At 47.7% G+C, this 71378-nt stretch overlaps 1 protein-coding gene across 2 annotated transcripts; it reads left to right on the top strand.

The window, feature by feature from the left end:
* The first annotated feature begins 33788 nt into the window (after nt 1-33788).
* Nucleotides 33789-61734, top strand: LOC101555749 (aldo-keto reductase family 1 member C15-like). 2 transcript variants are annotated; one of them, XM_012934725.1, is made up of 9 exons: nt 33789-33875; nt 34954-35121; nt 35952-36068; nt 36578-36655; nt 37341-37463; nt 37769-37878; nt 38695-38860; nt 60841-60923; nt 61692-61734. In XM_012934725.1, exons 1-9 carry the CDS (start codon nt 33789-33791, stop codon nt 61732-61734), a joined length of 975 nt encoding a protein of 324 aa, XP_012790179.1. The 2 variants fall into 2 exon arrangements, with proteins under 2 accessions (XP_012790179.1, XP_004617448.1); XM_004617391.1 differs by lacking the exons at nt 60841-60923; nt 61692-61734 and adding exons at nt 40904-40986; nt 41685-41727.
* Nucleotides 61735-71378: the final 9644 nt, after the last annotated feature.

Genomic DNA, 71378 nt, shown 5'->3' with positions numbered 1-71378 from the left:
GGCTGAGAAATTTGCTAGAATTAAAACACCAAAACAAGTTGATATCACTGTGAACCAGATTTTTGGCACTGGCAAGTGGGCTTTAGGGGCAAAACAAGTCTGTTTGGAGGCAAACATTTTAGAAGCTGTTAATAAAACCTGTCTAAAGGCGTTATCTTGAGACCTCTGCAAAACGTACTATGTCATTCACAAAAATCTCTCAGGAAGTAAATGAACTTTGCACAAATTTTATTGTCAGACTCCAAGACTCTCTTGAAAAGGCTATACCTGATGAAGGCCTTCGTGAAATGCTTATGCTAATGTTAGTGGTGGAAAATGCTACAGCAGATTACCAAAAGGCAATTCAAACTGCTAAGTTAATGGGAAAAAACTCCCTGGATGATTTTATTAAAGTATGTAGGAAGTGGGAACACCAACCCATCAGGCGCAAATAATAGCTGCTGCTTTTAAAAGAGTAAACAAGATAAAATGTTTCGGCTGTGGAGCCTTTGGGCATCTCAGACGAGATTGTTCTCATACTAAATCTGGAATAAGGAAAGAACCAGGCATCTGTAGATGATGTGGGAAGGGGAAGCATTGGGCTAATAAATGTCATTACAAAGAGAAAAATTTAGAAAAGCTAACGAGCCATTGGGAAAGGGGAGTCGGGGCTCAACCTGGGGCCCCTTCAACAATATGGGAAATTGTCAATAAAACCTCAAATTAAATTCAAGAGTTTTTCATCCCCTACGATGATAGTAATTGATAAACCTAAGAACATTGGCAAAAAACTGTCTTATATTGACCTTATGAGAGCAATGGAAGGAAGTGTACCTGCTGATATTTCAGTTTTACAGGATTTGTTTCTGACTCCTAATAAAATTTACAAAATCCCAACTAATGTTTATGGCCCCGTTCAAAAGGAACAGCAGGATTGATCCTAGGGAGAAGTAGTATGACTTTGTGAGGTGTTAACATGAAAGTGGAACTCATTGACAGTGATTTTGTGAATGAAATCTCAATTATAGTCACTGTTCAAGCAGATATCAAAATATTTAAAGGGGAACGTATTGCTCAACTGCTTTTGTTTCTGTGCATACTAGGAAAAAATACAGGCATGAAAAGAAAAGGTGATTTCGGAAGCACTAATGCAGAAATATTTGGGGCAGAAAAGATTACTGATGATAACCCTACTTTAGTTATGACCTTTGAGGATGGGACAAAACTGGAGAGTATGTTAGATTCAGGTGCTAATGTTACTTTTGTCGCCTCTCAGCATTGGCCTGTGGTTTGGCAAAAGCGTTGTGTGGATGTTACTTTTTCTGGTATGGGTGTGGTCACTGATGTTCAACAGAGTGTGCAACCTCTTCATTGTAGTGATCCTGATGGAGACACGGCAGTCATCTGTAGGATAACATGGGGTTTGTCCTTTCAGCCTTGCCTTAGGGAACATAGTTTACCTTAAAGCAATGTCCTTTCTGTATGGACACAGGAAGACAATATTATGCTTGTAACTCGGGAGTTGCTTGACTCCAATAATATTTACTCCTGGGCATCTGCTTTCTTAACTCAAGTTGCCCTCAGTTCCTAGAACCCCAAAAACAGGATCCCGACGAGGGACAGGACGGATCCAGGGCAAGCGGTGAGTTATGTGCTACCCCTGGCATCGAAATGGGCCAGGCCAAAGCGCCATAATACTCAACTGTAAGTTGAGGGCATGATCATGGACAATGCTGTCATGATCCAAAGGTAACGACGAGACTAGGACCCTGCTGGGGTTAGGAAGACTAACCTGGTCTGAGGACTGTATAGTGAGATGTCCTCAGGAAGAACCAAACTTTATATCTCTTACTGTGCTCATACAGAATGACATTGCTAGAAATATTAGAAATATTAGAAGTAGATTTACTGTAACTATTTAAGCAGATTACTAGCTCACACCCTGACACACCCTTGTTTGGAACCATTCCCTTGAGTGGATCTCCTTAGATGAGATTTCCTTAGATGAGATTTTGTTAATCTCCTCGAGAAATGGTCTTACCCATCTTCGTTGATTTGTTGATGTTAAACTCACCTTTCCACCACCCTATGTAATTTTCTATAAAAATTAAGACTGTGGGGCACTGAGGGGAGATAGAAGAGACAGGGAGAGAAATAAGACAAGGGGGACAGAGACAGAAGGGGCAGAAGAAGAAGACAGAGGAAGAAGACACAAGACACAGAAGACGCAGAGAGACAGGCACAGAGAGACAGGCACAGAGAGACAGGCACAGAAAGACAAGCACAGAGGAAGATCCAGAGAGAGAGATTGAGAACCGGGAGAGAAGCAAAGAGAGAGAACGAAATAAACTGATCAAGCAACCAGTTTGGCCTTCTTCCTTCCTTCGCCTGCCTCATCATCGCCATCAACCTCCCCCAGGGTGGGGAAGCGGCGTGAGACTACCGAATGCGGTCAGCGGGAGAGATAGATCCCCGCTTGGGCCCTCTCTTTTCTTTTTTGTGTTTTTACACAGTCATCCAGCCATATATTGCTCCAATAGCTATCACCCTATGGGGACGAGATTTGTTGCAAAAACTTGGTGTGAAATATATTAAAGAAAAAGAGATGTCTCAGCAATCACCTTTTTAATTTGGGCCGCTGCTCGAGGAACAGCTCTCCCAATAGTCTGGAAAAAGGTTCAGCCTGTTTGGGTTGAGCAGTGGCCCTTAACAAAAGAAAAACTTAAGGTTTTAAATAAATTAGTTACAGAACAGTTTGAATTGGGACATATTGTTTTCAGCTCTAGTCTTTGGAATTCACCAGTATTTGTTATCAAGAAAAACTGATAATGCACTTGCTTATACCTCTGCAAAAATGTGTGATTTTTTTCTCTGCTTATGATTTCAATCATATTACAGGAATTCCGTATAACAGTACAGGACAAGCCATTATTGAACAAGCAAATAGTTCACTTAAAGATATGTAACTTAGACAAAAAGGGGGAATATATACGGATTTTCCTAGACAGCAAATATCCAGGGCACTGTTCACCTTGAATTTTTTGAATTGCTCTGATGAAATGACATCGGCGGAAAAACATTGGGCAATTCAGGATAGCTCAGAAGAAATAAGTTCTAATAGAATTAAAAATGATTTAGATAAAATTAGTCAGAGACGTAAAGTCCTTTACAGAGACCCAATCTCTGAGAGTTGGATGCCAGGCCAGGTGGAAAGGTGGGGACGAGGTTTTGTTTTTATTTCAGCAAACAGAAACCATTTTTGGTGTCCTACAAAAGGACTGAAGCTTCTCAGTGAATAAGGGATAGCAAATGAAAAAACTGCAGTATGGATTCCTTTTTCATAAATTTTTGCCAGCTTTGTGAAAACAGAAGCGCTTCTCTCTCTCTCTCTCTTTTTTTTTTGCTTTTTTGGGGTCACACCTGGCAATGCACAGGGGTTACTCCTGGCTCTGCACCCAGGAATCACCCCTGGCAGTGCTCAGAGGACCATATGGGATGCTGGGAATCGAACCCGGGTTGGCCGCGTGCAAGGTAAACGCCCTACCCGCTGTACCATTGCTCCAGCCCCTCTCTCTTTTTTTTTCTTTTTTTTTTTTGGGTCACACCTGGCGATACACAGGGGTTACTCCTGGCTCTGCACTCAGGAATCACCCCTGGCAGTGCTCAGAGGACCATATGGGATGCTGGGAATCGAACCCGGGTTGGCCGCGTGCAAGGTAAACGCCCTACCCGCTGTACCATTGCTCCAGCCCCTCTCTCTTTTTTTTTCTTTTTTTTTTTTTTTGGGTCACACCTGGCGATGCACAGGGGTTACTCCTGGCTCTGCACTCAGGAATTACTCCTGGCAATGCTCAGGGAACCATATGGGGTGCTGGGAATTGAACCTCAGTCGGCCACATGCAAAGCAAATGCCCTCCCTGCTGTGCTATTGCTCCAGCCCCAGCGCTTCTCTTTTGACCCAATTTTATTTATTTATTTATTTATTTTTCAATTTATTTATTTTTAATTAGAGAATCACCGTGAGGGTACAGTTGCAGATTTATACACTTTTGTGCTTATACTTCCCTCATACAAAGTTCGGGAACCCATCCCTTCACCAGTGCCCATTCTCCACCACCCGTAAACCCAGCGTCCCTCCCACCCTCCCCAATCCCATCTCCCCCCCACCCCACCCTGCCACTGTGGCAGGGCATTCCCTTCTGTTCTTTCTCTCTAATTAGCTGTTGTGGTTTGCAATAAAGGTGTTGAGTGGCCGCTGTGCTCAGTCTCTAGCCCTCATTCAGCCCGCAACTCCCTTCCCCCACATGGCCTTCGAGTACAATGTAGTTGGTGATCGCTTCTCTGAGTTGCCCTTTCCCCGGAACGTGAGGCCAGCCTCGAAGCCATGGGGTCAACCTCCTGGTACTTATTTCTACAGTTCTTGGGTGTTAGTCTCCCACTCTGTTATTCTATATACCATAGATGAGTGCAATCTTTCTATGTCTGTCTCTCTCTTTCTGACTCATTTCACTCAGCATGAAACTTTTCATGCCCATCCACTTAACTACAAAATTCTTGACCTCCTTTTTTCTAACAGCTGCATAGTATTCCATTGTATAGATGTACCAAAGTTTCCTCAACCAGTCATCCGTTCTGGGGCATTCGGGTTTTTTCCAGATTCTGGCTATTGTAAACAGTGCTGCGATGAACATACATGTGCAGATGTTGTTTCGATTGTACTTTTTTGCCTCTCTGGGATATATTCCCAGCAGTGGTATTGCTGGGTCAAATGGGAATTCAATATCTAATTTTTTGAGAATCGTCCAAATTGTTTTCCAGAAGGGCTGAACCAGTCAGCATTCCCACCAGCAGTGAAGAAGGGTCCCTTTCTCCCCACATCCTCTCCAACAGCGGTTGCTTTTGTTCTTTTGGATGTTTTTGACCCAATTTTAACAAGCAGGAGACAAGCTAGTTAGACTGAGAAATGGGGGATAATCCCAATCAGCCGAGAGGAAATTTTTACCCTGGAGACTGTCCTTTCTTTCTCTGTCCATCAGTTTTTCTTCCCTGGTTCTTGGAGAGTCAGATCAATTGATCAGGTATGTATGAATGCGCATGCATGTGTTTTTTGTTGTCTTTCTGTATGTCTGTCTGTGTTGAGTGCTTTAAATGTTGAAGTCAGATTGAAATCAGATGTGGAAATCCTTGTAACTGGGCAAACAGCCCCATCAAAAGTTAGTAATATGTACTCCAAAAAATCTTAAAAGTTTGGGTGTTTTTGGAACTTATTAAGAATTGTAAAATTAGAGGGACCGGAGCGATAGCACATCGGGTAGGGCGTTTGCCTTGCACGCGGCCGACCCGGGTTTGATCCTCGGAGTCTCATATGGTCCCCCAAGCACCGCCAGGAGTAGTTCCTGAGTGCAAAGCCAGGAATAACCCCTGAGCATCGCTGGGTGTGACCCAAAAAGCAAAAACAAACAAACAAACAAACAAACAAACAAAAAGAATTGTAAAATTGGAGCATGAAACCAAGGTTAAAATTGTTAAGGATTGGTGTAAAATGTTCGTGATTTGAAATATCTAAGGTATAAGAACTATTAAAATTAATTAAAAAGATGTTTTCCTCATGCTTTGTAAAAATGGTACAAGTTTTTGTTATGCTAGTACATTTTCTTTCTAAATATTTATATTATAATTTATATTTGTATCAGCATTATACAAAGGAACCCAGATGTGTGTAATTCCATCAACGGTCAGCACCCAGAGACTTAAAAGCAAGCTCCCAGAAGCATGCGCCGCTTTGCGGATACCTTGTAGCCTACTTCTCCCTATGGGAGAAACTGGCAAGCTTCTAAGAGTTTCCTGCCCACATGGGACAGCCTTGCAAGCTTCCCACGGTTTATTCATATGCTAAAGCCAGTAACAGGTGGATCTCATTCCCCTGACCCTGAAAGAGCCTCCAGTGTGACATCATTGAGAGGGCCGAGCTGAGAGAGACTTCTAAGATCTCAGGGAAAGGACGAATGGAGAGGTTACTGAGCCCGCTCGAGAAATCGACGATTAATGGGGATTTTGTGATTCGTGATTCGTGATCAGCATTATATTGAGTTGTTGAAAAGAGAATTGAAATAATTGTATATAAAAACAGGTTCAAAAAGTTCAAAACTTAATTCCAAACATAAGTTTTAAGAGAGAACAGGTTTATTATATAAGACTAGATAATATTCCATGCATATTTTATTGGAACATCTATGAAGTTTGAGGAGGAAGTTTCTATTTTTACTTATGGATGCCGGTGATTCTTCTTTGTCCATGAGAGAAGAATCTGATAACGGGAGTGCTTCGGCAGTTACTGATTGTGGAAACACCTGGACTGTGGAGTCATCCAGAAATGGCATGAAAGTGTTGTTTTTGTTTAGAGACTAATTTGTCTTCGTTGACAAATGTCTCTGAACCAGGACTAGGACTGGAATATTACTTAATATGTGTAAACTCTGTATGTTAAACTCTGTATTGTAAAATGAAAAAGAGTTTCTGTAGAATAAGGTTAGATTTTATTAAAACAGCATTGAAATATTGCTGGAAAGATTTGTGAAAATGTTTGTGTTGTTTGTTACTGGTCATTTTAAACAAAAAAGGGGGAAACGTTGGTGTACAACATCTCACAATCTTTTACATCCTAGCTAGACTTGGATCTAAAAATTGTTTTTCTGTTACTATGACTGTAACTGACTATGTTTCTGTTTATGTAACTGACTTTGATAATGTTTCTGTTGACTAAGTTAATTTGCCTATGTGGCTGAATATTATTGGTTAGAACATTAGGTAGTTAACAAAAGGGGCTGAACATCTGCTCTGGGGCACACCAACGGAGATAGTTTGTGATCCTCCGTAAAGTATTTCTTTTGAGTGCATATCTCAATTCCTCAGACTGCCTAACCAAACCTTACTGAGAATGCAACAGGGAACCCGGAACCCACCAGGAGTGATCGCTGAGTGCAGAGTCAGGAGTAAGTCCTTGTGGAAAAACAAAACAAATTCGAGAGCTTTTCCCTGCTCTCTCCCTCTCCCCTCCCCTTTCTTTTTCTCCCTCCCCTCCTCCCCATTATGGCATTGTGGCAGAAGAAGCTCCTCGTCATGATTTCTACTTTGGTGACCTGATGCACACAGAAATTGAGCCCCAATACCTGATCCCTCCTGGAGAAGGTGTTGGGGGTGTTGCGGGCCCTGTTCCTGTGACTTCTTGCTTGGGCTCCTGCTTCCTTCCTGGCCATTGGAGAGCTCACAGCTCACGCGGCTGTTTCTGCCTGAGTCTCGAGCAGGTGTCTGGCCTGCAGTCACGTTGGTGCGTGTGCACTGTCCTTGGGTCCCCTCACCGGTACGGAATACTCACGCATATCTCGGCGCCACCTTTTGCTTGGCTGCTGTCCGGTCTGAAGCAAGCATGTTTTTCTTTTTTTTTTTTTTTTTTTTGCTTTTTGGGTCACACCTGGCGATGCACAGGGGTTACTCCTGGCTCTGCACTCAGGAATTACCCCTGGCAGTGCTCAGGGGACCATATGGGATGCTGGGATTCGAACCCGGGTTGGCCGCGTGCAAGGCAAACGCCCTACCCGCTGTGCTATCACTCCAGCCCCGCAAGCATGTTTTTCTTGTTTAGTTTTTCCTGTTTCTCAACATTTCCCTCAGAGCCACTCTCCATCGAAATAATTCATGTGTCTCCTGTGAGGAGAAGAAACTTGGGTTTTTTTTTCAAACAAGATAGTTTTTATTTATTTATGTATTGTTTTGGGGCCTTGTCCGGTAATGCTCAGGGCTTACTCCTGGCTCCCCAATCAGGAATCACCCCTGGTGCTGCTGGGGGGCCCTGTGGGGTTCTGGGGATCAGCCGGGCTAGCTGCATGCAAGGCAAGTACCCCCCACACTGCATGGTCTCTCTGGCCCTCAAGCAAGATGGGTTTTGAACAAAATGTATTTAGAAGTTGGACTTTATCTCCGGATGCAGTAGGACTATCTGTGCCCTTAGATAGCAGAGTCCTGTGCATTGACATTTAGAGATTTTATTCATAAAAAGAAATTGGTTGCCATTTTTCTTCAGGATTTTTATTGCCATTTTTCCTTCCTTTGCTATTTTTTAATTTTAAATAACTTTCCCTTTCAAAACTTATATTTTTATGGGAGGGGTTAATCCACACCCAGCAGTGCTCTGATCTTACTCCCAACTCTGTGCTCACAGACCATGCCTGATGCGGTGCCAGGGATTGAATCTGGGTCAGGCCTGTGGCAACATAAGCGCCCTACCTTGTAAGAAATAGTAAGATAGTAAGAGATAGTAAACATACTATCTCTCTGCCCCCTGAAACTTGTTTCGAATATGAGCACAAAAACACAGAAGTATTAAGTTTAAAAAATCAGAAAGACTTTACTAGGAAAGACCTTTTACTATTTTGTTCCATGTTACTTTGGAGCTTGTCAAGCCCGTGTCTGTCCATCCGGGCTCCGCATTCCTGCCGTGTGGGACATCCGTCCCTGACAGGACAGGTACGTGTCCATTGGAGTCTGTGCAGAACGAGCCCTGAGCAAGCGCAGTGTCTGCTTAGGGCTCAGAGGGAGTCATGGTGACGACGAGAAACATCAGTTCGTCTCATCAGCAGTGACACTCAGTGTAGAAAGTTTTAAAAAGGGGAAAAGGCACCAAAGTAGAAAGTAGAATTCAAACGCCACATTCCTAGTGACTCACAAGTAATTCTACACCCAGAGGAGACAACGCACAGAGTGACCTAAAACGTGAGCAGGGCCTGGCCTGGGCCTGAAGCTAGCACGTCTCTGCCAGTTTGTGTCGAGAGACACGTGGCATAGGACGGTGGCCACCGAGGGCCAATGCCATGTCAAGGGCTCTGCCCATGTCTTCCGGTTCACCAGGGCACTTGTCACGGGAGCCACTGGTGCCTGCAGAGCCAGTGTGGACGCCGCAGGTGTGCAAAGCTGTTTGAATGAGAAAGTTTGTGTCACCCCACTTTGTTAGGTCTCTGATACCCCCAAATCATTTTATCCCAGTGTGGGGGTCCAGGACTTCGGGGGGGGGGACTCAAGTTTTGGAGGCGGACTCTGAGCCCTGGTGCCCTATGTGGCGTCCAAAACGACACTTTGCCCTCTGTGTATCATCCTGGGCGGTTAGGGCCCCAGCCTCGGCCACAGCCTCTCTGACCACGTGTGGGGTGGCCTGATGACAGGCCAGGCCTCCCTGTGGGCACTTGGGCACCCTGGGCAGTGCTCAGGATGGAGCCAGGACCCCCAGCGGTAAGTGCCTCAACTCCCGCCCTGCCTGTCCAGCTCTGGTCATGCTTTTTTGAGGAGCAAGATTTTGGCCCTTGTGAACTTGCTGAGACGTTGTGAAGCGGGAATGGGACCCCCTGCCCCTCTGCACTGCCCCGACCCCTTGCAAAGTGACCCTTCTGGCAGAGGGACAGAGCTTTGCGGAATGGCCACCAGATGGCGCCCTTACCACTCTGGCCCAGCAGCAGAGACAGGGTGCGGGTGAGGTGTTGGACGGCCCCAAATGAAAGGGCCTGCCAGGTCACGCTGATGCACGAGTGGCCCGTTTACATCTGTGCACACCTTACACACACGTTCTTTCCCTGAGTCCATGTCTGCACACACGTCCTCATACACATTTCTGGACACTGGTCTGCATGACTGTGCGTGAGCCTTGCACACACATGTTCTTGTGCATTGCCGACTTCCTGCAGTGATGGAGGTTCAAGGCCACCAGGCCCCGTGGCCGGGCAGTTGGGGAGCTGCATGTCCAGCGGGCATCTGGCACATGGGCAGATCTGGGCACAGGTGCCCGTCCAGCCTCACTGTGCCGTGTTGACGGAGCCAGAGAGGAGAGTCCTGGTGTGTGCTCAAGTGCTGCACAGGCACGTAGTACCACCCCTCATGTTGCCTCTGGGGTCCTGGACTTGCTGTGAGCCGGGCGAGGGCTGGATCACAGGGTGAGCCTGTCAACCTGGGCCACACGGCACTGAGCAAAGAGAAGGGGCCAGTTACAGGATGATGCTGGGGGTCAGCGCAGTGGGGGTCCCCAAACTGGGGTTATCTGGGTCTTGGAGAAAGTGGGGGTGGGCAGCTGTACCCTGGAGAGAGCCCAGAGTGGGAGGGTCCCCTGCATTGTGTACACTGGGTCCCCACCCCTGTTGCTTGGGTATGGGGCTCCCTACCTCTCACTGGACCCCACTTGCCTGCACACACAGGCCTGTCTGCTGTGAGACCACAAGGCTTGAGGCGTGGCAGATGGACCCAGGTCTGGGAGGAGTCATTCGAGTGTTTCAGGTTTCACCCCCCAGACACTGCCTTGAACCCCATGCAATGCCCCTATTGGCCACCAGGGGGCAGTAAATGACCCCATATTTAGGCTCAGGCACTGGCTGAACGGTGCCTCTGTGGAGAGCAAGGTCCTGTCCCTCTGTGCCAGGCACTGACCAGCGTCTGGCGACAGCCTGCCATTCTGACCACAGTTGTACTTAGAGCTGGCCACGGCCACTCCAGTAGCTGTGAGCTGATGGTGAAGCCTCCCTCGACCTCCGCCCGTCAGGAGACATCAGGGACTGAGGAGGCCCTGGTCCCCGTGTCTGCCATGAGGAACTGGATATGGGAGTGGACAGGTGCCAGAGAGTGGTCATTCACTTTGCTGACAGCTGAGAGAGAGCTGGGGCAGCCCCAGAGGAAAAGGGCCAGAATCAGGCTGCAGCTCCGGCTCAGATGCAACAAACCAACAAACAACCACAGAACAGAAACAGTGGCAGCAGGGGCAAAGGTGACAACAGTAACCAAGAATCTACAGGCCAGGAGGTACGGATGCTACAAGCAATGGAGTGGCCGGGTACAGATGCAGCAAAGGCAACAAAAGAAACAGCAACAAATGTCAGCTGTGTCACTGCCCGCCCCTTCCAGTGCGGCAAACACTAGGGGGCAGTAGAGGCCCACCCACCGACCCACCCACCACTCTGCTGCAGATTCCCCGGAGCTCTGCGCCATTCACAGATCAAGTCCCATGTTGATTGGACGCATGAACGTCATGTGTGTGAGAGGGCAGCTTATGGGCACACAGAAGCGTGACAAGACCCCACGACACTCTCATTTTATTCATTCTTCTAAAAAAACTTGAATGCTGTGGTTCACAAAACTGTCCCTGATGGTTAGTGATTAGGGCGTCAGTATATACCGTGCCACCACCAAGCCTGCCCCTTTAGCAGACACACAATCATTGTTCTGTTGCTCACGAAATGGCTGATGAAATGAGCAAACCATGCTATAGGAAAATAAAATTCGTGGATCTTGTTCTAGCTCACCTTGAGGTCCTAAGTCTTGATTGAGTGTTTGCTGAGGAGCCTTCTTTGGCACTGGTTTTGTTTTTTGAGCTTAGCTGGCTTCTCTGCTGCTTCCCCATCTGACTTGCCGTGCTCCTGCTGGGCTCTCAGCGCCTTGGGGGGCCCCCGTGCTGCAGGAACTCCAGGGTCCGTAGATCTGAGCCCGTGAGTCTACATGGTTGTGGTTGTGGGTGTGAGTGTGACTGCCGGGGCTTCCAGAAGGATCGGGTGCGGGTAGGCGCCACTTCCTGAACAAGCTTGTCTCTGGGTCTTGCCCAGTGACTGGGTGGGTGGGTGGAGTGACTCCAGGCCGCCTGCTCCCTGCCAAGCCTCACTGGACCGGGCACATCTCTCCAGTGACACATTTTCTGTGTTTGGTGAAGGGTCTCGATGCTTTTAGGAGGGCGCACGGAAGGATTGAAGTGATGAGTGTCTACAGTGCAGTGGGGCGGGCATGAAAGGGTGCAGCAGATGAAGTGACGTTGGAACCTGGAGATGAAGAGGTGTGCAGGTCAGTGGGGTGCGGGAGTAGACAGTGAAGGGATTCTAAGTGGTAGACAGGTGTGGGGTGCAGCAGGTAAGGGGTGCAGGTAGAAGCACAGGAGGGTCATGTGTAAGCAAATAAGGAGTAAAGTACAAACAGATGAGTGGCACAGGATCAAGTAGACAAAGGCTGCAAGTATAAGTTGAGGGGGTCAGGTAGAAGCAGATAAGGGGTGTGACTAAAAGTAGAGTAGGGTTTCTGATACAGATAAGGTGCAGGTACAGGCAGATAAGGGTGCAGTACAAGCAGCCTAGGTGTGAAGGTGTGAACAGATAAGAGGTGCAGTAATAAACATACGAGGGGTGTGGGGACAAGCTGATGAGGGGAGTGGCAGGTAAATATGTGTCAGAATAGGTCAGTGCAGAGATGATGGGATGCGGAAGCATCAGATAAAGGCTGCAGGAAGCAGCATGAAGGGGTGCAGGCGTTGCAGAGCTGAGAAGGGAAGTGGGTGAGGAGATCAGCAGATAAAAGGGTGCGGGAAGATCCTGAAGAGTGTGGAGGAGTTGCGGATGGACAAGTGCAACAGGGAAGTAGGGGGAAGCGGTCAAGGGTGCGGCAAGGGAACAGTTGGGTGCAGGAGAGAGGAGATCAGGAGGTGATGTGTGAGCAGGAGGTGATGAGGGTGCTGGAGATGATGGAGCAGGAGGTGATGAGGTGAGAAACAGGAGGTGGTGTGGGAGCAAGAGGTGATGAGGGAGCAGGAGGTGATGAGGGAGCAGGGGGTGATGTGGGAGCAGGGGGTGATGTGGGAGCGGGGGTGATGTGGGAACAGGGGGTGATGTGGGAGCAGGGGGTGATGTGGGAACAGGAGGTGATGAGGGTGCTGGAGATGATGGAGCAGGAGGTGATGAGGTGAGAAACAGGAGGTGGTGTGGGAGCAAGAGGTGATGAGGGAGCAGGAGGTGATGAGGGAGCAGGAGGTGATGTGGGAGCAGGGGGTGATGTGGGAGCAGGGGGTGATGTTGGGGGAGGAGGTGATGTGGGAGCAGGAGAGAGGGGAGCAGGAGTGATGTGGGAGCAGGTGTGGGGCTGCTGCTGTTCGCAGGGGCAGCAGATGAAGGGGTGAAGGGGTGTAGTTGTTGCTGGAGCACAGCAGAGGAGGGTGCTGGAAGCAGGAGACAAAGGGGTGTAGGAATAATGGACAAGAATGGCAGGGGGCAGGGATGATGGGCAGCAGGGTGGCTGGGGTAGGGGTGATGAGCAGAGGGGTTGCCAGGAGGCTGGCGTGATGGGGGCAGGGGCAGGGGTGGCGGGGGCAGGGGTGGCAGAGGTAGGGGTAGTGGGGGGCAGGTGCAGGGTGGTGGGAGACATGGGCAAGGGTGGTGGTGGGGAAGGGGAGTGGTGGGGTGGGGGCAGGGGCAGGGTGGCAGGGGGCAGGGGGGCGGGGGCAGGGTGGGCTGTGCCCTGCACCCCTTCTGCTGTGCCCAGAGCACCCCTCATCTGCACCTTGCACCATGTCTCCTTCAACTCGCTGTCTCCTGCCCCCTAAATCCTGCCAAGACTGATCCCTGAGTGCAGAGATTGGAATCACTCCTGAGCACTGCTGCTTCTGGCCTAATACACACACACACACACACACATGATTTGTGAGTGCATAGAAAGAGAAGACTAAGTATTCAGGAGAAGCTATACACTTCTGCAGCATAGAAAGAGTCAAAAGAAGGGATTTTAAGGACAAACTGTTTGACTCTAAATGTTTCACACTAGAATTTTTCTTTGCACAGGAATTTACTTCTTTTTTTCTATCTCCTGTTTGGATAGTTTTCCTTTTTGTTATAGGTGTACTTCTGGACCACACCCTACAATTCTCCTTACTCCTGACTCAACTCATTGATCACGGCTGCCCGGATCAGGGAACCATAAGCTTTTCCTGGGTATCGATTGTACTTGGGTCAATTGACTGCAAGCTGATAATGCATGTTATAGCATTGCCCTGGCACACAAGATAGAATATTTGTAGTTAAATCACATGAGGTTGACACCCAAGGACAGTAGATACAAGGGCCAGGGGGATTGCCCCATAGCTGGAAGACTGCTTCATGAGTGGAGGGGAGAAGGTAGATGGAATAGAGAAGGGATCACTAAGAAAATAATGGCTGGAGGAACCAGTTGGGATGGGAGATGCATGCCAAAGGTAGATAATGGACCAAACAGGATGATCTCTCAGTGTCTGTGTTGCAAGCTATAATGCCCAAAAGTAGAGAGAGAGTATGGGGAATATTGTCTGCCACAAAGGCAGGGGGAGGGTGAGAAAGAGGGGGTATACCGGGGATATTGGTGGTGGGGAGTGTGCACTGGTGGAGGGATGGGTGTTTGATCATTGTGAGATTGTAACCCAAACATGAAAGCTTGTAACTATGTCATGGTGATTCAATAAAATTAAAAAATTAAAAAAATATATTTGTAGTTAAAAAGTAGACTCACGCCAGAAGTTCTGACTATCAAACACAGTTCATACCATGATCCATAATGAACACCCAGCATATGAGGGTAATTTTGCTATATAACACAGTTTTCACGGTTCTCAAATCTCTTTCTGCAAATCAGGAGCTGTTGGTGCCCAGCCATAAGGATGAGCCCGTGGACAGGAACACAGGAACACAGGCCCCATGAAATGGGTGAGCCATGACTTGTGCATCGGGTCTGGTTGGAAAGGGTTAACATCTCTTCCCTTTGGCTGCCTTTAAGTTCTTAGTATTACATAGAAGCAATCTTCCCCTTGTCATAGATCATGAACCCAGCTCAGCTTTGAAACACAGACATTCTTACACCCCCCTTATCACTCCAGGTGCAAGGAGCTGTAACTCACGGTGCCGGACTGTTTGGCTTTGCATTCCTCTCTGGAGGCTGCGACCATTGGGCTTGCAGATGTGACAGACCAAGGTATGCTTTGATGTCTTGATGTCCTTCCTATAAACCCCTTTCCCTGTTAATGATTTCTTTGTATTGAGTGCATTAGATGTGTGTACACAGGATAGTAAATAAAAGGGGCTGAGGGACACTTCTCTTTCTCTCTTTTTTTAAATTTTATTGAATCACCGTGAGATAGTTACAAGCTTTCATGTTTGAGTTACAATCTCACAATGATCAAACACCCATCCCTCCACCAGTGCACATTCCCCACCACCAATATCCCGGGTATACCCCCCATTTCCCACCCTCCCCTTGCCTCTATGGCAGACAATATTCCCCATACTCTCTCTCTACTTTTGGGCATTATAGCTTGCAACACAGACACCGAGAGGTCATCGTGTTTGGTCCATTATCTACTTTCAACATGCATCTCCCATCCCACTGGTTCCTCCAGCCATTATTTTCTTAGTGATCCCTTCTCTGTTCCATCTGCCTTCTCCCATCCACTCATGAAGCAGGCTTCCAGCTATGGGGCAATCCCCCTGGCCCTTGTATCTACTGTTCTTGGGTGTCAGCCTCATGTGATATTATTCTATACTGAGGGACGCTTCTCTATGCTTCTCTGCCAGAGCAAGCAAGGAGCCTCTCCAGCAAGTCTCATTTCTCTCACATTTCTTATCTCAGCGCCCCTGATCGAAAGAACATTCACACAACAAGGATCGAGTTCTGGAGTGAGACTCATGCAGATGTTCTGATTTGGGATTAGAGTAAATCAGGACCCAGAGGAGCCTGGGTCCAGGGACGGGACAGGGGCTGTGCCTTGGGTTCGCCCAGGTCCAGAAGCGACCCTGGTCTCTGGGAGAGAGCGCCCAGGCACATGTCCTCATTCATCCTGCAAGAGGGTGGCTGAGGGTTTGTCCATGCTGAGTCCCTTTGGCTGCCCCTGTGGCAGAGCCTTTTTGAGGGCTGTAGTTCCTGGGGGCAGCCTTGATGCGGGCCTGCAGGGGGCGCTGATGCATTTGACATTGGACTCAGAGTTCACCCTGACTGGGCCTTAGGGACCTTCCTATAGTGTTCAGGGGGGAGTCCTGGGGGCTCGGGCAGGGATGCAGTTTCCTCTCCTGTAGCCTGAACCCAGCTCTCCTGACTGGACAGGCAGCCCAGATCCCAATTCACTTTTGCATCCACAGGAGATGAAGGAGCTTCTTTTGGCAGTGCCTTTGCCGGTGGGGCAGCAATCTAGTGCCAGATGGTTCCGCCAGTCAGAGCGTTTCCGGGCTCCAATGCAGGGATTTCTGGTTAGAGCCAGGGGTCGTGTGCTCCTCTCTAGTGCTCATGATGCTGACTTCTCCAGGTCTCTGCACGGAGCTCCCTGCTGATCCTTGGGAATTACAGAGGTAAGAGATGATGGTGATGTACCGTCTGACACACCATCCCCAGGTATGAGGAGAGTGACATGGTGACATGATGCAGTGACGGGAGCACTGAGGCTTCCAGGCTTGTCTGTCTCGAGTTGTTTCAGGAAGGAACCCTTGGATGTGGCTCCTGGCAGGGGTACCCGACTCTCACTATGAAAAACTACTTTTGACCCTGTTTGTTTTGTTGTATTGGACTTGAGGCCTCCCCTGGTGCTCAAGGAGTACTCAGAGCTCCAGGACCAGGTCTTTCAGAACTCTGGGTCTTGATAGGGTCCCAGGGGTCCAAGGCTAACCTCTTAGGGTTTGGTTTTTGTTGGATTTGTTTTGGAAAGTGATGGGGGCCACAGCGGTGATTCTTGGGGTTACTCCTGGCAACTATGACGTTGCACCTGGCAGTGCTTTGGAATCAGATGGGACTTCAGAGATCTCCAGCCCTCCTGCTGTCCTGGACCAGCTATACTGTTACTCTATCCTGCTGCTTTATTTTTGTTGGTATTAATTTTTGTGCCAAAATGGAGGTGCTCAAGGCTTCCTTTGACTCTGCCCGGTTTCACCCGACAGGAATCAAGCACAACCCAGGGTGTGCTGGCCCCATATATGCCCTGACGGCTACAATGACTTGGGCTCCAGGACATGCATTGTCCTTGATGTTTCTTTACCACTCTGGAGAGCCTCGCCTGCTCAGTCTCAGGTTCACAGGCATGTGTGTGCAGTTCTGGGCACACAGGATTTACAAATAATAAAATTTACAATAATAAACTGTAAAATCCTTATATGCTCTTTAATTTTATTTTTTAATCATCATTTGATGTAATATTTCTAGAGGTAGATTATCATTAATAGTATTTGTATGTTTGGCATCTGGTAACCGCATGATTGTCTTATTTATTCATATGCAAGATCAGGAAGGAGGAGTCCAGTTTGCATTGAAAGGGTGATGCTCAAACCCCTGTCTTTCATAGAGTGATCCTTAACAGCTCTATGTGGGTCACAGTTCCAGGAGCAAAACTTATCTCTGCCCCTTTGTAAATTGTTTCTCAGTCTCTTTTTACCTGTTTCCTTCTTTACAAAGAAAGCATAATGAAAGGAAAGAAAACCTGCTTGGATAAAGGATGAGAAGAAAGGGTTGGATAGATTTCAGTTAAACTATTTGATTCCTTTAATTCATATAGAATCATGAGTTTTGGACCATTAATTGTAAATTAAATAAGGAGATGAGCTTATATGTATGGGATCTTATTCTAGTTTTTTCACTTATTTTATGTATAAACTATTTGCTTCATAGGATCCTACGTATTTTAGTTGCAAAATGGGAACTAAATAGCATCTATTTAATGGGGTCATTATAAGAATAGGATAATAGATGAGGATTTATGAAAATGGGTGTCTAAATTCAACAAACATACTGAACATTTGCCTTATGCCAAATGCTGTCCCAAGTGCTGAGGAATCCTAGAAGTTAATAACGAAGGCAAGCTTTCATTCCACTTGGTGTAGACAGGCAGTAGGCAAAAGACAGATTTTTGGGGGGCTGAGAGGTTTGGCCCAGGAATAGCTTCTGCTGATGATCAGGGGACCATATAGGATGCCAGGGACTGAGCCCAGTCAGCAGCATGCAAGGCAAATGCCCTACCTGCTGTACTTCTCTCCACCCTGCAGAAGGCAGATTAAAAATAGAATTTGATATTGTGAACAGATATTAGCAACAATTATAATACTGTCACTGTCACTGTCATCCCATTGCCCATAGACTTGCTGAGTGGGCACCAGTAACGTCTCCATTGTGAGACTTGATACTGTTTTTGGCATATTGAATATGCCACGGGTAGCTTGCCAGGCTCTGCCCTGACGGCGAGATACTCTCGGTAGCTTGCCGGGCTGTCCGAGAGGGGCCGAGGAATCGAACCCCAGTCGACCACGTGCAAGGCAAATATCTTACTGCTGTGCTATCGCTCCAGCTCAATTGTAATACTAATAACTATTATTATTATTATTATTATTATTATTATTTTGGGTTTTGGGTCACACCCACTGTTGCTCAGGGGTTACATTGGGCTCTGCACTTAGAAATAACTCCTGGCAGGGCTCAGGGGACCACATGGGATGCTGGGGATCAAACTTGGGTCTGTTGTGTGCAAGACAAGAGCCAGTTATACTGTTCTTACACCATATGGGATGTAGTACTATGCATTTTTTGTGATTTAACAGTGTTTCTCAGTCATTCTGTGATTCCCTTCTGACTTTGTTTCCTTTCTGTGCTCTTATGCCTGGCCTTGCTGGTTGGCCCCCTGGTCTCATTCTGTGGCCTCCTTGGAATATCTTGTAATGTGGCCTTTCTCAACTGCGTACCATTGGCTAGGCAAGCAATTTAGAAATTTCATTAATAGAGATTCTATTTTTGTACTATATCAGAAATTTGGGATTTTAAAAAAAGTAATGTTTTAAAATTAGTTTACAGTGTGCAGTGATGATGCAGCAGGTAGGACACTTGCCTTGTACGAAGCCAATCCAGGTTTGATCCCCGGGACAGCATATGTGCTGAGTCTGCCAGAAATGAGCCCTGAGCACAGAGCCGGAGTAAAGCCCCGAGTACTGCCAGTTGTGGCTTCAAAACAAAACAAAAGTAAAATTAATATTTAAATAATCTGTATTTCACAAATTAATTTGAAGACAATAATGCCAATGAAAGCTTTTAGTGAACTCTTAATTTTTGTTCAGATTTTGATGCAATTTTCCCTCATTTCTTTTTTCTCGTTTGCAATAAACTGTTACTCTCAAGCACAAGGCATGGCCCATCTCTCCCATCCCAAAGGAAATAATCTGCTTGATATTGTAGGGGATCAGAATACAGTATCTCAAAATATTACAATTGACATCAGCAATTGTAGTTGTAGTTATAGACCTCCGGAACCCAGCCACATCCATGCTCAAGGCCACTCTCCACATGTTCTGATGAGCCTCACGCATGAAGGAACCGGCAGAGGAATCCAGATGTGCGGGACCCAGGGCCGAGATCTCCAAGGCTGCTCAGATTGGGACTGGGCCTCTTCCACCCAGATTCCCCATTTTCCAGTAGCTAGGCAGTCACACCCAGAAACTGTCCCCGGCGCCATGTAATCCCATCTACGGCCAACATCCAGAGACTAAAACGAAGCTCCTGGAAGCGCGCAGCCATGATGTGGCCATGTGACATATGATAGCCTAGTTCTCCATCTTGGAGATGTTACTGGGCCTGCTCGAGCAAATCGATGATCAATGGGATGACAATGACAGTGACAGTGATATCAGCATTATTTTGAGCTGAAGGCAATTGGGAAACAATGAATGTAGGAAGAGTTCTGTGCTTTCCCCTGACCACCTTTTCTGTGTCAAATCAAGGCACACATTTTCTTTGTGAAATTTCCTGTTGTTCATAGCAGTAAGCAACAGGGACCCAGCCTCGAGGTGCTTCTGTCTAAACAAACATTACCAACATGACCCGTTGGTTATTTTCATTCCCCAATAATCCCCTAGCCCCTTTCCCATATAATTTCTTTCTCAAGACCTTCTGTTTTATGGCAATAGTGTATTAGCCCCAGAGTCTAACCACTTCTTTCAATTCCATTTCTGTGACCTGCATGTGAAATAGTATGGTCTGTATTCCCCGCCCCCCCATCAGTATGTCCAATGTCAGTTCAGTTCACAGGCTTCAATTACTGAACCTGTGAGGGAAGATAAGATGCTCTGAGTAATGACTTCAGTCATGCAGCAGCAGGTGCAGGTTGACCAGTTGCTTCCTGGCTCTGCTGGCGTTTTCTCTCTCCCCTCCTCTACCGTGCCCCCACCCCTATAAGCATTGAAATTTATCTGAAAAGAGCTGAAGAGAAGATGCTCTAGAAGGATAGGTAGAAGGAAGTCTGAGAGGATTGCAGAGAGAAAGGATTCCTGCCTTGACTTTTGAGGGCCAGGGTAGTGAGAGAGTTTGTGACTGAGGTGATGCCTGAGTGCCAGGTAGTGAAGGCTTTTGTGACTGAGGTGACTCTGAACACCAGTGTAATTGAAGATGTTTGTGACTGAGATAACTATGAGCTTAGGGTAGTGAAGGCATCTGTGACTCAGGTGACTCCTGAGCAATAGGGCGGTGAAGGCATTTGTGAGTTGCCTCTAAACACCAGGGTAGTGAAGGTGTTTGCGACTGAGGGGTCTCTGTGCTCCAGGTAGTGAAAATGTGACTGAGGTGACTCCGAGTAACAGGTAGTGAAGGCATTTTGTTACCTAGGCATATGTGATGAGGCGACTCTGAGCATCAGGTAGTGAAGGTGTTTGTGACTGAGACAACTCTGAGTACCAGGGTAGTGAAGACATTAGTGAATGAGGTAACTCTGAGCACCAGATGGATAAGCCACTCCCTCATTTATCCACTTTTGCCCTTCACTGCTCAGCTATCTCCACAGAACTGTACCCTGGGGATGTCCTTATTTATTTCAATAAGCATAGCCACTGAGGAATCAGAAAAAAAAGTAGAATGACAGTCCCCTTTGGGGGGGTTCAATAATTATGCTGATGTAGCAGTTAACAAATGAAAGAATTTTTTACTTAAAACATCATTCATAATGTCTGCTTGGTTTTTGTGTTTTTTTAATTTTTTTTTATCAAATCACCATGAGATAAACTTTATGAAGTAGTCCATGATTGGGTTCCAACACCTATCTCTTCACCAGTGTACATTTCCCACCACCAGTGTCTCCAGTTTCCCTCCTTCCACCCCACCCTCACCCTGAGTCTATGGCAGATACTTTTTTTCGCACACTCTCTCTCTTTCTCTCAATCTTTCCTTTTGGTCATTATAGTTTGTGGCACAGGTACTGTAAGGTTATAGTGATGACTCCGGACAAAAATTGAGTGCTATAAGTATGTAAAGGGATATACATGATAATGGCCTTTGGTTTTAAAGTGTTTATGATTAACTTGAAGCACCTGATGTCCTGGTTTGGGTTTAGTCTGAGGCTAAGCTGAGGAAATAACTATTCATTACCACAGGATGAGGGTGGGGGGGGGGAAATGTGCCAGAGAAAAGGTTTGCTAGCAATCTTTGCTTGGGAAAGAGAAAATAAGCCTACCTTGAGATCAGCATGTGAGTTTCTGAATGACCCCCTCTGTTGTCTTTCCCTTCCAGTTCTGACCTTGCTTTTAATGTGGAAGAATATATTTTTGTTTTCCTAAATAACTTCACAGCAGCTTGGAGTTTATACCAGACAGAAGATGGATCCAAAGTTACTAGGTCTTCACTCATCTGGCTTTTAGGCTTCGTAATCTGACTCTTGTTACATGAGAAAGGAAAATTAATTTACAAAGTTGACATAATTTAATTTACATAATATGCTCTAAAATTACTGATTTTTTCCAACTACTTGTCTTAATAGGTTGCTGTTATGCCTAATCTTGCAAAGTTTGGAGTGAAAATTAGCCAGGCAAGGAAAAGGTATGATACCACTATTTTAGATATAAAGTTAGAATATCTCAACAGGGATTGTTATGAAAGGCAAGTTAAAAATGAAAAGCGAGGGGCTGGAGAGATAGCACAGCGGGTAGGGCGTTTGCCTTGCACGTGGCCGACCCAGGTTCAAATCCCAGCATCCCATATGGTCCCCTGAGCACGGCCAGGGGTGATTCCTGAGTGCAGAGCCAGGAGTAACCCCTGTGCATCGCCAGGTGTGACCCAAAAAGAAAAAAAAAAAAGAAAAGCGATAGCACAGTAGGTAGGGTGTTTGCCTTGCACACGGCTGACCCGGGTTTGATTCCTCCATCCCTCTCTGAGAGCCCGGCAAGCTACTGAGAGTATCCCGCCCGCACGCCAGAGCCTGGCAAGCAAACTGTGGCGTATTCGATATGCCAAAGACAGTAACAAATCTCACAATGGAGACATTACTGGTGCCTGCTTGAGCAAATCGATGAACAATAGGACGACAGTGCTACAGTGCTATTAATGACCAAGGTGAAGACAGGAATGGTCTGAAAGAGTGCCTGGTAGTTTGGCAATCTGAAGGCATGGTTTACAGATAAGTTTGGATGATTATTGGACATTGTAACTTTGAACTTCAACCTCTGCAAGCTTCTGTTTCCTCATTAGTGAAAAGAGATAATGAGAATAAGTAATATAAAATCAGTCCAGCCATAACTGCCTCCCTTGGTCATGAGAAGATAAAATGGACTTTGCTTTTATATGGCTGAATCTGGGTTGAGCTCCCAGCCTTCAACCCCACCCCAGCTGATCCTGAAACTCAGAGGAATCAGCCAGAAATATGTCTCTTTGTTCTGTGTTCTTTGTTCAGCATTGAGGGATGTCCTTTTCTTAGATAGACAGGCTTATTTCTAAGAGTGTTTTGTTTTTGTTTTTAAATTTTATCTGTACTGACTTTTTTCCATCTAGTCATTTTTTTTAATGGTGGCCATTACAAAAACAGTGGTTGTATTTGGGGACTTGCGATATATCACCATTTAAGGAAAATGCTGAATAAGTGATGTAGCTTTTTTAATGAAAAGTAAATTTATGCAAGATTGGAGAAAAATGGGGTACCTGGTGTTTTAACACAGCTGTTCTTTAATAGTAAGAGCAGATGTGTTTATATAGATGGATCAATGTGGAAAGTATGTTAAGTGAAATGAGTTAGAAAGATAGGGATAGACATAGAAAAATTGCACTCATTTGTGGAATATAAAGTAACAGAATGGGAGACTAACACCCAAGATTATTAAAGATAAGTACTGGGAGGATTACTCCACAACTTAGAAGCTGGCCTCACATACTGGGGGAAAAGGCAGTTCAGTTAGAGAAGGGATCACCAAGTAAATGGTACTAGGAGGACCCGCTCGGGATGGGAGACATACCGTGAAAGCAGACTATAGGCCAAATGTGATGGCCACTTAATATCTCGATTGCAAACCACAACACCCAAAAGGAGAGAGAGAGAGTGAGAGCAAAAGGGAATGCCCTGCCACAGAGGTGGGGTCAGGGGAGGGAGGGTGGGGTGGGGATGGTGGGAGGGCTGTTGGGACCATCGGTGATGGAAAATGGTCACTGGTGGAGGGATGGATACTCGATCATTGTATGACTGAAATGCAAGCATGGAAGTTTGTAAGTCTGTAACTGTACCTCACGGTGATTCACTGTCATCTCGTTGTTCATCGATTTGTTCGAGCAGGCACCAGTAACGTCTCTCATTGAGAGACTTATTGTTACTGTTTTTGGCATATCCAATATGCAGGGTAGCTTGCCAGGCTCTGCCGCTTGGGCTCAATACTCTCGGTAGCTTGCCGGGTTCTTCCAGAGGGGTGGAGGAATCAAACTCGGGTCGGCTGAGTGAAAGTTGAACGCCCAACAACTGTGCTATCACTCCAGCCCACCTCACGGTGATTCACTAATAATAATAATATTGAAAAAAGAGCAGATGTGTTTAAGGAGTTCTATTTATACTAACATTGTAAAGATTTCTTAATTCTATTCCAGATTTCTCATTTTGAATAGTAAGTAGTGTATCTTATAAATAATTAAATTCCTTTTTCCACTGCTGCATGAGCATGATCCCAGAGGCCAACTAAACTACTTTGGACACCAGCAGCTCGCAGAAATGACTGTGAACTGAGCCACTACCCCATGAGGCGCCAGGAGGGAAAGGTTTTTCTCTCTCGGCTTTTCCATTTTATGAGTACCACAAAAGGGAAGTAAAAGCTTGCAGTGATGCAATTTCTGGCAGAAATTTCCCTGGACTTTGTTACTAAAATACAGAAATCCAAAACCTCATATTTCTTAACTGTCAGCAATGGTTCCTTTTCAACAGGTCTGACTTTGGGGGGGAACACCAAACAATAATAGTGAGGTTTTGTTGAAATATTTTTTTTTTTGCTTTTTGGGTCACACCCATGATGCACAGGGGTCACTCCTGGCTCTGCACTCAGGAATTACCCCTGGCAGTGCTCAGGGGACCATATGGGATGCTGGGAATCGAACCCAGGTCAGCCGCATGCAAGGCAAACGCCCTACCCACTGTGCTATCGCTCCAGCCCTGTCAGTTGTACTTTCTATAGTTTTTATCTTTAGATATGTGGAAAGCAGTGATAGTATTTCTACGTTTGAAACTTTAGTGAAACAACAGCAGAAAAAAATCTGAATTGACTCTTACTAACTCCTTTTACTGAAATAGGGATCCTGGAAAGCTAATTAAGGAGATTTTGGTGTTTCTGAAAGATGATTTTTAAATCATTATTATGCACATTTTGAGACATATGCAAAGTAGAGAGAATAATGTAAGAAACTTTTCTGCACCATTCACTCAACTCCCACTCAGCATATTGCCATTCTCATTTCTTCAATTGCCATCTGCTCTCATTACTTTTTTCCTGATGTATTTTTTATTTATTTATTTTTAATTTATTTATTTTTACAGACTTACAACTTTTCGTGCTAGTGTTTCAGTCATACAATGCTCGAGTACCCATCCCCCCGTGCCCGTTCTCCACCACCGATGATGGAGATAGCGTTTTGTAGTTTTCTCTGTAGAGATCCTTTACCTCCTTAGTTAGGCTGATTCCGAGATACTTGATTTTCTGGGGCACGATTGTGAGAATGGGATTTTTTTTTATGCCACTTTCCTCTGTCTAGTTATTTGTGTATAGGACGGCCATGGATTTTTGGGTATTGATTTTATAGCCTGCAACTTTACTGTACAAGTCTATTGTTTTTAGGAGTTTATTGGTAGAGGTTTTAGGTTTCTCTAGGTATAGTATCATATCATCTGCGAATAGTGAGAGCTTGATTTCTTCCTTTCCTATCTGGATGCCCTTAATGTCTTTTTCTTACCTAATTGCTATTGCAAGTACTTCCAGTACTATGTTAAACAGAAATGGTGAGAGTGGGCATCCTTGTCTTGTCCCTGATCTTAGAGGGAAGGCCCTTAGTTTTTCTCCATTGAGAATAATGCTTGCCATGGGTTTGTGGTAGATGGATTTGACTATCTTGAGGAAAGATCCTTCTAAACCCATTTAGGTGAGAGTTTTTATCATAAATTGGGTGTTGGATCTTGACAAATGCTTTCTCTTCATCTATTAAAATGATCACATGGTTTTTATCTTTGTTTTTCTTGATATGATGGATTATGTTGATTGATTTATGAATGTTAAACCATCCTTGCATCCTCAGGACGAATCCCACTTTGTCGTGGTGTATGATCTTTTTGAAAGTTTTTGGATTCTATTTGCTAATATTTTGTTGAGGATCTTTGCATCCACATTCATCAGGGATATTGGCCTGTAGTTTTCCTTGTTAGTGGTGTCTTTGTTTGCTTTTGGTATTAGGGAGATATGTATCTCATAGAAACTGTTTGGGAGAGTTCCTATTTCTTCAATTTCCTGGAAAAGCTTGAGGAGAACTGGTAACAGATCCTCTTTAAATGTTTGTAAGAATTTGCTAGTGAAACCATCTGGGCCTGGACTTTTGTTTTTGGGGAGAGTTTTGATTACAGTTTTAATTTCCTTGATATTGATGGGTCTATTCAGGTATTCCAAGTCTTCTTGGTTCAATCTTGGGAGAAGATAGGAATCCAGGAATTTATCCATTTCTTCTAGGTTCTCTAGTTTTGTGGCATACAGACTCTCAAAGTAGTCTCTGATGATCTTTTGAATTTCAGTAGTTTCTGTTGTGATGACCCCTTTTTCATTTCTGATTCGGTTTATTAGGGTTCTCTGTCTCTCTTTCTTTGTGAGTCTTGCTAGTGGTTTATCAATCCTGTTTATTTTCTCAAAGAACCAGGTCTTGGTTTCATTGACCTTTCAGATTGCTTTTTGGGTTTCTATGTCATTAATTTCTGCTCTAAGTTTTATTATTTCTTTCCTTCGGCCGGGTTGGGGTTTCCTTTGTTGATCTTTTTCTAAGGTCTTGAGCTGTGAAGTCAAGTTATCTATGTAGGCCCTTTCTTCCTTCCTGAGGAATGCTTGCAAAGCTATAAATTTTTCTCTTAACAGAGCTTTAGCTGTGTCCCATAGGTTTTGGTAGCTCGTGTCTTCATTCTTATTTGTTTCGAGGTATCTTTTGATTTCTTCCTTGACTTCCATCCTGATCTTCCTTCATTGTACAACATTGAGTTGTTTAATTTCCAGGTGTTTGATTTGGTTCTCCGCGTCTGTATGTGATTAGCTTCTATCTTCAGTGCATCATGGTCTGAAAAAATAGTTGATACAATTTCTATCTTCTTGATTCTATTGAGGTATGTTTTGTGACCCAGCACGTGGTCTATTTTATTTTATTTATTTTTTTATTAGTTTATTTTTAATTAGAGAGTCATCGTGAGGGTACAGTTACAGATCCATACATCTTTGTGCTCATGTTTCCCCCATACAAAGTTCGATAACCCATCCCTTCACCAGTGCCCATTCTCCACCACCAGTAAACCCAACATCCCTAACGTAGTCTATTTTAGAAAATGCTCCGTGTGCACTGGAAAAGAATGTGTATTCTTTCTTTTTGGGGTATAAGACCCTTCAGAGCCAGTGTTTTCATTTTTTTTCCTTTTTTTGTTTGCTTTTTGGGTCACACCCGGCGATGCACAGGGGCCACTCCTGGTTCTGCACTCAGGAACCACTCCTGGTGATGCTCAGGGGACCATATGGGATGCTGGGATTTGAATCCGGGTTGGCCACATGCAAGGCAAATGCCCTACCTGCTATGCTATTGCTCCAGCCCCAGAGAGAGCCAGTGTTTTCTTGCTGAGTTTTGTTCTTTTTTTTCTTATTTATTTATTTGTTTATTTTTAATTTTATTTTATTGAATCACCGTGACAAAAGTTACAAAGCTTTAAGGTTTAAGTCTCAGTCATATAATGATAAAACCCCCATCTCTTCACCAGTGCCCCAGTTCCCCCACCAAGAACCCCAATATACCCCCCTCACACCCCCCACCACTCATCTGAGTAGCCAATGATCTTCACTTTATTCTCTTTATACTTTGGATACATTCAATATTTCAACAGAGAACTGACTATTATTATTTTGAATTTTACCCCAACAGTCAAACCTGCTGAAAAGGCATCATTTGATAGTTTGTTTTCCATGGCTAAGAATGAAGATTATAGGAGCTTGTGCGGCCACGATAGCAGCCGCACGGTTTTGGATTTCTGTTGTTTTAGCTCATTTTACAGTCTAGATGCATTTCTGTAAGTCTCTGGGTGCCAAAATGGGTTAGCCAACCTGCCAGATCATAATCTTTAAGGAGTAGAGGGGCCCTGTCATGCGCAGCTGCTCCGGATCTCATCTGGGCCGAGGGTGTGCTGGTAACACCCCCATCCCATGATCTCTTGCGAGCCACATCACTACAAAGCAAGTACCTCTGGGTTGTGAGTCCTAGAAGATGGCGACGCCACGTGGGCGCTGGTGCTGCTGCCGCTGCCATCTTCCCTGTAGAAGGAAAGCGTTCGGAGAGAAAATCCTTCCCCCTCCCCGGGCAGCATGGGGTCGTAGCTCAGCTCACAGTCTAGGTGCATTTGTACAAGTCTTGGGTGCCAAAATGGGTTAGCAGACCTGCTGGATCATAGTCTTTAAGGAGCAGAGGGGCCGTGTTGTGCGCGGCTAATCCGGATCTTATCTGGGCCGAGGGTGTCAAGTTTTGTTCTTGTTGATCTATCCAGAGGTGACAAGACAGTGTTGAAGTCTCCGACTACTATTGTATTGCTGGAGATGTCCACCTTAAAATCTGTTAGCAGTTGTTTTAACTATTTAGGTGGTCCCTCACTAGGTGCATATACATTTAAGAGTACATAAAACCCTTGATAAATAGAAAATGGCCTTCACTGTCCTTTCTGATCTTTTTCAACCTGAAATGTATGTTGTCAGATACTAGTATGGCCACCCCAGCTTTTATGAGAGAGTTGTTTTCTTGCAAGATTGTTTTCCATCTTTAACTTTGAGTTCGTGTTTGTTCTGATTGTTCAGATGTGTTTCTTGTAGGCAGCAGAATGTTGATTTCAGTTTCTGGATCCATTTTGCCACTCTGTGTCTCGGGATAGGTGCATTTAGACCATTGACATCGAGAGAGATTATTGTCATGGGGTTTTGTGCCATCTTTCTATAAGGGTTTGTTGTGCTTATGGGTGTTTTCTTTCTTTTTTCCTTTTTTTTTTTGTATTTCATTTTATTTTTATTAGTGAATCACTGTGAGACAAAGTAACAGACTTACAGGTTTTTATGCTTACATTTCAGTCATACAATGATCGAGTACCCATCCCTCCACCAGTGCCCATTTCCCACCACCAATGGTCCCAGCATCTGTCCCACCACCCTTACCCTGTCCCCTTCGCCCCACCCTGCCTCTGTGGTAGGGCATTCCTATTTGCTCGCTATTTTTGGGTGTTGTGGTTTGCTACAGAGGTATTAAGTAGGCATCATATTCGGTCCATAGTCTATTTTCAGCCTGTATCTCCCATCCCTAGTGGGCCCGCCTAGCACCCTTTGCTTGGGCGCGTGGTGTCTTTTCACTGCTCCTACCACCGAAGCCGTTTTCTTTTCCGTCGCAAGTGTGTGACATCCCCCTACCCGCCCTTCGAAAGTCTCAGTCTGCGTCTGGGACTCAGCTACATCACAACAAGGGGCGTGGCATAATCCTGAAAGGGTGTGGCCTCGGCAAAAGTGGGTGTGGCCACCTTTCAGGCCGAAACGTTTTCTATTCCGGCGCAGGTGTGTGACGACCTGTGACATTATCTTCCCAAATCCCAGCCTGCATATTGGACTCAGCTACTGTACAATAAGGGGCGTGGCATAATCCTGAAGGGGCATGGCCTTGGGGAAAGTGGGCGTGGCCTCTTTTCGGACTGATCCCTTGCACCAAAGCCGATTTCTCTTCTGGCGCAGGTGTGTGACGTCCCCCAACCCGCCCTTCCCAAGTCCCAGTCTGTGTCTCTGACCAGACCTTCGCAGCTGGTGGCACACTGATCCCTTGCACTGAAGCAGTTTTCTCTTCCTGTGCATGTGTGTGATGTCCTCTGACCCACCGTTTGCAAGTCCCAGTCTGCCTCTCGGACTCAGCTACAGTTCGACAAGGGGCATGGCCTAGTTATCAAGGTGCATGGCCTCGGCCAACGTGGGTGTGGCCTCTTTTCGGGCCAATCCATAGCACCGAAGCCGTTTTCTCTTCTGGCGCAGGTGTGTGATGTCCCGTGTCTGCCCTTCCCAAGTCCCATACCAGTTGTATGACGTCCCCCAACCCGCCCTTCGCAAGTCCCAGTCTGTGTCTTGGAATCAGCTACAGTACGGCAAGGGGCGTGGCCTAATACGGAAGAGGCGTGACCTCGGGAAAAGTGGGCGTGGCCTCTTTTCGGGCTGATCCCTAGACACAGTCGTTTTCTCTTCTGGCGCAGGTGTGTGACGTCCCCCAACCTGTCCTTCGCAAGTCCCAGTCTGCGCCTCGGACTCAGCTACATTACGACAAGGGTCATGGCCTTATCCTGAAGGGGCATGGCCTCAGGAAAAGTGGGCGTGGCCTCTTTTTGGCTGATCTCTATCACCAAAGCCGATTTCTCATCTGGTGCAGCTGTGTGACGTCCCCCGACCAGCCCTTCCCAAGTCCCAGCCTGCGTCTCAAACCCAGATCTTCTCTGCCACACCCTCAGAACCAGATGGCCGCCACAGCTGGTGGCACACTGATACCTAGCACCGAAGCCGTTTTCTCTTCCAGCAGGTGTATGACATGCCCCAATCCGCCCTACGCAAGTCCCAGTCTGCGTCTGAGACTCAGCTACATCATGAAAGGGGCGTGGTGTAATCCTGAAGGGGCGTGGCCTTCGCGAAGGTGGGCGTGGAGACCGCTCTTCCAGAAAACCAGGCCACGCCCCCAGTAGCCTCTTGGACTCTGGTATGCGAACAGAGTGGGCGGGCAAGGGGGAAAGCTGGATGGCGGTCCGGCAGGAGGCCACGCCTCCTTTTGTAGACCACGCCCCCAGAGAACCAGGCCACACTCCCAGTAGCCTCTAGGGACTCTGGGATGCGGAAAGCAGAGTCAGGGGCCTCCGGTGAAAGCCTGGGTGGTGGAAGATGCAAAAGCCGGTAGAAGTGTGGCCCCCCCAGCATGCTGCCCCGTTGGTCCAGATCCCTCTCTGTTTGAGGGAGAAAGACATTTCACTTGAATTCCCAGCAATTTGGGGGACAGCTGAGTAGTATAAATTTCCATGCAAAAGGAGACAGTAGAAGAGGGATCAGTTTCCTGAGGGTTGACACTGAGGGGGGAGGCTTCCCCGTGGGCCAGCCGGGCCTCACCTGTCTTGACAGTTTTTTCCCCGTGAAATAAAAAGACTCGTATTGGGTGGCTGTGTCCTGGTTATTCATGGAGTATGTAGAAGACTGGAAAATGAACAGGACAGGGCGAGAAGGGGGTCGTGTGCACAGACCGCCCTCTGCCAGGCGGGCCTTTCCTCTCCAGGGTTCTCATTTTCCTCTTGCACTGACATTGTGTCTCCTTTCACAATGCCCCGAGGTCCAGGAGCAACATTTCCACCTAAGGAGTGACAGAGGACACCAGAGCAGGGAATCAGAGTTCCAGTACCATCCCCCAGCTCTCCCTCTGATGGCAGCACTAGGTCCCCGGGGGGCTTAGCTGAGGCAGGAATGAGAGAGACGGTCATCACTTTCTCCCCACCCGCCTCTGCCACCTGGGACCTAGGGTGTCCAGGTTCTTATCTTGCCTTGCAGTAGAGAATTTCAGGAGTAGATGAGCAGTGAAGTAAAAACAGATTTTATTTGGCGGTTCTGAGGAAGGGGAAGGCGGGAGAGAGAGCGGGAGGGAGTGGAGTGCTCAAGGGAGAGTGCGGGCTTCCCCAAGGGCAGAGCATCCTTGAATGGACTTGGAGGTTGGTTCTTACATGCCTGTTCTTGGGGTTGCCTTGGTCTGGAGTTTTCTCCTGGAGGTGGGGGTTTGATCAGGTATTGTCACAAAGGGGCAGCTTTGGAGGCTGGAGCGATAGTACAGTGGGTAGGGCGTTTGCCTTGCACGCGGCCGACCCGGGTTTGATTCCCATGGTCCCATATGTTCCCCCGAGCACCACCAGGGCACCAGGGGTAATTCCTGAGTGCATAGCCAGGAGTAACCCCTGTGCATTGCCGGGTGTGACCCAAAAAGAAAAAAAAAAAAAAGAAGAAGAAAGAAATTTCCTGTGACTCACCTTCAAGTCTTTGATTGCAGTTCCTGTCTCTACTGAAGTCTGTCACCTCCATACGGGTCCGGGCTTCTATGGCTCTGAGACTGGACAGGGGAGCCAGGTGAAACCTCAGTTCCTGTTTTCAGCAAAGTTAGCTTTTGCCACTTGAGGCCTATCGATAATTTTATTCCCAGGAATGTACTGCAATGGACCTTGGGAGGGGGCCTTCCTTATCTGCCTGCCTGCCCACCTCATCTGTCTACCCCCATGCTGTTAGCAGAGTCTGAGTGAGTTTCTTGTTTGTTTGTTTTAGTCATTTCTGTTCCCTGTATGAGTGTAAACAACGATTGATTATCATCTCTCCCCTCCTACTAATTTTCCCGAATATTCACTGCCAACTCCTTCTGAGTCAGCTTCCTGCCTCTGGGTGGAGCCCTGAGCTATCCACACCAGCTGGCACTTAGCTGCTTCTGTCTTTTGACAATTTTAAAGAACTGTGGAGGGAGATCTCAGGAAAACTCTCTCCAATCAGTGCTCTGCTTTCCTGCAGCTCTGGATTTATCTGGGCCGAGGGCGTGCCGGTAACACTCACTTCCCATGATTCCCTAGGAGCCCCAAACTGCAAAAACCGTATACCTCTGGGTTAGGAGTCTTAGAAGGTGGCTCTCGCCACGTGGATATTGCTGCCGCCGCCATTTTCTGTGCAGAAAAACAGGGTGGAGAGGAAAAATCCATCCCCAGGCAGCGTGGAATTGTAGCCCAGCTCACAGTCCCAGTGCATTGCTGTAAGAAGCTGCTTCTGGATGCCAAAATGGGTTAGAAGACCTTTTGGAATCCACATTTTAGGTTTTAATTCACGAGAAATTTTAAGTGTTTTAACAACTCGTAACAGAAAACACAGTTACTGAAAAATTTGTATGTCATCTACAGCTATTAAATTTATAGATCTGGGGCTGGAGTGATAGCACAGTGGGTAGGGCGTTTGCCTTGCACGCGGCCGACCGGGGTTCGATTCCCAGCATCCCATATGGTCCCCTGAGCACCGCCAGGTGTAATTCCTGAGTGAAAAGCCAGGAGCAACCCCTGTGCATCGCCAGGTGTGACACCCCCCCAAAAAAGAGCAAAAAAAAATTATAGATCTTTCATTCAGTTCTCTAACTTTATTATTTGTGAGGTGTTGTGACTGACAATACTGTCAATGATTGTCGAATGTGGACATTGTTAGGGCAGGACTGCCCTGGGCGGGCCCAAAGACAATAAAAACCGTGTATTTTCCACTCAGGCCTCTGCTGCTATCTGCTTGCTCCAAGAGGAATGTGCAGGCTCCTGAGCTACGACCATATAAGGGTGTAATCTAAACAGATAGCCTCCCGGCCTGGGCTCAGCCCTCGGACCTGTGCAGGTGCTTATTTAATTGTGACCTGTAAATCTATAGGTTGGACAAGCAGGTGGGCCTAATGGGATTGGGGGGAGAGGCATGTCGAATTATGAACTTATTGGCTAGGGAATGCATGAGCTTTCGTGCTTTTGCCGAAACAGCTGACATGGGCCTATATAAGCAACCCCTGCACCTTGGGTCGGGGCCTTGCCTCGCACATGGGACCTGTGTGTCACTGTGTGCGTGTGCACGACCCTGGCTAGCCAGCTTAATAAACTACCCACCTGCTGATTGCATTCCTGTGTGGTCCTTGTCTGCGGTTGGAGATCCAGAACCGTGCCCTAACAGACATCATTCCCACCCCGCCCAGCCCCAGCCAGCTGCTCCCCTCAGCCCCCAGGGACCCAGCCCCACGGGACAACTCACTTCATCAACCTACTAGTTGCACTCCCTTTAGCACTTGGTTGCTGCCTCACTGTGCGGTCATCCCCCACATGCCAAGTGTTTTGGAACTGGGGTAGATGCGGGGTTGTATCCAAGTCCTCTGCACGCTTTTTGGAGAAATCTCTGTTCCACCTTTCTTAGAGACTGAACCGGATGGCGTGGCCACAGCAGTGGATGGGGCCTCTCCGCCAGTATCCCCCTCGACACGGGTCATGTCCAGCCTGGGTGACACTGCACGCACACCGGTGGGAGCTGACACATCATCGCTGCCTCAATGTCCTTATCCCTGGGATTAGCCACGAGGAGCACGTCACGTGCGTGTGAGCCATCCCTCTGCCTTATCTGAGAAAGTCCCTGTTTGGGGATAGGTTCTTGGACTTTTTCCCTAGAAAGGGTGTAGCCAGGATTCTGCTGGCACCAGGATCCAAATGCCACACGAGTCAAAGACCAGAATCCAAGGCATTCGGCTTTGGCGAGGAGCCAGCACCCGCGACTACGTGAACACTGGCTGCCGACGTGCGTGCAGGCACCAGCAGGGGCCAGAAGGGCGTGCTCCACGGCCAGGTTTCTTTTACAAATCCCCGGCAGGGCCACTCTGCCACCCCCCTCTGTGCCCACGGGAATAAAACCCTGCAGGGCAGGAGCCGGGCAGGGCCCTGCGTGGGCATGGACCTCACGGGCAGCCGCTGTGTGCGGCTCAGCGATGCGGCCACCATGCCAGTCCTGGGGTTCGGCACATATGCACCTGCTGATGTGAGTGGGTGGGACCAGCACCGAGGGGCTGCCATCAGTGGGAGCTCGACCTGGAGGGGCTCTGCAGACACCCCGCTCTGGGCGCTGTGAGGACACCGTGCACGGGCTCCTGCACAGGGGGCTGCGGGGGCAGGGTCGGGTGATGTGGGAGCTGTGCTCGGGGTGCGGGTGACCAGGGGGGCACACGGGGTTCCTGGAGGTGCCCCCCTGTGGATGGGCATCAGGAGCATCAAAGGCTGAACGTCGCAGCCCGACTCCCCGGACAGAAGAAAAGAATTATCTACAATAAACAAATGCATGCGAGGCAAAGTGCAAAAAACCAAGTATGAGGCTGTGCAGGCCCCGGGAAGGAGCCTGTTGGCGCCCCCTCTGCTTTCTCTGCTGAGGCTGCCTCTGTCCCAGGTGCTGATGGCCTGCAGGGCTGAAGGCTGGACCTCAGACAGGGCAGGTGACCTCTGGGGGCCGGTGCAGACTGGCCTGTGCAGACGCGCATGCGCAGCCCCTGGGGGTCCAGACTCGGGTCTGGAGGCAGCACGGTGGCTGCGGGCGGCCTCGGGGTGTGTGAGGGCAGATGTGCTCTTTCTGCCCTGCTCCCTGAGCTCCTGGACTCACCCAGGGACCCCACAGGCCTGCGGAGAAACCAGCGTGAGGGACGGGTCTCCTCAGGCCTGAGGCCGGTCTCACAACAGAAGCGCCTGGTGTTTCCGGGGCAGAAGCAGCGGGACCCCTTGGCTCTCTGGGGTCCAAGCAACCAGGCGGCCGTCACCATCCCTGAGGGAATCCGGGGGCGGCAGCTGCAGTTCTCCTGTGGGAGGGGGGAGGTTGAGGGAACCCCATGGGCCTGTGCTGGGCTTTGAGGAGTTGGAGACTCTGGCTGCCCCTGGCACCCCCTCCCTCCCCGGGCTCAGGGCCACCCCTAATGAGGAGAAGGGGAGTGTGAGGGCAGGGAGGGGGAGCTGCAGAGGCTGAAGGGCCTCAGGGAGGTGACACAGGACCCTCAGAGGTTCCCTGAGAGGAGCTGGGGAAACGCTCCCCCTGAGGCGGGAGGCCGACTGTCCTCCTCACTCGCGGTTTGAAGGTTCCAAAGAGCAAAGCCCGTGAGGCCACCCAAGTGGCCATTGACGTTGGCTTCCGGCACATCGATGCTGCCTACGTGTACCAGAATGAGGAGGAGGTGGGGGAGGCGATGCGCGTGAAGATGGCTGACGGCACTGTGAGGCGCGAGGACTTGTTCTACACCACTAAGGTACAAGGGTACCGTTGTCTGAGGGAAGCCCTGCTGCCCACGGGAGATCACGAGCCCCACAGTGTGTCCAGATTCCTCCTCCGCCTCCCCCCTTGATAGTCACTGGATGGGGGCAATAGATCCTGAGTGGACTTCCGCCCATTGTGAGAGGACACAATGCTCCCTTCCCTGACAATGAGGTGACTGGCTGTCTGCGCACTCTCAGAGCTGCCTTTCTGACAGGCTCTCAGCCCTCTCAGCTCTCAGACGTGGTGGTGCGGGGGATGTCAAGTGAGGTCCACTGTATCCCGAGGCTTGGTGGGCCCCATGAAAGGCCACCTCTCCTCAGTTACTGGACCCCACAGGCTATTGGTTGTTCCCACAGCAACAGGCTGCCTGTGCAGCTGTGGAGGAGAGAGCTGTGTGGAGGGTGAGTTCCCGAGAAGAGCCCAATGCACATTGCCAACTTCAGGGCTCAGAACTCCCTGCTGACCTCTGGGTGCTTTCTTCAGAGTGGGGAAGAGCCTCCCCTCCACAGCCCGGGGAGTGACGTGGACGTGATGTGTTGGGTGCTAAGGCTGCTGGCTGTGATGACTGTGAGCTCACTCTCCTCCCATCCGTCAATCGTCTCCATACCTTGCAGTTAATCTCATGGTTGTTCAACTACACCCACAGGGCTCAGGGGAGACTCCTGCTCAGTGTTTGGGAAACCTGAAGGTTCCACAGCTGAAGCATGAGCCTAGACCCATCTCTCTGGAATGGAAAGTTCACATTTTCAACATCAATTTCACTATTTTTTCTCCAAAGATTTGAGACTCAAAGCAAAATCTTACTTCTTTTTCACCCTGCAGCTGTGGTGTACATTCCTGCAGCCAGAGTTGGTCCAAACATGTCTCAGAAGATCCCTGAAGAAGCTCAGGCTGGACTACGTGGACCTTTTCCTCATCCATCTGCCCTTTGCTCTGAAGGTGCTGTGCACCCTCGTCCTGCGCCTGACGTCCTGGGAGAGGAAGCCTGAGGAGGGTTATGACCCTCCTGACCCTGAGCCCCACTCCACCTTAGATGCTTCCTCCCTGACCTGAGCATCTGCAAGTGCTCCCAGGCTCTCGCCACCTGGCTCCTCAAAGACCTGTGACAGACTGAGGGATGCCCGGCACAGCATCAGCACAGATGCTGCCCCACAGCTGCCCCATGGGGTCCCCCCCCCCCACTAAAGGGCCTGTACTCAGGACAGGGCAGGTGGGGCCCTGGGGATGGGCCATGGTTGCTGCTTCCCAGACGCTCTGGCCTTCCTCCTTCCACGTCTTCTCATGAGGGACTCGCACATGCACACATGCAGCTATAATGACACAAGTATGTAAACACGTATGTGCACACAAGGACATGTATATGACACGCGTACACACACTCTGTGCATGTTTGAGTGGCGAAACAGCTGTGAGTGAGACATTTCCCCTGTCTTCTCTCTGCCAAGCAGCCAGGGGAGGACCTCCTGCCCACGGACGCCAGCGGGAAGGTGATCCTTGAGCCCGTGGACCTGTGTCAGACCTGGGAGGTGAGTGCGGCCCCACAGTCAGGGAACACCTGCCACTGGGACAGTCACCAACAGGGTAAGGGGTCAAGGCCTGAGTCCCAGAGTCCAGGGCGGGGTGTCTATCCGTGCCATAGTGCTGGAGTAACCTCTACGGTTTCATCCTATCGGGGTGTTGGGGCGCCTCTATTGGGTTCTGACCCCCAGTTTTATGGGGACTGGAGTCAAACAAGGGGTCAGATGCTCAGGGGGATGGGGGCCTTCACCCAGAGGACCCCAGGCTACTGCATGGGATCAGGGGCTGGGGCCCCAGGAAGGGTGTTGGTTTGGTGAATCCTCCCGAGTGCCCGTCTCAAACTATCCCCGCTCCCGCGGGCAGACACGTGTACCCTGTCCAGAAGCCAGTCTCTAGGACTGGTGCCCATTGGTACGTAACCTCCACAGGGCAAGGAGAAGGCCTGAGGGCCAAGGACAGCCTGGCATAGGGGAGCCTGGGCTCCGTCCTGGCCCTGTGTGAGCCCAGAGCACCCCTGAGGGCCCCCTAAACCAGGGACAAGCCCCATGCACGGACACGGCTGAGGTGCAGGCAGGGAAGTGGCCCCGATGGCAGGGGCCCACCTGTGGAAAGGGGGCTCCTGGGGACACAGTCTCGGGGGATCCGGTCACGGGGCGCGTTCAGATGACAGGGCTTCCCGTGCGCCGTCCCCAGGCCCTGGAGAGCTGCAAAGACGCCGGGCTGACCAGGTCCATCGGCGTGTCCAACTTCAACCGCAGACAGCTGGAGATGATCCTCAGCAAGCCGGGGCTCAAGTACAAGCCCGTGTGCAACCAGGTGAGGCGTGGGCAGGCCCCGTGTGCCCCTGCCCCCTCCCTGCCCCCTTTGTGCCCGGGGGTCTGCCGGGCACTGGCCACCGCTGAGTGCAGAGATTCCCAGGCGGCGAGGACAGATGGGGGCAGAGCCCTCTCCCGGGCAGGCATGCGGGGGCCTGTGACCTGCCCCTGTAGGGCTCATGGCAGTGGGCGCCCTGAGCCGGCCCATGAGAGGGTTTGTGGGAAGGATGCGCCCGAACAAGCTCCCTGTCTGCTCCTGACTCGGGAGAGCTTCCTGGGGGCCTGAGTCTGTGTCTCATCCTGCAGGTGGAGTGTCACCCTTACCTGAACCAGCAGAAGCTGTTGGACTTCTGCAAGGCCAGGGACATCGTCCTCGTGGCCTACAGTGCCCTGGGGTCCCACAGAGAACCAAAATGGTAATGAGAGGGTCTGTGTTACCCTTCTGAGCTCTCTTCTGATGATGACACACCCCACTTTATGTGTGACATTTATTATGGGATGTTCCAACTGCAAACCTGTGGGCTAGTCAGTGAGCCCATTGTAGCACGGCGGAGCCACCACCCTCATGCCATGCCATGCTCCTTCCTTGTTTCATCCACAAGGCATCCACTCAAAGACCATGCCCTAGCTTGTAACAGTCAGTGTTGGGGTCTCCCAAGGAGCAGAGAAGGGCGTGTTTGCAGGGATAGGTCCATGGGCCAGAAACTGCCCTGGGTGCCACATTCTCTGCCACAACGCCACATGGGGGGCATTTTACGGTGAGGTTTCAATGACCAGTCCTGCATGCATGTGACTGATCAAACACAACAAGTGGATGGCCCATGGGGGGCATCCTGCAGTCGACCAGAACCTCCATCTCCGGCGTCAGTGTGTCGCCCCAGGCAGTTGAGCCGGAGCCAACCACATTCCTGGCTCCCCTCCTTGGAGGTGAGTTGTCTCTTGCAGTCCTCGTGCCTGCATGTTTGTAGGGAGCACTGTCTAGTGTCCAGCCAAGAGTAGGTCTCTTGGATGGTGATATTCACCCTCCCATTCTCTCACTGAGTCACTGTTCTGCCCAGGCACAGGGCAGCACGCTGCATGTCCAGTTTGGTGCAGTTGTGAATGAGTCTCTCTGAGTGTCGGGAAACCTAAACCATACTGTGTTGTTCTGCTTCCTGGCTCTGTGGGAGTGTGAGGTCCTACACCCTCTGTCCTACGTTCTACACAGACATATGTTTGGGCCTTGTTTTCAGGGTCGCCCAAGACAGTCCGTGTCTCCTGGAGGAGCCGGTCCTGACGGCCATTGCCAAGAATCATGGCCGCAGCCCCGCCCAGGTGGCCCTGCGCTACCAGCTGCAGCGGGGAGTGGTGGTGCTGGCCAAGAGCTTCAGTGAGAAGAGGATCAAGGAGAACTTCCAGGTACAGGGAATAGTGGCCCAGGATCAGAGCTCCCAGGTCAGTGCTCCAAGATTAGTGCTCCCAGGCCAGAGCTCCCAGGTCAGACACCCAGATCAGAGCACCATGTGAGATCTTTCTCTTGACACGTGATTTTGTTCTTTCTTAACTTGTCACAGCCACGTGCAAGGTAACTGTGTCCCCTGGTGCATTAAGGACCCCGAGTCGTTCTCCCAGCTGATGGGTGGAAGGACGGGTCACAGGCTGGTGGCCAGCACCATCTTTATTGAAACCAAACAGGGCTTATATAGGGCAAGAGAAACTGTGCTCCTGAGGGTGGGGACAGGGGTTAACGAGAGGGGGAGTGGAGCACGAGGGGGACCTTTAGACATAGCCCAGAGGCTTGGGGTGCTCTGGAGCTGGGGTGGGCATGGGAGCAGGGGGATCAGAAACTCCACTACCACAAGCCGCCAGAGACAAGGGCAGCCGGGCTCAGGCCTGTGACAGGCGACGGCGCCTGGAGGGTGCCGTCCCCCCCATCTCCCCAGCCTCTCGCCCTGAGAATCCCGCAGAGTTTCCCTGCTGGGTGGGGCAGGCACCATATTGGGGGCTCTTTCAGAGTCAGGAGAATGAGGCCCATTATTGTTACTGTATTTAGCATACTGAATATGCCACGGGTAGCTTTCCAGGCTCTGCGTACGGGTGGGATACCCTCAGTAGCTTGCCTGGCTCTCTGAGAGGGACAAAAGCTTTTGGGGTGGCCTCCAATTAAGGGCTGAGGGTCAAGGCTCATCAAATTCCCGGAATGATGATGAAGGAAAGATCCAGAAAGAGTGGTCCATGGAGCAGATGTCTCTTAATTTGGCCCAGTGTCCATTCACCTGAAAAAAGAAAAATCAGATTTCAAAAGAAATTTAAGTAGAAAGACATGGGATGGTTGACTTATGTCATGTCATTAGTGAAATGATGACAGTAAAAGAGGGGACAGCCCAGTTCAAAACTCAGGCTGACCATCTCTGACTTAATGGGTCTCAGAAAAGCCAGGACCCCATGGGTCAGAGAGAAGCCCAGATGCAAACCTGGTGGGATTATCAGCCTCTCCTTATGAAGGGAGAGGATGCCGAGTGCCGAGGCATCCTAGTAACCAGGCTGCTGGAGCACGCAGCCACACACACAGCCCTGCGGAGTCTCCAAAGCTCACAGGCCTGACAGCCCAGTGGAACACAGAATCAGATGGCATACTGTGTACAGGCCCTCAGCGCAATTAGCAAAAGCAATAGCACAGAGGCTCAACCAGCTCCACAAAGCTGTGAACAATAACTGTATTAATACCATTACGACATGTGTGGACTGGAGAGATAGCACAGCAGTAGGGCGCTTGCTTTGCATGCAGGCGACCCGGGTTCGATTCCTCTGCCCCTCTCGGAGAGCCCGGCAAGTTACTGAAAGTATCTCTCTTGCACGGCAGAGCCTGGCAAGCTACCCGTGGCGTGTTCGATATGCCAAAAACAGTAACAAGTCTCACAATGGAGCAGTTACTGGTGCCCGCCCGCTTCAGCAAATCGATGAGCAACGGGATGACAGTGACAATGACAGTGACGATATGTGTGTGTGTGTATGTGTGTGAGTGTATGTGAGTGTGTATGTGAGTGAATGGATATGTGAGTGGATATGTGTGTCTGTAAATGTGTGTGAGTGTGTATGCGTGAGTGTGTGTGTGGTTTGTAACAAACAATGTGCAGTATATTATTTGTGCCTGCTATGGGGGCAGACTAGAACAGGGAGCTTGATGGAGGGAAGTCGTGCTGGGGAGGATTTGTGTTGGAATACTGAATACTGGAATAATGGTATGATGAACAATCTTGTAAGTCACTGGGTGTAAATCAAGTTTTGAAGCGGGAAAAGGGAAACTGAGGTAGAGGCACACCTTAGCCAGCACAGGAGAAGCAGAGGACAACACCCTCCCCAAAATGGATTTGGGGTTGGCTGGGGATCCCTGTGCCAGGAGAAGCTGTGCCTAGGGGTGTGTGTGTGTGTGAAATCCCTTAGATTCTCTCCTTCCTGCAGGTGTTTGACTTTGAACTGACCCCGGAGGACATGAAAGCCATCGACAGCCTCAACAGGAACTTCCGATATTTCAGAATGGACCCGTGAGAATTAGATGTTTCTGAGATTTAGGCGGGGATGCAAGTTTGGGCGGCGGGACAGGCCCCTGAGTCAGGTGATGCCTGCTGAGCGGCAGAGGTGTAGAACTGGGCACTGGACTCTGTAGGCCTAATGTCCAGGTGGAACTCACTGTCCTGCCCTGAGCCTGGACTTCATGCATGAGGACCCACTCCCTGATTGTGACTCGGGGGCTAGGGACAGCTGGGGACAGGGCAAGGTGGGGCACCCCCATGAGGAGAGGAGTGGAAGGATGCAGAGGTAAGGAGTGACCACTGAGTGACAGAGAAAGAGCTGTAGAAACAGGCATGGGGTGTCTCCAGGGCCCCCAAGTTCCTTAGAGTGGCCCCTGGGGGCATGGCTGGGTATTCTCTTGGGGGGGAGAGTGCAGGGCGGCCCCATGGGATCCTCCTGTCCAGGAACCACTGAGCCCAGAGGAGGGGCTAGCCTGGGCCGTGGTCCTTCTGGCCCAGACACTGGGGTCTCTGTCACGCCCATGGCCTTGGCGCCATGTACCCTGGACTGTGGGACTCAGAGGGGGTGGGAGACTTGTCCAGGGCCTCCCCATGTGTTGGGGAGAATTTGTCACGGTGGGTAAAGGGGCCCAGCCCCCGCCCTTGAGCACCCTGGTTGATGCCGCGAGAAGGCGGCCACCACACTGACCCGTCCTTGTCCTTGTCCCCAGTGCGATGGACCACCCCAACTACCCATTTGCTGACGAGTACTGAGGCTTCCTGTGCTGGAGTGGAGGGACCCGTGCATGGCTGATGGGGCAGCGCCTGCGGGCCCAGCCTAGCCTCCCCCTTCACTTTTTCTCCCCGTGAGTTAATAAAGATGTGAAATAGCTGAGACGGGGATTATGTCCTGATTATAGTCATGGGGTTTTCAACACGCAGATTCCACAGAGACTGAGATTAAAGGGAGTCCGTGAGAATGAAATAACCCGCAATCTGCCCACCGAGCTGCTTCTTTCGGGGCTTCTTCCTTCGAGTGTTTCATTTTCTCCTTTGCCCGAGGTTGCCTTAGTTCGCAGTACAGTGTGGATCCCGGCAGTGATGCTTCCCGCAGGCGCACAGTACAGCCCACAGTGCGCCTGCCCACAGCTCTGCACACCCCGCACAGCCCGATGACAGCCTGCCTGCCCTTCCTCTGTGCCCCGTTCTGCCACGGGACTCCAAGAGTGCTATGCTCCGTTCCTTAGCTGGTGTTGGTCATTTCTGACCCACACATGCGGGAAACCCTTCAGGAACTGTTTTCTCCTGTCTTGACTAGTTGCCCGGTTCATTCCCTCTTCCAGCGCCCTCCACGCTAGTACAAAGGGCATGGCTGCATCTTGTGTGTGGTGGAGCCGGGATCTCTGGGGCACCCAGGCAGGCACTGACACTGCTGGAAGCACCAGGGCCAACCCAGTTTCTCTTGCTGCCCCCAGGCCCCTTGCTCCCTTGATACCCGGGACTCCTACAAACCGCCCCCACTCTCCCCGACTAGACTGGTGATATTTCTGATGTTCCAGGCCTGTGCCAGCCTCTGCCCTGCAGTGGGGACTCTCGGGACGAACACATCCCTGAGCACTGAGGCCTGTGATGCCGACGCCTGTAGGGAGCCATTTAACCTTACTGATCTTATCCTGTCACTATTTGTTTAATCACTAGCTAACCCCATGCCACACCTAGCAAAGGTTGCCACTCCTAATCTTACTGATCTTATCCTATCAGCATTTGTTTATTACTAGCTAAATCCCGTGCCACACCCTGCATTTCTGTTGGGGGTCCTGGCACCACCTCCTCCCAACAGGGAGGTATAAAATACTGTAACTGCCATAGAATAAAGGCCTTTTCTCCCTCCTCCGGGCTCTGTGTCTGTTCTTTCGGCTGCGCCCTATGAAGGGTTCTCCCTGCTGAACAGAACGAGACCTCCACATCGACTTCCACAGACGCCATGGTAACAGAATCCCCTCAGCGACAGTTGGGCCCTCTCGCACGTGGAACGGCATGCCCTGCTGATGGAGGGCCCCGCCCAGAGGCACAGGGCCCTGAGTGTCAGCAGACAGCAGGACCGGTGCTGAGACCCAGGGGAAGCCCCTGCCATGCACACTCGTCCTGTCGTCAGGCAGGAGACTGGGGACAGAGACTCAGACTCCCATCCACGGCTCTGGAAACAGGGAACCTCACTGGTCACCAAACGTGGGTGACTGAGCCCAGGCTGGGAAATCCTGGGAACCCCCACCAGCCTCCAGCCAGCCAGGAGCCCCAGGCCATGAGGACAGAGAAGGAGGAGGGGAGACGCTCCTCGATGAGTCTGCAAGGGACAGTGGGACAGTCAAAGGCTCCCCACACCCCCGCACTTGACACCCATGAAACACGGCGGAAAGGCAAGCAGCATCCACTGGTACAGGGAACTGTGGAACAACCCCAGGCTCCTGACATCATCTACCGAGTCACGGCCCGGAAAAGGCACGAAACCCAAAGGACCAGGCACGAAACTGCAGGCGGGGCAGGATTCCGAGGTCTGCAGCATCCAGAGCAGGAGCCTGGTGGCAGCCCAGGAGTCGCGGCATCGGCGGCTGCAAAGCCAAGCCACCTGCCAGCTCTGCTGTCATCTTGTTATAAGTGCAGAAATCATGCAGGGAGGTCTGGACACAAAGCAGTGTCCTCCCTGTACACTTTCGGCTCCACAGTTGGGGGTGACTGTGGAGCCGAAAGTGTACAGGGAGGACACTGCTTTGTGAGAAAGCGCAGGTTTCAGTTTCAGGAACTCTGAGTTTGAGTTTGTTAATACCTGACCAGGACGTTTCTTAAGCAGAGTTCTTAGATCTCCGTGAGCCTTCGTCTAAGACATTCACTTACTTCTTTCCCGTGACATAAAACAACCAGAGCGCCAGGGTAGCTCTGAGGGTGATGAGAGGATGCGTGTGCTTTCAGGCTCCTGGCCTCGCTCTCCTCACCTGCCCCACACACGGGTGCTGGAAGCAAGCAGCGGACCTTAGATATTTGGCTCAGGATGGAAAGGGACAGCCAACAGGAAGAGGCGTCCATGCCACCCTGGCCAGGAAAGCGGCTTCCACTGGAGGCAAAGATGGCATTGGAGAGAGAAAGCGGGCCTGCGGGAGGGAGGGAGGGGTGCCATGGGCGCCTGGCACCGTCCTCTCTCCCGGCCCTCCCAGCAGAGCTGGCACGTGACTGTCCCGGGTGGCACTGCTCCACTCTCTCCCTCTCACGACACTACACTTCTGTAGAATTCTCTCCTTTTTCAATTTTGGTCATTAAGAGTAGTTTTTCTTAGATCACAACTTTTTTTTTTCTTTTTGGGTCACACCCGGCGATGCACAGGGGTTACTCCTGGCTCTGCACTCAGGAATCACTCCTGGCGGTTCTTGGGGGACCATATGGGATGCTGGGAATAAAACCCGGGTCAGCTGCGTGCAAAGCAAATGCCTTACCCGCTGTGCTATCGCTCCAGCTCCAGATCACAACTTTTTTTTCAAATTATAGGTGCAGTGATTCACGATGCTGTTACTGCTGGTGTGTGTGTGTGTGTGTGTGTGTGTGTGTGTGTGTGTGCGCGCGCGCGCACGCGCGCGCGCAGAGACCATCTAGTGCCACACACCCCACCCCAGAGCCTCCCCTGGGAGTGACCCCTGTCCCCACTGGCCCCAGCACTGGGGCAGCCTCCTCCAGCAGCCTCTGCCCTCCTGTCCCTGCAGCTGTGGGCCACCTTCCTCCGCCCCGAGCTGGTGCGCCCAGCCCTGGAGTGTTCGCTGAGGCAGACGCGGCTGGGCTACCTGGACCTCTACCGGATGCACTTCCCAGCAGCCCTGAAGGTGTGTGACCCCGCGTGGGAGGAACAGGACACATGAGGTGTCCAGTCCCGAGGGCCCGAGTCCCATGAGGATGCCTCAGGCTGTGTCTGAAATGAGTCTGAGGCTCAGCGCTCAGCTGGCAGGGCCGTGCCAGGGAAGCGGGTGGGCATGAAGGCTGACCCCCTTGGCTCCTGCCCTCTCCAGGCTGCTTCTAGCTGGGCCCTCGGCCTCCCAGAGTGTCTCAGTCGAAAGACTTCCCTGTCAACAGCCTGAGGCCTTGCCAAGTCCCAGGCAAGGGAACGACTGTACATGGGGCTCTGGGTGTCAGGCTCCCTGCGGGGGGAGCCAGAGGTGCCCTTGTCACCTTCGTTCTCCTCACAGCCCGGGGAAGAGATGATCCCAGAGTGATGCAGAGAGTCTCTTGCCCACGCTCCTGGCTGTCTTCCCCGGGGCCCCTTGGAGGGGATGGGCTCCAGCTTCCCCCCCAACCCCGAGCAGAGGTCCTGGCGGCCGAAGACCACCAGAACCAAGCTGCAGCCATGCTGGAGGCTCCTCTCTACACGTTCGGACAGGCCTCATGCATGAAGGTACGGCAGAGGAACCCAGGTGTGTGTAATCCCATCAATGGCCAACATCCAGAGAGAGACTTAAAAGCAAGCTCTCAGAAGACAGTGATGCAGAGAGTCTCTTGCCCGCACGCCTGGCTGTCTTCCCCAGGGCCTCTTGGAGGGGATGGGCTCCAGCTTCCCTCCCCACCCCAAGCAGAGGTCCCGGCGTCTGAAGACCACTGGAACCTAGCTACAGCCATGCTCAAGGCCCCTCTCCACAGGTTTGGACAAGCCTCATGCATGAATGTACCGGCAGAGGAACCCAGGTGTGTGTAATCCCATCAACAGCCAACATCCAGAGACTTAAAAGCAAGCTCCCAGATATCTTTAGCCTACTCCTCCCTCTGGGGGAAACTGGCAATCTTCTGAGAGTTTCCTGCCCACATGGGACAGCTTTGCAAGCTTCCCATGGTGTATTCATATGCAAAATCCAGTAACAAGCTGGATCTCATTCCCCTGACCCTGAAGAGCCCCCAGTGCAACATCGTTAGGAGGGCCAAGTCGAGATTGACTTCTAAGATCTCAGGGAAAGGATGAAATGAGATGTTACTGAGCCTGCCCGAGAAATCGGTGATTAACAGGATATTGTGATATTCCACAAATGATTGCAGTCATTCTCTGTCTGTCCCTGTCTTTCTGACTCATTTCACTCAGCATGAGACTCTCTATAGGACCTCTGCTTTTTCTCCGGGTACAGCTGTGTGTGTTGAAGGCTGTGTGGAAGTTACTCTCTGTCACACATCAGCCTGTAGCCATGAGCTTCCTCTCTCCCCCAAGCTCCTGCCGGCAGCAGGGAATGACACTCTCGTGTGGCTTGCTGGGGTCACTTAATGCCCGTGGTTTTTCCTTATGTGTAAATCCAAGCATGTCTTGATATGGTTGTGACCATTTCTTCTCTGGTTGCTATCTTTTCATTACTCTCATCAAATGTTGACTTATAAATTTCTTTGTACACGTGTTTTTCTTGTCGTTTTTCTAACTAGGGGCCACACCTGCCAGTCCTTGGGACTTACAGCGCAGGGTATAAGCTCTGGGCTGTGCTCCACCACCTGAGCTAGCCGCCCACTCCTCTTGTCCAGTTTTCAGAGACCTCTTAGAGTAGAGGGGAGTGGGAGAAGAGATAGGTGAGAAGCAAGTGGGGAGTCGGGGACAAAGGTGATGTTAAACAATGATAGCGCCAAATGGGCAAATCACAGTCAACAATGCTGAAGTCAAGAGACCCAAACTTTAAGAACAGAACTTATAAAAGTTCCTGTCAAGAGGACAGGAGGGGGAGGGCGGGGGCATATGGGAAGGAGCTGGGGGCATTGGTGGAGGGAAGTTGATACTGATGGTGGAATCAATGACGCAACATTGTATGTCTAGAACTCAACTGTGAAGAACTTTGCAAAGCACGGTGCTATAAAAATATTTATTAAAAACAAAAGAGCCCTCTTAGATAATAAAATATTGCCTCCTGGCAGCCCCTGCCCAAGGCTGCCATTTTGCCAGCAGAGAGACAGTCCAGGCCACACCTCCAAAGGAACAGATACAGCCCAATTTTCCCCGGGAGACTGGTTTGGGGTGAGAACTCTGGGTCCTTCCTGGAATGAGTGGGGCAGTTTCCCTTTCGGCCCAAAGAACACAGCAGCGCACAGCCGCCCCCACAGCCTCTGACATATAAACAGCCCAACTCTACAGCTGAACCTCATCGAACTGCCAAGCACAGTTCCTGGACCCTTCGGTCACACATGCTGCTGCTCGACGCCTCCAAATCCCCTAGTACGGTCAGCCCAGGAGGACCACTGCAAATCTGATGGACAGTTGTGCAGAGCAGCACCAAGTCAGTGAGCCCGAACAACACACACAAGGCACAAGCAGCACCAACCAGCACAGCAGATCTCCGAACAATGACTTTGAGAACATTATCGTGAGAGAACTGTTATCACAAATTAATCCTCATTAATCTAAGATATGATAACTCCATTGGCCTTTGGCTTGTAACAAACAATATGAAGAAAATTTATTTGTGCCTGCAAGGGGGCAGGCTGAGGTGGTGGGAACCTCAGAACACTGGTGACTTGAAGATCATGCTGGTGGTGAGGTTGGAACATGTAATGCCTGAAGTAAGTGCATTATAAATAGCTTGGTACATCATGGTATTATAATAAAAAATTGAAAATCTTGCTCCCTTTCAGCTTCCTTATCTACATTTTCTAAATGTGTGATTTTTCCTATGAACGCTGTTAATTGCAAATTTTATCATGCAAAAGTTTTCATTTTTATATAGTCAAGTATGTTTATTGCTTAATCAATAACATTTGTTTTTTTTGTATTTATCAAGATATTTCCCAAGACATATTGTACCTGGGGTGTGCTTGTAAGTATCACTCCTTTTAAATGCTTCATATCCTGTATGTATCTGGACAAATGGACTTAAAGCTAAAGAAAAGAATCAGAGATGGGATGGACATTACGTACTGGTTATGACTTGACAGTCAGTCAAAAGGATTTACCTCTTGTCAACATATATGCCCCCCTGAGGTGGCAGTAAAGTTGTTTTAATTAAATGTCAGGAGATCTTTGACAACAGAACACGGTGTATTGGCAGGCTCGGGCATTGGACAAATAAACCGAATGGACAGATGTCAATATAGAAAAAAGAGCTCTAAATGAGGAATTGTAAGAACTGGGATTAATGCACAGGACTGTTTATTCCTCCCCTCCCCCAAGCTGATTCCATATTATTTTCCAGCACACATGGAGTATTCTCTAGGAGACACCATATGCTCAGGAATAGCTTGGATGTGCATTAAGACATAAAAGCAGAAATCATATTAAGTATGTTTTCAGACCGCAGTGTCAGGAAGGTAGAGGTTATCTTTTAAAAAACTGACGGACAGCAGCAATTCTGGAAAATCAAATGGAATTCTTCACTAAACATCAGGTTCAGGAAGAAATAGAAAAATATACATTCATTTCTCAGAATAAATTAGAACGCAGACACAGATTTTTTTAATAAGAATTTTATTTTATTGAATCACCATGTGGGAAATTACAATGCTTTCAGGCATAAGTCTTAGTCATACAATGCTGAAACAACCATCCCTTCACCAGTGCCCATATCCCACCACCAAACAAAAAAAAAAACCCACAGTACACCTCCCATCCCGCCCACCCCCGTACCCTCCCACCCCACCTTGTAACTGATAAGTTTCACTTTACTATCTATTTACTTTGGTTACATTCAGTATTTCAACACAAACCTCACTATTATTGTTAGGAGTACCCCACTAGAGTCAGACCTGTTGTGAAGAGATATGAGGTTTTGGATTTCTGTACTTTAACAACTAAGTCCAGGGAGATTTCTTTCAGATATTGGATCATTGCAAGCTTGTAAACCCCATCTGTGGTCGTCATAATATGGCGGTCCCCACGCCCTTCATCCCCGGGAAGGGACAGGTGAGAGAGAGAAATACCTTTCCCCTCCTGGGCGGGCATGGGTTCTCGGCTTAGTTCTCAGGCTGGAGACATTCTGCGAGGAGCTGCCCATGCCGAAAGTGGTTTAGCTGGGTCTGGATTCACGCTCTGGCAGCTGAGAACGCAGACACAGATTTTAAGAACCTATGGGATACAGAAAAAGCAGTACTAAGGGGTAAATTCGTACCAGTATGGGCTTACATAAAGAAATGAGAATGAGCTCAAATAAATTACCTAATCTCTCAACTTTCAAACTAGAGAAAGAACAATAAAAAATGCAAAATAAGTAGAAGAAGGAAATCATAAAACAGCACATAAAACAATGACATAGAAATAAAGAAAACAAAACAGAAGGTCAAAGAAACTAAGCACATTTGAAGAATAAACACCTTTGGCAAACTCTTAGCTAGATTCTTAAAGAAGAAAAGAAAATAAATAAAAATAAAGAAAATAAAAAAATAAAGATCAGGGGCAAAATAATAACATAAACCTCACACATAAAACGTCAAAAGTTTATTACAAACAAGTCTTTCATGTAGCTTGATAATTTTCTGTTTTGGGGCACACCTGCTCACTCCCAGCAGGACTTGGGGGTCCATCATGATCTTGCACCATCCAGCTGAGGTATGTGCAAAGTGAGCACCTGTTGTCCTCAGATCGATTATCTCGGAGTAAGGAGTGAGTCCCCGAGAGCTGACATCTGTTCATGACTGAATCAGGGGAAGGAGAAAACCTGAATCGGGTCTGGATGGGCTAATATTAGCAGAGTCATGGGACACTATCTTACACCATGTTTTTTAAGTTAAATCAAAGCTGCTGACTAACACAGAAAGTTAGCTGTTAGTTAAATCCTTTCACAATATTTTTTAACAGAAGACTTTATTTTCCAATAATCTAATGAGGACAGAAAACACACGAAGTTATTTTGAAAACACACAGTTTTTCTAGGTAGATTACCAAATGATAAAAATATTTCAGAGTCAGATAGGAATCCTAGAAGATTCTATTTACAATTTCTAAGAGAATTGATGTTTTTGGCCTATGAAATGCAATGAAGATTTAGCTTTATATAAATACAGTATTGATATTAAAACGTCCACAAAGATTTTTTTTTTTAGTTTTTGAAGCTATAAATATTTTTAATACAAAATCATAAGTTAATGAAAGTATACTAATGAAGAAAGCATTCAAGCTAAAACATCAAGAAGACAGATGACAAAGATATGTATAAAATAACAAATGTGTATTATATTTATATATGGAATATACAACATGCTTATCATTATTTTGATAAAATTTTATGGGATATTTTGGTTTAGTTTTCTATAGGGATCATATTTTCTATATTGTATGAATATTAATGAGAGAAATAAGACAGATAAGAAAGTAAATCTTATACTAGAATTTGGTGTACAGACAGTTAAGACCTGTGGGATTATTCCACATGCTACAGGCCTTGAGTGCTAGTAAAAGCGTTATATAGTTTCTGAGGAAGAAAAACTCATTCCATAAGATTCACTAAAGGGATAGTTGAGAAATCAATAGTCAAACAATTGTGTTTTAGAACGCACTGGTTTGATTAAGCTGAGAATAAAATAGCTGTTTCTGGTGGCATGAGGAAGGGGGACAGGAATAAAGAGAGGAACGCGAACAGTGTAAGGGAACTGAGTGGATGTGTGGGAATTAGAAATGAGGGTGGAAATTTCTGCTGTGACACTCTTCTGATTTGAGGTAATCATGTATATGAAAGAGGAATTAGCTGGCTGAGAGTTGAAGCTTAAAATGGAATATTCTGTTAGAGAATGGCCTATTTGGTACACGTTTTATATACCCTTTGGCCTTATCATTGTCCTTTAGCAGGTCTACATTTGTAACAGGCACCTTTTAAGAAGTGTGCCTGAAGTTATAGTGGCCAAATCTGAGGGTTCATAGTAACTAAGACTGAATATTCTACTGAAAAAGAAACCTATTTGTAAATAATATATATGTGCCAATTTAGTCATCAATCCCCTTGCCTACCTAAGCAAATGAAATTCACTGAATTTCTTCCTTTACCACAAAGTTGACACAATACATTCTTTCCTTCTTGCTTTCTTGCCTTCCTTTCTTTCTTCCTTCCTTTCTTCCTTCCTTTCTTCCTTCCTTCCTTCCTTCCTTCCTTCCTTCCTTCCTTCCTTCCTTCCTTCCTTCCTTCCTTCCTTCCTTCCTTCCTTCCTTCCTTCCTTCTTTCTTTCTTTCTTTCTTTCTTTCTTTCTTTCTTTCTTTCTTTCTTTCTTTCTTTCTTTCTTTCTTTCTTTCTTTCTTTCTTTCTTTCTTTCTTTCTTTCTTTCTTTCTTTCTTTCTTTCTTTCTTTCTTTCTTTCTTTCTTTCTTTCTTTCTCTCTTTCTCTCTTTCTTTCTCTCTTTCTTCCTCTTTTTCCTCCTTCCTTTGTTTGTCTTTTTTATTCTCTCTCTCTCTTCCTTTCTTGCTTGCTTGTTTGCTCTTATTCTTTCTTCCTTTCTTGCCTGCTTGTTTGCTTTTATTCTTTCTTTCTTTCTTTCTTTCTTTCTTTCTTTCTTTCTTTCTTTCTTTCTTTCTTTCTTTCTTTCTTTCTTTCTTTCTTTCTTTCTTTCTTTCTCTCTCTCTCTCTTTCTTTCTTTCTCTCTTTCTTTCTCTCTTTCTTTCTTCCTTTCTTTCTCTTTCTTTCTTTCTTTCTTTCTTTCTTTCTTTCTTTCTTTCTTTCTTTCTTTCTTTCTTTCTTTCTTTCTTTCTTTCTTTCTCTCTCTCTTTCTTTCTCTCTTCCTTTCTCTCTCTCTCTCTCTTTCTTTCTTTCTTTCTTTCTTTCCTTCTTTCATTCTTTTTTTTTTTAAATAATTTATTTATTTTTAATTAGAGAATCACCGTGAGGGTACAGTTACAGATTTATACACTTTTGTGCTTATACTTCCCTCATACAAAGTTCGGGAACCCATTCCTTCACCAGTGCCCATTCTCCACCACCCGTAAACCCAGCGTCCCTCCCACCCTCCCCAATCCCATCTCCCCCCCACCCCACCCTGCCACTGTGGCAGGGCATTCCCTTCTGTTCTTTCTCTCTAATTAGCTGTTGTGGTTTGCAATAAAGGTGTTGAGTGGCCGCTGTGCTCAGTCTCTAGCCCTCATTCAGCCCGCAACTCCCTTCCCCCACATGGCCTTCGACTACAATGTAGTTGGTGATCGCTTTTCTGAGTTGCCCTTTCCCCGGAACGTGAGGCCAGCCTCGAAGCCATGGGGTCAACCTCCTGCTACTTATTTCTACAGTTCTTGTGTATTAGTCTCCCACTCTGATATTCTATATACCATAGATGAGTGCAGTCTTTCTATGTCTGTCTCTCTCTTTCTGACATATTTCACTCAGCATGAAACTTTTCATTCCCATCCACTTAACTACAAAATTCTTGACTTCCTTTTTTCTAACAGCTGCATAGTATTCCATTGTATAGATGTACCAAAGTTTCCTCAACCAGTCATCCGTTTTGGGGCATTCGTGTTTTTTCCAGATTCTTGTAAACAGTGCTGCAATGAAAATACATGTGCAGATGTTGTTTCGATTGTACTTTTTTGCCTCTCTGGGATATATTCCCAGCAGTGGTATTGCTGGGTCAAATGGGAATTCAATATCTAATTTTTTGAGAATCGTCCAAATTGTTTTCCAGAAGGGCTGAACCAGTCGGCATTCCCACCAGCAGTGAAGAAGGGTCCCTTTCTCCCCACATCCTCTCCAACAGCGGTTGCTTTTGTTCTTTTGGATGTGTGCTAATCTCTGTGGTGTGAGGTGGTATCTCATGGTTGTTTTGATCTGCATCTCTCTGATGATTAGTGATGCAGAGCACTTTTTCATGTGCCTTTTGGCCATTCGTATTTCTTCCTTGGTAAAGTTTCTGTTCATTTCTTCGCCCCATTTTTTGATGGGGTTGGATGTTTTCTTCTTGTAGAGTTCAACCAGTGCTTTATATACCATTGATATCAACCCCTTATCTGATGGGTATTGTGTAAATATCCTTTCCCATTCTGTGGATAGTCTTTGTATTCTGGTCACTGTATCTCTTGCGGTGCAGAAGCTTTTTAGTTTAATGTAGTCCCATTTGTTGATCTCTGTTTTCACTAGATTGCTTAGTTCCGTGTCACCTTTGAAGATACGTTTATCTTCAATATCGTGGAGGGTTTTGCCGACCTTGTCTTCAATGTACCTTATGGTTTGTGGTCTAATGTTGAGGTCTTTAATCCATTTTGATCTGACTTTTGTGCATGGTGTCAGGTCAAGGTCTAAACCCATTTTTTTGCATGTGGTTGTCCAGTTGTGCCAGCACCATTTGTTAAAGAGGCTTTCTTTGCTCCACTTCACATCTCTTGCTCCCTTATCAAAGATTAGATGATCATACATTTGGGGTTGTGTGTAGGGATATTCCACCCTGTTCCATTGGTCTACGGCTCTGCCTTTGTTCCAGTACCATGCTGTTTTAATTGTTACTGCTTTGTAGTAAAGATTGAGGTTGGGGAGGGTGATGCCTCCCATCATCTTTTTCCCAAGAATTGTTTTAGCTATCCTTGGACGTTTGTTCTTCCATATGAAATTTAGGATTGCTTGATCCATTTCTTTGAAGAATGTCATGGGTATACTTATAGGGATCGCATTGAATCTGTATAATGCTTTAGGGAGTATTGCCATTTTGACAACATTGATTCTCCCTATCCACGAGCAGGGTATATGTTTCCATTTCCTCATGTCCTCTTTGATTTCATGGAGTAGCGTTTTGTAGTTTTCTTTGTAAAGGTCTTTTACTTCCTTGGTTAAGCTGATTCCGAGGTACTTGATTTTCTGGGGCACGATTGTGAATGGGATTGCTTTTTTCATGTCCCTTTCCTCTGCCTCATTGTTTGCATATATGAAGGCCATGGATTTTTGGGTATTGATTTTGTAGCCTGCAACTTTACTGTATAAGTCTATTGTTTCTAAGAGTTTCTTAGTAGAGGTTTTAGGCTTCTCTAGATATAGTATCATGTCGTCTGCAAATAGTGAGAGTTTGATGTCTTCCTTTCCTATCTGGATGCCCTTAATCTCTTTTTCTTGTCTAATAGCTATCGCAAGTACTTCCAGTACTATATTGAAGAGGAGTGGTGAGAGTGGGCATCCTTGTCTTGTGCCCGATCTCAGAGGAAAGGCCCTTAGTTTTTCCCCGTTGAGGATAATGCTTGCCGTAGGCTTGTGATAGATGGCTTCGACTATCTTAAGGAAAGTTCCTCCAAACCCCATTTTGGCGAGGGTTTTCATCATGAAAGGATGTTGGATCTTGTCAAATGCTTTCACTGCATCTATTGATATGATCATATGGTTTTTGTCTTTACTTTTGTTGATATGCTGGATTATGTTGATTGATTTCCGAATGTTAAACCATCCTTGCATCCCTGGGATGAATCCCACTTGGTCGTGATGTATGATCTTTTTGATGAGTTGTTGGATCCTATTTGCTAGTATTTTGTTGAGGATCTTCGCATCGGTGTTCATCAGGGAAATTGGTCTGTAATTTTCTTTCTTAGTGGTGTCTTTGTTTGCTTTTGGTATTAGGGAGATATGTGCTTCATAGAAACTGTTTGGGAGAGATCCTGTTTTTTCAATTTCCTGGAAAAGTTTGAGGAAAACAGGCAATAGGTCTTCTTTAAATGTTTGGAAGAATTCGCCAGTGAAACCATCTGGGCCTGGGCTTTTGTTTTTGGGGAGGTTTTTGATTACCGTTTCAATTTCCTTAACATTGATGGGTCTATTCAGGTATTCCAGGTCTTCTTTCTTCAGTGTTGGGAGATTGTAGGAATCAAGGAATCCATCCATTTCTTTTAGGTTCTCCTTTTTTGTGGCGTAAAGACCTTCAAAGTAGTCTCTAATGATCTTTTGAATCTCACTGGTTTCTGTTATGATGTCCCCCTTTTCATTTCTGATTCGATTTATTAGAGTTTTCTCTCTTTCTTTCTTTGTGAGTCTTGCTAGCGGTTTATCAATCTTATTTATTTTCTCAAAGAACCAACTCTTTGTTTCATTGATCTTTCGGATTGTTTTTTTGGTTTCGATGTCATTAATTTCTGCTCTAATTTTTATTATTTCTTTCCTTCGGTCTGGTTTGGGGTCCTTTTTCTGGTCCTTTTCTAAGGTCTTGAGTCGTGAAGTCAAGCTATCTATGTGGGTCCTTTCTTCCTTCCTGAGGAATGCTTGGAGAGCTATAAATTTTCCCCTTAACACGGCTTTAGCTGCGTCCCATAGGTTTTGGTAGCTCGTGTCTTCATTCTCATTTGTTTCTAAGTATCTTTTGATTTCTTCCTTGATTTCCTTCCTGACCCACTCATTGTTCAACATTGAATTGTTTAATTTCCAGGTGTTTGATTTGATTTTCCGTGTTTGTGAGTGGTTAGCTTCTATCTTCAGCGCATCGTGGTCTGAAAAGATGGTTGATACAATTTCTATTTTTCCGATTCTATTGAGGTATGTTCTGGGGCCCAGTACATGGTCTATTTTAGAAAATGTTCCATGTGCACTGGAAAAGAATGTGTATTCTTTCTTTTTGGGGTGTAAGGCCCTGTATAGGTCTATTAGGCCTCTCTCTTCAATTTCTTCTTTCAGAGTCAGTGTTTCCTTGTTGAGTTTTGTTCTTGTGGATCTATCTAGAGGCGATAAGGCCGTATTGAAGTCTCCGACTACAATTGTGCTGTTAGTGATGTCCTCTTTGAAGTCTGTTAGGAGTTGTTTTAAATATTTAGCCAGTCGTTCATTAGGAGCATATACGTTTAAGAGTGTGATTTCTTCCTGTTGTACATATCCCTTGATAAACAGAAAATGACCTTCACTGTCCCTTTTGATCTTTTTCATCCTGAAATCTATGTTGTCGGATACCAGGATGGCCACTCCAGCTTTTTTAAGGGGGTTGTTTGCTTGGAGGATTGTTTTCCATCCTTTGACTTTGAGTCTATGTTTACTCTGTTTGTTCAGGTGTGTTTCTTGCAGGCAACAGAATATTGGGTTTAATTTCCGGATCCATTTAGCCACTCTGTGTCTCTTGATAGGTGCATTTAGGCCATTGACATTGAGAGAGATTATTGTGATGTGGTTTTGTGTAATCTTTCTGTTGGATTTGTTGTTCTTATGGGGCTCCTCCTTGTCTTACAGTAGCCCCTTTAGACCTTCTTTCAAGATTGGTTTTGAGTCTATGAAGGACCTGAGCTGTTGTTTATCCGAGAAGTAGTGTATGGTTCCTTCGAGTTTGAGTGAGAGTTTAGCCGGATAAAGTATTCTTGGTGAGGCATTCATTTCGTTGAGCTTTTTCACTATGTCCCACCATTGTCTTCGGGCTCGGAGGGTTTCTTCTGACAGATCGGCCGTAAATCTGAGGGGTGCTCCTTTGTATGTGATTTCCTTCCTTGACCTTGCTGCTTGCAGAATTGTGTCTCTATCCATGGTATCCGTCATTCTGACTATGATATGCCTTGGGGTCTTTTTATTCGGGTCTCTTTTTGCTGGTACTCTTCGGACTCCTTGTATCTGGATGCCTGCCTTGTCCAGCTCTGGGAATTTCTTAGCAATGATATCTTTGACTGTGTTTTTTTCATTGGGGTTGCTTCCCTGCGGTTCTGGTACTCCAATGATTCTTATGTTGTTCCTCTTGAAGTCATCTCCCAGGGCTCTGATTCGCTCTATAGCCATTTTGAGGTCTTTGGCCGTGATTTGTTGTTGTCTATAAGCTTTCTGAAGCTCATCTTCCAGATCACTGATTCTGTCTTCGGCTGTAGTCATTCTACTGTTGAGGGCATCTAGTGATATTTTTATTTCATCTACCGATTGCTTTATTTGTGAGACTTCCGTTCGAAGGTTTGAAATTTCTGCTCTCATTTCTGCTCTCATTTCTTCCTGTATTTTCTTGGTAGACCGTTCCAGCGCTTCATTCATCTCCTCTCTTAATTTATTGGATGTCTGTTCCATATTTGCTTGGAGTAGGTCGACTCTCCTCCAGATTTCCTCTCTGAATTGTTTATCTGAGAGGTCGTAGATGTGAGAAGCCCCTGTTGAGGTTTCTGGTATCTTTTCTTCCCCCTCTCTTCTCGGAGGGGATTTTCGCTGCTTCTTCATATTGTTACGGAAGTATAGAGTTGGAGCTTTGTAGTTATTTACTCCTTTTTCTTCTTGTGGAAAGAAGGTTTTCTGATCGTGCTAAACTTCCTTTATTAACTGACAGCTTTTATAGTGTCAGACTAAGCTAATGGCTATTTTGCGTGTTTGAGATCGCAAAAGTGAATTTTCAAAAAAATACAAGTACCTAGTGAGCTGAGGTAACAATGAATAACTGTGGCCGCTCTGAGAGGAGGCCACGCCCACTTTTAGACCACGCCCACTAACATACGGGACACGCCCCCAGTGTCTTCCTGCGAGGGCGGGCTGCAGTTAGGGGGCCCGGGGAGGAGCCGGGGCGCAGAGGACACGGGCTGGGGCGGCTGGAAGGTCTCGGGGAGTCCAGGCGGCGGGAAGCGGGGCGCGGGAGGGCGTGGCCGAGGGTCTGGGACGGTACCTGCGAGGGCGGGCCGCAGTTAGGGGGCCCGGGGAGGAGCCGGGGCGCAGAGGACATGGGCTGGGGCGGCTGGAAGGTCTCGGGGAGTCCAGGCGGCGGGAAGCGGGGCCCACAAAGATTTTTTAAATCTCACTCAGCTTGAGATATAATATTTCTATCTCAAGTTTCATTTACAAAATTCTTTTAAAACTTCTTTGTTTCATTTAGATTTTCTCCTATATTTTTCCCCTGTGATCTGATAGCCAGGTTTTTTTTTTTTTTTTTGTAGAGAATCTTTTCCTCTAGATGGAGCAAATCCATGTCTATATCTCACATCTTCTCTTACAGAAGGCTAAATCCTCCTCATCTTGCACAGGACTATGCTTCTGTCTTCTTATGATTATATGCATTCATTAGAATGTCCCCCTACCCAAAAATCTTATTTCTAGTGCAAACTAAGAATCATGGGCCTCAAGTTATGCTATCATTCTAAGGTCTGGTAGACTTAGAAATAAATCTTCAAATTTCTGAAATTATATCATTGCTTGTCATTCAATATGGCACAAAACATATTCATATATAGCCTTAAATATCTTTTGTTTTCTATATAATGAGGAGTTAGAAGAAGGTAAATGCATGTTAGTTATGCATAGGTAGTTAATGCCTCAACATCAATCTTGTTGGAAAATTAAATAGTTAATGAATTTGACTAACTTGTCCTTGAAATTAACAAAACTTAAATTTTTAAGTCACATAAAATATTTTAACTACACATCACTGTCATCCCATTATTCATCGATTTACTTGAGGGGGCACCAGTAACATCTCTATTACACTGAGCTCTGAGATATTAGAAGCCTCTTTTTACTTGTCTTTCCCACTGATTGGAACTCTTTTAGGGTCAAGGGAATGATACCTATCGTTACTGTTTTTGCATATCGAATATGCCACGGGTAGCTTGCCAGGCTCTGCCATGTGGGCCGGATACTCTTGGTAGCTTGCCAGGCTCTACAAGAGGTATGTATATATCTACATATTAATAGATATGTGTATACATATATTAACTACACATAACAGAAAGCAAAGTTATTGAAAAAAAATTTACAAATGTTTATGTCATCTGCATCTATTTATTTTCAGGTCCTTAGTGCTTACATTTAGATCATCTATGAAAGCATCATTAGACATAAGAAAGTGAACCATTATCACAAGCCACTTTTCTTGCTAACCAATCTTTTAAGAGATACCATGAGCTACTTGTTGACTAGTAAGCACAGGTGAAAAATATAGTATGTTTGTTCTGGACTTAGTGCTTGTAACTCTGAGTCAGTCTACTTTAGTAAATTAGTAAATTTAGCAAATAACAAAATTTTATTTTATTAAATTAGTTTTTTTTAATGGAAGAGTCTGGCAAGTTCCCTATGGCATATTTGGTATGCCAAATACAGTAACAATAACAGGTCTTATTCTCTTGATCCTTAAAGAGCCTCTAATAGTTGGGAAAGACGAGTAAGGAGAGGCTGCTAAAATCTCAGGGCTGGGACGAAAGGAAACGTTACTGGTGCCCACTCGAGCAAATCGGTGAACAAAGGGATGACAAGGATACGGTGAAAGTTGCATATGGGTACTTGGGTGCGGTGATCTACAACCTTCACACCATCATGCCTGTGTTTCATTTTTCTAGAATTCCAGAAAATAGTCCGTTTCTCCTGGAGGAGCCGGTCCTGATAGCCATTGCCAAGAAATACGGCCACAGCCCGGGGCAGGTGGCCCTGTGCTACCAGCTGCAGCGGGGGGTGATGGTGCTGGCCAAGAGCTTTACGGAGAAAAGGATCAAGGAGAACTTCCAGGTACGGGCACGGTGGCCCAGAGTGATGAGGCCCATGAGTCGCCGACTCTCTCACTTGTGAGCAAACACCCACATGTCCTTTTCCTTTTTAGCCCTCCCTGGTGTCCAGGGGGAAGACCACAGGCAGATGACAGGGCACAGGCACCGGCGCCAGTTTTGCTGGCCTCCGGGGAAGCTCAGATACCTCCTGGGTGTGACGTGAGCAGACTTAGCTCTGTGAGCACCAGGCTTGGGGCCCTTCCCTACACAGCCCCTGGGAAACCTTGGTTCCCCTCATCCCTTCCCTACACCACGACTCTCTGTTTGCACCTGGAGCCATGGGGGTCTGGCTCTGGGGAGGGGACACCCAGCCCCACTGCGGGCCTCAGTGCTGTGCGGCACCCCAGCTTCCCTTCTTGAAATTGAGTTTGCCTGGGGCTCTCCGGCCTGACCTATGCAGTGCCGGCCCTGGGCCATGGTGCTCACTGTCCCCACACAGACTGGGGTGGGAAGGAGGTTCACAGGGGAGGGGTTCTCCAGAGCCCCTGCTCTCTCCCGGGGCCTCCTACGGACAGTGCTCGCTGTGAACCTGGACACACTTTGAGGAACTGTGTGAGTTCCATATTGATTTTAGACGAGGGCTAAGTATTTCATAATGTGTTTATTTTGGGAGAGGAAGACATTGGAGCAAGTGACTTATAAAGCAAATACTCCTATTCTTGAGCTCTGGACTTATTTAGTTTTGGGGACATCTGAAGGTCAAGTCTGCCTGGTTGGGACAGTGAGAAAAAAGTGCCATCCTCTGCTCTCATGCAACTCAACCTGCTACCCCAAGCCCACGGCGCCATGGCCTGCCTGCAGCGTGTTAAGGAGACCACAGAGGGACAGGCCGATGGCAGAGAGAGGACCACTGTGCTCTCCATGAAACTGCCCAATGCATCAATCCCTCTGCTTCCCACTGGGACTCTTACTGCTGCTCTGTCAGCTTCATGGACTCTCCAGTCAGACCGTGGACACCCAATAAAGGCCGCTCTAGGCTGAGGGGGAGAGACTCCATTCACAGGGGCCTTCTCTGTGAGATCTGAGTGACCCCCAGACACACTGGGCTTTTCCTGGTGGAGGGAGGACTCTGTACGCAGAAAGCAGAGCGTGGGGCCCATCCTGGGCAGGTGGGTGGTCATGCCCTTGGTCAGGGTCTCTTCCTGAGACCAGTTAACCCTGGAGAGAGCCTGCAGGCAGGTGGGTGCACTCTCTCCCTTGTTTGCTCTAATTCTAGAGCTTATCAACTCACAGGGGTCATGGGGAAGGAAAAGATTCACCAAAGTGTGACCCCAGGAACAGTTTCTTTGTCCATTTGGTCCTGTTTTCCTTCCATTTCAAAACAGAAAGGAAAGGAATGACTTTTTTGAGAAGTCAAACTCAGAGTTATGACGGCCCAGTGATGTGACTTTTATACTTTATTTATTTTTTGTTCAATGGGGACGAAAGAAGATGGGGAGTCTGAGGCAAAGACATCTCAACCAATGCATCAAAACTGATGACAGGAGCCCTAAGTAGATTGCCGATTGGGCATAAGTCCTCACGAGACTCTTTTCTTCTTGCAGATATTTGATTTTGAATTATCTCCAGAGGATATGAAAGCCTTAGAGAGCCTTAATAGAAACTTCCGCTATCTCAGCATGGAATTGTAAGTGTGGCATAGGCGATTGCAATGGGGCATCTGTGCATTTTGCGAATAGTAGGGAACAAGCTTCCTGGGGCCGGCCAATGGGCTTGTGTGAGCAGAGATGTGGAACTGAGCTCCTGGACTCTGCAGGCTTGAGGTCCAGCAAGTACTAAGTGGGCAGCACCAGGAACTGGGCCAGGACTGCCGCAAAATGCCTCGTGGCCTCATGTGAAAGCACTATGGTGGCCCGAGCCCTAGATTCAGTGCCCCTGATTCTGTCTCACAGAGGCCACCTCCAGGGCCTGCAGGACAGCTGGGGGATAGGGCAGGGGACTCCCAAAAAGAGAGGTGTGGGAGAAAGCAAATGTGAGGGCTGACCACTGAGTGAGAGGGAAAGAGCTGTGGAAACAGGTGTGGGGTGTCTCTGGGGCCCCCAAGTCCCTTAGAGTGGCCCGTGGTGGCAGGGCTGGGTGTTCTGGGGGGTCAAAGCGCAGGGCAGCCCCCTGGTCTCCTTCTGTCCATGGACCAGGTGAACTCCGAGGAGGGACTATCCTGGGGCCGTGGCCCATCCGGCTCAGATACTGGTGTCTCGGTCGTGCCCATGGCCTTGGCGCCATGTCCCTTGGACTGTGGGACTCAAAAGGGGTGGGGACTTGTCCAGGGCCCTTCGTGTGTTGGAAAATTTGTCATAATGTGCAAAGGGGGGTCCTGGCCCAGCTCCTGCCCTCAAGCACCCTGATCGATGCCTCGAGAAGGCGGCCACCACTCTGACCCGTCCTCCACCCGCAGTGCGATGGGCCACCCCAACTACCCGTTTGCTGACAAGTACTGAGGCTTTGTGTGCTGCGTGGAGAGAGCTTCGTGCATGGCTGACGGGGCAGCACCTGAGGGCTCAGCTGTCCTCCCCCGTCTGGTCTTTTTCTCCCCGTGGAACAATAAAGACTCAGATTAAGGGGTTTGTGTCCTGATTATTCAGTCACTAGCTTTTCAACATGTAAATGGCTTAGAACTTGGGAATTGGGGGAAAGTTCCTCGGTCAGAGTTGAGTATGGTTTTGTTGGCTTGTCAGCTATTTCCTGTGTCATTCTGTCCTCATGTGTTTGAAAACATGCAGTAACTTCTTCTCCCTTCTTGACCAATTCCATCCCCAGTCCCACCATGTTTGCACAACGGACATCATTCCCTTCTGTTGGCAGCTGCCACACTTCCTCTCTGGGGAGGCTCAGCTACACTCTCTCATGGGGCATTTCGTTTTTTTTTTTTTCTCGTCTTCTGTGAAGAAGAGTGCATCAGAATCTCAGGCAAATATCTTTCAGGGCTCCACATTTCTCAGAAAAAGTCTTATCTCTGGGTCACATTTGGATCTAGTTTTAATAATTTGGAGAGCTTTTGTAAAATGCATAAATTCTAAGCAATTATTTTTTACAATATTGACATCATTCAATTGCAGTTACATAGATTATATACGCTTCCACATAACGTGATTATTTCCCAAGATATTCAATATATATTTTAAAATTTAGGATTAAATTTGCTCTAACAAGACTTGCTCTTATCCATTTCTTGAATTTCTTCTTTTGTTTTGAATGCCACCTGGTGGTATTCAGAGGCTGCTCATGGCTTTCTCCTGGTTTGCTGTGGAGTGCTCAGGGGACCCTGTGATGCTGGGGATGAAACCCAGGTCTCCTGCTGCAGGTTGTGTGCCCACTCCTTGAGCTGGATGCCAGCCTTCACTTACCACTTCATCCTCTGTCCATGCTGTTTTCTTTTTGATGCAGGAAGTCTCCTGCATTGCCTGATTGTTCCATCAAGCAGTCAATAAATCAAGCAAGCCCCACATGATTCACCTCTGAGATTGGGGATATAGAATGAGGGTTGGGGGAGCGCTTTACTCCGCTCAACACTGCTAGAGTTCTGACCCCATGGGGAGTCCTGAGCACCGCTGGGTGGGGAGTGTCCAGTAGCCCTGGGGTCTCGGCGGGGCCTGAGCTGCAAGAGACGCTCAAGTTCTAGCAGTTGGCTGTCAGGCCCCCTTGGCTGAGAACCGTGGGGGTGGGTTCCCAATACCACGTCAGAGCCCAGCTCTGAAGAAAGAACTAAGCTAAACTCAGGGAGCCCTTGGGCTTCAGTCTGATGAGGAAGGCTGTGAAAGCGAAGGCTGGTTAGCTTTTAGCAGCGGGTCAGGGTCCACGGGGTCGCTGTTCCGCTCAGACGCGTGTGTCGGCTGATAGTTCCTGACTGTCACCCATGACTACTGACCCGCTGAGTGCGGTTGCAGGGTGCAGATCGAGCACTGTGGGAGGGAGCTTCTCCGTCGTGGGCGGGCACCCAGGTGCCATCCCCAGCAGCCCAGACAGTCCCCTGAGCCATGCCAGAGGTGATTCCTGAGGGCAAAGCCAGGAGGAATCCCGAGGGCATCGGGTGTGGCTCTCAGACAAAGGTCATCAGGAGTCAGGCTGGTAAGAGCTGTGGGCCTGGACATCGGGTTCTGGAGGGACGTGGATTTGGAGCTACTTGCTCAGGGCCACCATCCTTCTTGCTCCTCATGCTTTGCCATCAACCCCGACAGCAATGAAGCCAACACTGAATCGCATTTGGCGTTCTCTGTACACAACAGCACACAACATCGCACTATCTCTTTGTAAATAGCCTGGACATGGTTTTGTTGTTTTTGTTTGTTTTTTTGTGTGTGTGTTTGTTGTGTGTGTGGCTTAGCAGAGCTGAACCTCAGACGGTTTCCAGAGCTGATCCCTGGCTTGTCCTCCCGGGTGGCGATTTACCACAATCAAGCCAACGGGATTGGCACCTTTGACCCCTGTCCAGCAGGGTCATCTATAATAGTGAGACCCCCACCTTCTCCAGACAGAATCCTGGGGACCATGAGCTTCTGCAAACATGGCTCCAGTATGTGGGGACCAGGACTATTTCCCCATACCGCGTGGGGATGCTGGAATTGGGCAGTTCCATTCGGGCTTCCAGCCCGCCCCTGACCCCGGAAATCACGCCCTCAACCCGCTCCCAGGGCCACCTTGCTGCACTCAGCACTGAAGAATCCTGACCAGCGGGCACCACCATGCTGGAGAATGCTCTGGACCTCTGACCGGGGTCCCCAGGTGGAGCAGGTGGAGTCTCCCCGCCTTCTCCAGATGGAATCCTGGCAACTAAAAGAGCTTCTGCAAACCTGGCTCTGGTATGTGGGGACCAGGACTATCTCTCCAAACCACGCGGCTGCTTATGCACGACCTTTCCTGATACACAAAATAAATCTCAGGAACGGCTCCTCCGCCCCTGAACGGCCATGATCCCAGAGGCACACAAACCAATCTCAGAATGCAGCAGCTGCTGGCAGAAATGCTCTTGGACTGTGAACTAAGCTACGGCCCATGCCACCCCGGGAGGGAAAGGGTTTTTGTCCCTCGGGCACCGGGACCGGCCCTGCTCCCCGGCCCTGACAAGACCCCGAACAGCCGCCCACGAATGGCTCCTCTGCTCCTGAATGGCCATGAATCCAGAGGCACACAAACCAATCTCAGGACGCAGAGGCTGTTGGCAGAAATACCTCTGGACTTAATTACTAAAATACCAGAATTTCAAAACCATGTGGCCGCTGTCGCAGCCGTGAGACATCATATACTCTTCACTATCAGCAATAGAAAATAAATGACCTAATGATATCTTTTCAGCAGGTCTGATTGTTGGGGGAAAATTCCAAATAATAATAGTGGGTTTTCTGTCAAAAATTGAATGTAATCAAAGAGAGAGTAAAGTGAAAATCATCTGCCACACAGGCAAGGCGGAGGGTGGGAGGGGCGTATACTGGGGTTCTTGGTGGAGGAACATGTGCACTGGTGAAGGGGTGGGTGTTTGATTATTGTATGACTGAGACTTAAACCTGAAAGCTTTGTAACTGTTCTCAGGGTGATTCAATTTAAAAAAAAAAAGTGAGACGGACAAACACTGAGTTTTCTGGGTTGCTGCTAATCTTGCCATCTGGTTATTTATTTAGCATGACTTATGCTCCCCCAGCCTGGCTCTTGGCCCCCGACTTGTGAGCCATTGTTTATGTTGCAGGTACATTAAAGAAAGCTGGCAGAACATTAGCACTTCGTAGGTACACCAGGAACTAACAAGCTATACCAAAGTTTTTTTAACCAGTCATCTGTTCTCGGGCATTCGGGTTTTTTCCAGATTCTGGCTATTGTAAACAGTGCTTTGATGAACATACAGGTGCAGATGTCATTTAGACTGTACTTTTTTGCCTCTATTGGATATATTCCCAGAAATGGTATTGTTGGGTCAAATGGGAGCTCAATTTTTAATTTTTTGAGAAGCGACCATATTGTTTTCCAAAAGGGCTGAACCAGTGGCATTCCCACCAGCAGTGTAGGAGTAACACAAGCATGAAACTCTGTAACTGTACCCTCACAGTGACTCATTAATAATAATAAAAATAATAAAAAGAACTAACAAGCATATAAAGAGCCCAAGCTGGAAGGTTTATGCAGCTTTGACCACAGGTGATAATTGATCAGCAAGCTACTTTGATGTTTGTCATTAACACCATGGTTCTCTCCTTTCTACTCAGTCCTGGGTACACTTTTGCAGCCCTGATTTTCTAAGCTAATCAAAATTTATTCCCACAAGGGACTATTCATACCTTGGACTTATTATCAAGGGGAGGATCTCCCACAGCCAAGGAAGCCAGAGGTCTAGGACAGAATGTAAATTCAAATGTCCCCGATTATCCCAGGGCTGAGTTTCTCCTCAAGTCTGTTTGCAAATGTGCAGTGCAGAACCTTTAATTGACTGGTGCTGCTGTGTGTGTGGAGGGCTGCATGGAAGTTACTCACTGTCATTGAGACGAGAAGGATTCCCTGTTCAGTGCCACACAGCCTGCAGTCGCAGCTTCCTCTCTCCCCCCAGCTCCTGCCTGCAGCAGGGAATGACACTCTCATGCTGGGAGCACTGTTAATACCTGCGGCTCTACCTGGAGCAAGTCCCAATTCTGAGGATCTAGGAGAAATGAAAGAGATCCTAATAGCATCGCCACCTAGGATCGAATCAGGGAGCATGAAACACGGAGGGTCACAGATTGACTGGGTTACTGAGATACATCACCAACTCAGGTGTTTGTCCCAGTGAATAAATAGATTTTATTTGGAGGATTTTTAAGGTGTGGAGGGGAGGGAGAGAGAGAGAGAGAGAGAGAGAGAGAGAGAGAGAGAGAGAGAGAGAGAGAGAGAGAGAGAGAGAGACAGAGAGAGACAGAGAGAGACAGAGAGACAGAGACAGAGACAGACAGAGACAGAGACAGAGAGACAGAGAGAGACAGAGAGAAGAGATAGAGAGTAATGCACTCAAGAGAGAACTCAAACTCGGGCTTCTCCAAGGGCAGAGAGAGCCTTTGTGTTTAAGGCTCTTGGTGTTTAAACAACTCAAGTGTTTAAGTGAACCACAGCTGCAGGAGCCAACACTGAAAGCGACCTGATAAAAAAAATTCCCCTGCTCTTTCTTGTTAACAGAAGTACCTCACTTTCCTATAGCCAGAGAATCGCATGAGGGCTCACGAAAGCACAGGAAGGTATTATTATTTTTTTTTTATTGAATCACCGTGAGAACAGTTACAAAGCTTTCAGGTTTAATTCTCAGTCATACAATGATCAAACACCCATCCCCTCACCAGTGCACATGTTCCACCACCAAGAACCCCAGTATACCCCCTATCCCACCCCCCACCCTGCCTGTGTGGCAGATGATTTTCACTTTACTCTCTTTTTACTTTGATTACATTCAATGTTTGGACAGAAAGCCCACTATTATTATTTGGAATTTTCCCCCAACAATCAGACCTGCTGAAAAGACATTATTTGATAATTTGTTTTCTATTGCTGGTAATGAAGAATATATGATTTAATGTATTTGTGAATGTTTTTGTCATCAACCAAGTCAATGTTTGGTCTCTGCTTTTTTGTTTTTTTCTTTTCATGCAGATTGTCCAACAGGTGGCTGGACAGAGGATGGTGCTGCATCTACCCTGGACGAGACCCTCTATTACCTCTTCACTAAGGGCATCTCCACAGCCTTATTTCAGCAGGAAGTAGATGTGCAAGCAAGCCCACAGCGCCAAGTTTTATTAGCCTATTTCCTGACAATGTTGAGTTCTATCCTTCCAGATGGACACAGCTCTCTTAGCAAGGACACTGACAACAAGCACCCTGTGAAATCCTCTTCAGAGATAACAGCACTGGCAACACCCAGCATGTGGCCTTGCGACTTAGCAAATTCCTGCTTATGACCACCCCCATAGATGAAAGATTAGCCAGAAAAAACAGAGCTCTCAAATGATTTCTTACTTTTTTCATTTGTTCTAATAAGCTCATGTAGAAATCCATTCAAGCAAATAAGCTAACTTCCTAGTTTTCTAGAAATCCTAAACCCTTCTAGTCTCTTCCTCCTCTGAGATTCTGTAGAGTAAACTTGGTTTTATAACTTCTGTCTTCACTCTCTTTAAAATTTCAACCATCTCCTATGTTATCTCATGTGATCTATAATTGATGGTGATTTTATATTTGTTCTATCAGCTAAGACAATGTAAAACACACTCTTTCACACTCACACACATACTTTCACACACACTCTCAGAGACATCTTCACAATCCTCTCTTTTACACACACAATCTTTCACACTCACATTCTCTCATACATTCTCTCACAACCCTCACACAATTCTCTCTCACATTCTCTCTTACACATTCACATATGTACTCTCTTACACACACTTTCTCTCACACACACACCTTCACACTTACATACTCTCTCACACATTCACACAATACACTCTCACACACTCTTTTACACACCCACACACATATTCTCTCACACACGCACTTTCTCTCTCTCACACTCTCACAGACACATTCTCTATCACACACACTTTCACAACTCTCTCATACACTGTCTCACATACCATCTCTCACACACTTCCTCTTTTACAAATCTCTCATACACTGTCTCTAACTGTTACCACACACACTTTCTCTCACACACACTTTCTCTCATGGACTCCCTAAAACACCTTCTCACATAATCTTTCTCACAATACTCTCTCACACACATTCTGTCACACACTTTCTTACCCACTCTCTCACACACTCTCATACACACTCTGTCATATACACACAATCTCACAAACACTCACATGTACACTATCTCATGTAGTCTCTCTCTCTCTCACACACACACTCACACACTTTCTTTAAAATTCTTTTTTATTTTATAAGGTGGTTGACAATATTTGATTACACTTAATATTCAAACACCAATCCCACTACCATTGCACCTTCCTACCACCAAATTTGGGATGTTTGCATCCCAAGCCCCAATCCCTGTCCCAAAGCACAACTGAAATAATGCATTTTGTATTGTCTGTTATGGAAAACCGTCTTATGATGTGTCGCGCGGCTGCAAATGTGACTGCCCGGTCCAGGAATATGTTCACTCACATGTGAGGCTCAGCCTGAGCGTGTGGGGAACTGCCTTCATTGTGGAGGTGGTTGGGTTCTGGAGGTTTTCAGCTGCTAGTGCTGGGTCCCCTGGGGCTGTGGGGCTCTCGCCCTGCCCCCTCCAGGGCACCCGAGTGAAACAGCCTAGAGCAGAGTCGGTGGCATGGCTATGGCGGGCATCATGTTGCTCCCTTCCAGGAGAAAAAGCCATGTGATCTGGACGGTGTCTCACATACTTACACACACACTCTCATGCACTTTCTTTCTCACAAACTTTCACAGACACATTTTCTCTCTCTCACATACACACACTCTCACAACTCTGTCTCACACACTGTCTTTCACACACTGACTCACACACACTCACACGGATCTCTCACACACATACTCTTTATCTCTCACACACACTCACACAGTCTCTCTCACACACTCTCACACACACTCATATGTAGGATAACATGGGGTTTGTCCTTTTAGCCTTGCCGCAGGGAACTTGGTTTACCTTAGAGCAATGTCCTTTCTGTATGGACACAGGAAGACAGTTAATAATTATGTTTGTGACTTGGGAGTTGATTGACTCCAATAATATTTACTCCTGGGCATCTGCTTTCTAAACTCAAGTTGCCCTCAGTTCCTAGCACCCCAAAAGCAGGATCCCGATGAGGGACAGGATGGATCCAGGGCAAGTGGTGAGTTATGTGCTACCCTGGCATTGAAATGGCCAGGCCAAAGCGCTACAATACTCAACTATAAGTTGAGGGCATGATCATGGACAATGCTGTCATGATCCAAAAGTAACAATGAGATTAGGATCCTGCTGGGGTTGGGAAGGTTAGCCTGGTCTGAGGACTGTGGTCTGGAGATGTCCTCAGGAAAAACCAAACTTTATATCTCTTACTGTGCTCATACAGAATAACAGTGTTAGAAATATTAGAAGTAGATTTACTATAACTATTTAAGTAGATTACTAGCTCACACCCTGATACACCCTTGTTTGGACCCCCACCCTTGAGTGGATCTTAGATGAGATTTCCTTAGATGAGATTTTGTTAATCTCCTCAATAAATGGTCTTACCCTTCTTTGTTGATTTGTTGATGTCAAACCCACCTTTGTGTCACCAACCTATGTAACTTGCTATATAAACTAAGACTGTGGGGCACTGAGGGGAGATAGAAGAGACGGGGAGAGAAAGAAGACAAGGGGGACAGAGACAGAAGGGGCAGAAGAAGACAGAGGAAGAAGACACAAGACACAAGACACAGAAGACGCAGAGAGACAGGCGCAGAGAGACAGGCGCAGAGGAAAATCCAGAGAGAGATCCAGAAAACTGATCAAGCAACCAGTTTGGGCTTCTTCCTTCCTTCGCCTGCCTCATCATCGCCATCAACCTCCCCCAGGGTGGGGAAGAGGCGTGAGACTACTGAACGCGGTAGCGGGAGAGATAGAGCCCTGCTTGGGCCTCTTTTTCTCTTCTGTGTTTTTACACACTCATATACTCTCAGACACACACTCTCGCACAAATAGTCTGACACACACTCACACACTCACACATATCTCTAATACAGACTCCCTCACACCCTCTCACAGTCTTTCACACATGCTATCTGACACGCACTCATGCACTTTCTCCCTCACACACTCATAGACACACTCTTTCTCTCTTTCACAACTCTCACAATGTGTCTCACATACACACTCTCATCCAGTCACACACTCTCTCTCTGATACATACACGTTTACACACACTATCTCATATACACACTCTCACACAGTGTATCACACACTTTGTCTCATATACTCTCACACATGTTCTCTCTCTCTCACACATGCTCTCTCCTGCACAAACACACACACACACACACACACACACACACACTCTCTCTCTCTCTCTCACACTCTCCAACACACTCACACAGACTTCCACATAGGCTCTCACAGTAACTCCCTCTCATACTCCATCACTCCCACACTCTCTCTCACATCACCCACTTTCTCTCTAATACCCTCTCAACACACATTCTCTCTATCTTTCTCTCTCATTCTCTCTCTTTTCCTGATTGTGAGAGTAAACCCACTTCAGTGTCCTCCACTATAGGCCAATTTTCAAGCCACAAGAGCTTTGTGAGAGGAAACAGGTGAACTCAGGCTAGTGGCCTGAGGGGATGGTAGACTTGTCACCTACACTATCTCGAGCTAAACTGTTTGGATTATGCAGAGGTGATGGGAGAGGGCTTTGCCGAGATTTGTGGGAGGGGGTGAGGGCCTGCAGGAGTCTGGGGAACCTCACAGACTCTCAGAGGGCCTGGTGCTGAGGCTTCTCTGACAGGGCCGGGGTCTGTGAGCCTGAGCGACTTCAGGGAGGTGACCACGGTTCCTGCTGCTTTTTCTCCCCGCCATGTAAGGTTGAGACACGGCTCCATGGCCAACACACAGTGCATGAGAAGTCGAGACTGGGACACAGGCCAGAACCACAGAGAATGTGGCCTAAGATATGCTGCTGTGAGGAGCAGCATGAACCTCAAAGAAGTCTGCCTTCCTCGGCGCTGATCTTCCTCACTGCTGATCACTGAGGCAACTGGGCTGGTCCGTAGACTTTTTCTTCTTCTCTCTGATCCACTTTAATTGAGTAGTATTTTACTGGGGAACTTCAGATGTAAGATCTGGAAGTTAGAGATTGGGGCAAGAGAGAAAGAAGGAAAGAAAAATAGAAAGAGAGAAAGAAAGAAAAAGAGAAAGAAAGTAAAAAGAAAGAAGGAAAGAAAGAAAGGATGAATAGAAGGTGAAAAGGAAGGAATGAAGAAAGAAATAGGGAAGGAGAGAAGAGAAAAAAGGAAGAAAGAAGGAAGAGAGGAAGGGAAGAAAGAAGGAAGGAGAGAGAAGAGACTGAAGGTAAGAAAGGAAAGGAGGAGGAAAAGAGGGAGAAAAAAGAAGGGAAGGACACAAGAAAGAAGGGAGGAATGGAGAGGAGGAGGA

Source organism: Sorex araneus, chromosome 5 (assembly GCF_027595985.1).
Source record: "Sorex araneus isolate mSorAra2 chromosome 5, mSorAra2.pri, whole genome shotgun sequence".
In the NCBI taxonomy this organism is placed as follows: domain Eukaryota; kingdom Metazoa; phylum Chordata; class Mammalia; order Eulipotyphla; family Soricidae; genus Sorex; species Sorex araneus.
The sequence above is the reverse complement of the archived record's forward strand: the minus strand, read 5'-3'. Positions and strand labels throughout refer to the sequence as shown.

Coding starts and splice junctions, on each gene's coding strand:
- LOC101555749 (XM_012934725.1), top strand. CDS start 33,789: ATGGACCTCACGGGCAGCCGCTGTGTGCGGCTCAGCGATGCGGCCACC. Junction 36,069..36,577: donor ATCTGCCCTTTGCTCTGAAG/GTGCTGTGCACC, acceptor TCTGCCAAGCAG/CCAGGGGAGGACCTCCTGCC. Junction 37,464..37,768: donor ACAAGCCCGTGTGCAACCAG/GTGAGGCGTGGG, acceptor CTCATCCTGCAG/GTGGAGTGTCACCCTTACCT.